Source organism: Scardinius erythrophthalmus (assembly GCF_964197995.2).
Source record: "Scardinius erythrophthalmus genome assembly, chromosome: 4".
NCBI lineage: Eukaryota > Metazoa > Chordata > Actinopteri > Cypriniformes > Leuciscidae > Scardinius > Scardinius erythrophthalmus.
The window spans coordinates 40,666,426-40,738,514 of record NC_138224.1 but is presented as its reverse complement, the minus strand read 5'-3'; the positions used below and the strand labels follow the sequence as shown (position 1 = coordinate 40,738,514).

At 39.8% G+C, this 72,089-nt stretch overlaps 1 pseudogene across 1 annotated transcript; it reads right to left on the bottom strand.

Moving 5' to 3' along the window:
- Positions 1 to 29,294: 29,294 nt before the first annotated feature.
- Positions 29,295 to 55,566, bottom strand: LOC308689309 (NACHT, LRR and PYD domains-containing protein 3-like; annotated as a pseudogene). The gene is made up of 12 exons: positions 55,308 to 55,566; positions 53,409 to 55,218; positions 53,002 to 53,175; positions 52,720 to 52,893; positions 51,893 to 52,066; positions 49,888 to 50,061; positions 36,963 to 37,117; positions 36,289 to 36,488; positions 35,361 to 35,369; positions 34,533 to 34,630; positions 34,197 to 34,354; positions 29,295 to 29,833 (listed from the first exon to the last, which is right to left on the bottom strand). The product of its transcript is annotated as an NACHT, LRR and PYD domains-containing protein 3-like (transcript).
- Positions 55,567 to 72,089: the final 16,523 nt, after the last annotated feature.

The window sequence follows — 72,089 nt, the reverse complement described above, 5'->3', positions numbered from 1 at the left end:
GTGCATTGCTACTCTTTTGGGGGTATCTGAACGGACTGTACATAAAAGACTGGCAGAGTTCAACCTATTAGTTAGATCACTGTATAGTCCACTAACAGACAGTGAACTAGACATATTAGTGTCTTCTATTAAAGCTCCAATCTGTAGGAATTTTGTAATAAATTTTCCAAAAATAACTTGCACAGTGTGATATATTTCCTCCAGTTGTGTACTTACAATATCTCAAAAGTCTCCAAAGATTTTTTATTTCAGAGAAATTCCGATTTTAAATAACTGGCCGTCCCGGAAAAGAAATGTCGCGCCTCAGTGACGCAATGTCCGCTATCCTTTTTTCCGGTGTGGACCATGTGATAGGATATTCCACCACACCGGATTTTTTTTTTTTTTTTTTTACAACAACTTTGAGTTTTTTTTTATCACCATAAACAATAAAGACGTCTGACAAAGAATAAAAAAAAGAATAAAATAAAAAATATGACCCACCACACCGGAATATCGCATGGTCAAATGCGGAAGTGGTGGTTAAAGCGTTATAGCCATAGACTGTATGGTTATAGCTGTTATGGATCACGAACTCTTTCGCGAGTATTAAAGTGCCAACAAAACGAAAGCATCCATATCCGGATACACGCGGAGTCGCGGACTATGTGACAAACGGAGGAATAAAACCCGGATAAATATCGGCAGGCGTTTTCGAGATGGAGAGAGCTGCGCGACAATCTTGGACTTGACAGAGACGATCTGCTCTCGCGAGTGTTTTGTAGACAGGTAAGACATGCAACTGTCAATAATAGCACTTATAAACAAAGTTATATTGCTCTTTGTACTTTGGTAAGGCTTTTTATCACGTGTGGTGACCGAGATTATGGCAGTACAATTAAATACAATCGGATATGATGTTAAAAAAATATATTTAGTCATTACTTGCAAATGTTCGTTCAAATTTACTTTTAGATATTGGTTTGAACACGTTAAACAACACGGCATTAACCATAAAAACGTAAAACTGCACAACATTAACCAAACAAATCATTTGACAAATAGCTGTATGTTGTAACGGGATAATATAGCATAACATTTCACGTTCCTTGCAGTTCATTAATTATGATGACATAAAATAATACGATCAGACATACAGGTAATACAAAAACGAATAAATTACCTCATCCGTGATCATGATTCATTAATTCCATGTGGATATATCGCTAGATTGTGAAAACGCATTAAAAACGACATCTCCCATCGTCACCTCCTTCATAGCGTCATCAAGCTTTGCCTTTGTTATTGTTGGAAACTGCGCCCTCTTGTGGTCAAATACCAAAGTCACATACTGGAGCTTTAAGTCCAGAATGCCAAACTCTGGGTACAGGATGGTGAAGGGAGCTTTGAAAGCTGAAGGGCACAAGGTACGATATGAGCGGGTGAGGGCATCACTTCATCGAGTGGACACACTGGGAGTTTTATCCAGGATGACAGAGCTGGGTAGTGTTGTACGGAGGAGATATTCAGTCCCAGGTCCCAAATTATTGATGCACATTGACACTAATCACAAATTAATAAGGTAAATATTCTGTGTAAGGTTTTATTCATTTTAACTCTATTGTCTTAAGATGGAAACTTTTGTTTAAAGTCCCCCTGTAATCAATCATTTTATCCCTTAAAACTCATTTTTGATCATCAAAATGACATATTTAAACATTTTATTTTTCCTGTGAAAAAAAAAAAAAATCTTAAAGAATTACTTTACTTTTAAAACTTTTTTGCTGATAATTTACTCACCCCGATGTCATCCAAGATGTCCATGTCTTTCTTTCTTCAATTGAAAAGAAATTACGTTTTTTGAGGAAAACATTCCAGGATTTTTCTCAATATAATGGACTTCAATGGCAACCAACGGTTTGAAGGTCTAAATGTCAGTCTCAATCATAGGTCTCAATGCAGCTTCAAAGGCTCGACACGATCCCAGTCGAGAAATAAGGGTCTTATCTAGCGAAAGATCGGTCATTTTCTAAAAAAAAAAAAAAATTATATACTTTTTAACCACAAATGCCCATCTTGTACCATCTCTGAGATGCGCCACGCATTACGTCATCACGTTGGACTGTTCATGCAGTCCATGAACATTGAGTTACTAAAATAAAGTTGTCAAATAATACACAGGTTTTCTCCACATTTTGAACGTTTTTGTTTCAATTTGTTTAATTTCAAGATCTGATGTGACTTATCCATTGTTGTTTTTACAGCTACAAAGCTGGGAGCACTAAATGATATTCAGTTACATTATACACACTTTTAAAATTAAATAAAGCACATAAATAATACCTGATATTATCATTGCCACACTTTGAGATTGTTGTTCCAGCGCGACGTCGCAGTAAAATAGGATCCGTTTCAAATAGAATCGTCGCGTGTCGCGGCTGGTTAAACTTTGATTAACGTGGAAAATTATACTTTTTATCGCGTGTCGCGCCGTCGCGTCGCATGTAGTTAGGACGCGGTCAGAGCGCTTCTGCCTCGATGCCATGTTTGCTCATAGTGTTTGCTACGTTCTGAAACAAAACAACGCAGCACGTGTGTGACGTCGTGTCACATTTGAACGAGCGGAACCGATAAGCGGAATCGTTAAGCAGGCATGTTAACGGTTCCAAGGAATCGATTCACTGGGCACCGGTTCTGAAGAAGAACCGGTTCTCGGTTCCCATCCCTAATTATTCATACTACAAAAATACTGTAAATATGTTCATAATCTGTAACATGCACTAGACTCCCACTGTCTAGTGTAATATTCTCTAATTCAGGTGATATTTATATTTATATTATTCATACTACTCAAATACTGTAAATATGTTCATAATCCAATAATGTATTTATTATTGTATGTATACTGCTGTAAATTGTATGGGCAAGCCAATATGCTGGCTCGTAAGTTTTCTATGTGTTCAGACGATGTGAAAATAACTATTCAGAGCATTCTGTACTTCTTTCTATACAGCCCACCTGTGGTGTAAATATTCTAAAGCAAAGATGAGAAAGTTACAGGTAGCATATAATGATGCTCTTAGAATTTTACTTAAGGTCCCAAGGTGGTCAAGTGCAAGTCAAATGTTTGTGGCTAATAATATACCCATGTTGAATGCTGTCTTAAGGAAGTATATGTACAGTTTCATATGTCGGATGAATGATTCTAAAAATAGTATCATAAGAGACTTAAATAATATTGTGTTGAGTGAAACAAGGTATTTTTCCTGTTTCTGGAAGCATTGGAGAGAAAGCTTGTATGTATTTTAAATTATGTATGTTGTTTTTGTCTATGGATGTTGTAAGTTACTTATATGGACCCATGGGTCTGAAATAAAGAATTAATAATAATAATAATAATATGTAAATTTTTATTCGGACTAAACCCAACTGTGACCCTACTTTTTTTTTTTTTTTTTTTACTATTTATACTATTTTTATTTTTATTCTTTTAAATATATTTTATTCTTAGAATTGTATTACTATGTTTCTTGTTGTATTTGTATTTGTATATGTGCACTGGAAGCTTCAGTACCAAGAAAAATTCGTTGTGGGTGCAAGCACACTTGGCAATAAAGCTCTTTCTGATTCTGATTCTGATTCTACAGTTGTACGGATTATTACAACTATATTTAATCTCTTTCTCATCAAACAACCAGACTAATGAATGGCTCAACACAAACCATACCGGGGGATATAGCATAGACAGAGCTTTCTTCTGCATAAACACACATTTGTGTGCCATGATTGAAATTAGTTTATCGTATTAAATATTAATTTATGTTGCATCTGCTGTCACAACTACCCCTAGCCTACCTATTTTAGACAGAACCGCCTGTGTTTATGTAATTTTTTGTGTTTTTGACAGTTTAAGCCCAAAAAGATAACAGTACTCAAGCGCTGCAAGCTTCTTTTGATTGTAGATTGTACGCGCTCAGAACAGCACACAAATGAAATGTTAATGCAATGTTAGGTTATGCATTTATTTACACAAGCAAATTATGCATTTATTTACACACGCAATTTATAAACTTTCATGACTGCGAATAACTGCAGTGTCACGTGAGCTTAACTCTACCGCTGCGTTAATGTGTGATGTGAATGTACATCTCGTTGTACAGTATGTTGAGACGGAGGCGCCAGAACTGCAACTGTTCACCGGAAAATGTCATCTGAACATCCACTTTTGTTCTGACCAACCAAGGGGAGAAAAGCATTGCAGTAAAGTGTTACAGCATTTACTGACCTCTCATAGCAGCATTAAATTATGTAAATACATCTAAAAGCAACTTCATAATGATGCGGCTTCTATGCCACCGATGCAGCGCAATATGCCTTTGGTTAAAACTGACTTTTGTGTCAAACTAATTTTATTGACTAATTTAATTCTTACATTTATAAAATCGTTTTTAAATCTTTTAGATGGCAATAAATATAAAAATACTTTTCATCTCTGGCTTTATTGTTCAAAGTGTTATTTCATAGTCTACCCTTGAATCAATTCTGCTTTGTGCTTCACTACAATGTAGCTTATGCAATTCTCTCCGTGCTGTCCAGTGCATCACATATAGCTTTAGCACACAGATTTCAAGAGTTGGTTAGCTAAATAAAACAGCGGTGTGCAAAATACGTAGGTTAGGGGTAGTTGTGAGAGCAAATGCCACATAAATGAATATTCAATAAGATATATTAGTATTTCACAGCACGCAAATGTATCTGTACACAGAAGAAAGAAGAAAGCTCTGTTCAGGTACGGTTTGTGTCAAGACATTTATTAGTCTTGCTGTTTGATGAAAAAGAGATTAAATGTAGTTGCAACTTGCAATAAACTGTAATAATCCGTACAACTGTATCAGATGACTATTATTCTTTTCTGTTGCGCGGAGCTGAGTAAGAACTGATGACAGCACAGCTTGATTTTGGTGGACCAATCATCAAAAAGGAGCGTTTTATTCCCGACCATGTAGAGATCTAATATTCAAGCTGTTTATCCATTTTGGTTTATTTTTTTTTCCCTTTTGGCGGATTAGAACAAAGTGTGATAAATAAAAATATGCAAAAAGACACTAGATTTGTTTATGTTCATGAGAAGGGTTGAATATGTGATAAATGAACGGTTTCTTTGTTTTTCCGTTTATAAGACAAAAACGAGAAAACAAATCATTCAAAAGTACATGGACCATGAATGCATATACAACTTAAGTAATTTCAACATAACCATGTGTAGCCCTATGAGAATTTTGGGTATTTCCTAAAATCATTATTTTTATTTTGGTTATTTTCTTTAAAATGTACATTTCATGTTGTTAAAAATGTTTAAATAATGTTTATGTATGTTAAAAAAATAAGTTAGTTAAAATTCACTTACCTAGAAGAAAGATCCAATCAGGGGTCAGGGTGAGAGGTCGCGAGGAAGCAGGAAGAGAACGTTGGGAGAACGACAGGAGAGGAAAAAAAAGAGAGAGACATAAGTGAGAACGGCGCTGTGACTGCCACGTTAACAATTGGTAAAACACCAAGTTTAATGCGTGTGATGGTAAATGAAATGTAATTGTATACTGCAAGTTTACAGTGTAATAGTTAATGGTTTTGAAGGACTCGGTTAGAGTTTTTCGACGTAGGAGAGAGAGTGGACGGCTAGTCAGCACGATTCAGCTATAAAGACTATGCCAGCGAGTAGCCTGCTCGGTTGCCCTTTTGTGCATCGTCTGAAAAAACACTTATCTCCAGAGCCATTCCCTGCTTAGCTGTCGGACGACGTCTTCTACCACCAGCATCGCCAGCACCGCGTTGCCGCGGCGTGGACGACGACAACGACCAGCATTAATACAGCAGTGAGTTTTTGTTTTGTTTGCTGCGTCACGACGCGAAGCGGCCATTGTGTCTAAGGTCTCTCCGCTCACAAGCCACGCTACAGGCCTGCAACGTGTCCTCCTCTGACTTTCTGGGTATTCATTTCCTTTTATTTTATTTAGTGGCCACTTAGTCATTTGCCGGCTTAGCTTTAATTTGGGGAAATTTAGTGTGTTTTTTGGTATAATTGGTCATTTGATTGAACTGTGTTTCATTTGAATTGCACTTTTGATATTTGAACTGTATATACGTAAATACTATATTTTTTTCAGTAAATAGTTTAAACGTATTTCTGTTGAAGATTTTCATTACATTGGGTTTATGATATTAATCATTTTGATACTAAAAGCAAGATAATTTTGAGTTTACAGTAGCCTGGTTTAAAGTGAAAGTGTTTATTAACGGTGCTTAAGATAGCCTAAGTGACATTTCAATTGATGTTTATTGCACTTGTAGTATTGTAATTTAAAAGGTTAATGCTTATTTAACCAAGCACTTGAGATAGCCGCATACTATTAGTGTTTCACTTTCAGTTAGCTATAGAGACTCTTTATTGTCATTTTGCATTAAGTTAAAAGCTACCATTAAGGAAACTGCTAACAACTAAATAATAATTAAGGAAATATAGTAAAGCATTAATTAATGTTAGAGAGAGAGATCTCTCGCTGCATAGGAATTCGGGGAGTGCGCACTCCACACAAATAGCTAGACACGCTAGGGGGCGCTACACATGAATGCACAAATTCATTTATATAACAGGGTTTTATTTTCTCACAAACTATCCTTAACACAATAAAAAATTGAATTAAATGAATTAGCCATTAAATGTCTTACAATAAGCCTATAATGCTATAGTCAGGTCCGAATCTTCAAGATTGGGTAACCCTGTAGGCATTTTTGAGGAAAAGTTGTTATACCACATTTTTAGAAAGTTCAATGTCTCCTGAATAAGGATCCACCGTATAACATTGAAATAAGGGTCCCATTTTCTTGTAATTGTCATTGAAACAATAGGTGCAATATTCACAGCCAAAACACTACAGGTGGATAGGGTAAAAAGTTTAAGTTATAGATATCACCATAAAACCTTTCCAGTTTTTCACTTACATAGAGACAGACATTTTTTGTATTACAAGTTTTCTGAAATGTCATGTTTACATATGCAAATGAGGCATACCAGTATATATATATATATATATATATATAATTCGAGGGGCAGACATACCAGTGCGCGGTTCTCCCTTTCGGGCTAGCCCTGTCTCTTCGCGTCTTCACAAAGGTTGTCGAGGCAGCCCTTGTTCCTCTCGACGACTGGCTGATCCTAGCTCACTCTCGAGACAAGGTTTGCGAACACAGGGACCTAGTGCTGCGGCACCTAGCTTGTCTGGGCCTTCGGGTCAACTGGGAGAAGAGCAAACTCTGCTCCGTGCAGAGGATCTCTTTTCTCGGTATGGAAATCGACTCGGTCGCCATGTGCATGCAGCTTATGAGCGTGCGCGCGCAGTCACTGCTAATTTGCCTTCGTCAGTTCGAGGGCAAGAGTGCGGTTCCACTGAAACTATTTCAGAGGCTCCTGGGGCATATGGCATCCGCAGCCGCAGTAACGTCGCTCGGCTTGCTTCATATGAGACCGCTTCAGCTTTGGCTTCACGATCAAGTCCCGAGGTGGGCATGGCAACACGGCACGCTCCGAGTCCCAGTGACTGCCGTCAGACCTTCACCCCGTGGACGAACCTCAGTTTTCTATGGGCTGGAGTGCCCATAGAATGAGTTTCCTGGCATGTTGTTGTATCAACAGATGCCTCCATAATGGGCTAGGGCGCCATGTGCAATGGACATGCTGCCGCAGGCTCCTGGACAAGACCCCAGCGCCTTTGGCATGTCAATTGCCTCGAGTTGCTGGCTGTACGTCTCACCCTGCACCGCTTCTGTGCGTTGCTCAGGGGTCAGCACGTATTAGTCCGATCAGACAATACCGCCACAGTAGCGTACATCAACCGACAAGGTGGTCTGCGCTCCCGCCGTATGTCGCAACTCGCCTGCCACCTCCTCATATTGAGTCAGAAGCATCTGAGGTCGCTTCGAGCCATTCATATCCCGGGAGACCTGAACCGTGAAGCTGATATGTCTCTGTTTCGGCCTCTCGCTGGAGAATGGGGACTCCATCCCCAGTCGGTTCATCTGATTTGGGATCAGTTCGGGGACGCACAGGTAGATCTGTTTGCCTCCCACGACTCTTGCCACTGCGACCTGTTTTATTCTCTGACCGAGGGCACGCTCGGCACGGATGCACTGGCGCACAGCTGGCCGCGGGGCCTCTGCAAGTATGCGTTTTCCCCCATTGAGCCTTCTTACGTAGACTTTGCGCAAGATCAGGGAGGACGAGGAGCAGGTAATTTTGGTTGCCCCGTATTGGCTCAACCGCACCTGGTTCCAAGAACTAGTACTCTTCGCGACAGCACCTCCCTGGCCAATTCCTCTGAGAAAGAACCTGCTTTCTCAGGGATGGGGCACCCTATGGCACCCTCGTCCCGATCTTTGAAACCTCCATGTGTGGTTCCTGGACGGGACGAGCCAGGTTTGAGTACCCTACCACCAGCGGTGGTGGCTACCATCACTTCCGCTAGACTAGAGCATCGTCCACGAGACATGCCTATGCGTTGAAGTGGAACCTCTTTGTCAACTGGTGTTCTTCTAAACTTAAAGAACCCACGAAAGGCCCGATCAGTGTCGTGCTTTCCTTCTTGCAAGAAGGGTTGGAGCGAAGGTTGTCTCCCTCCACCCTGAAAGTGTATGGTGCCGCCATTGCCACACATCATGATGCAGTTGATGGTAAGTGCATTGGAAAGCACGACCTGATCATCAGTTTCCTGAGAGGAGCGAGGAGACTGAATCCTCCTCGCCCTCCTCTCGTTCCCTCTTGGGACCTCTCTGTGGTTTTAACTGCTCTGCAGAGTGCTCCCTTTGAGCCTTTGCAATCAGTGGAGCTTAAGTTCCTGTCAATGAAGACAGTGCTCCTGGTTGCATTGGCCTCCATCAAGAGGGTAGGGGACCTGCAGGCATTTTCGGGTGACGAAGTGTGCCTGGAATTTGGACCAGCTAACTCTTACGTGATCCTGAGACCCCGGCCTGGATATGTGCCCAAGGTTCCCACCACACCCTTTCGAGACCAGGTGGTGAACCTGCAAGCGCTGCCCTTGGAGGACGCAGACCCAGCCTTGGCACTGCTCTGTCCAGTACGCACCCTCCATACTTACGTAGACAGGATGCATTGTTTCAGGACTTCAGACCAGCTCTTTGTCTGTCATGGTGGGAAGCTGAAGGGAAAGGCTCTCTCCAAGCAAAGGTTGTCTCACTGGATAGTGGATGCCATTGCTTTGGCTTACCAGCAGCAAGGTCGACCATGCCCCCTTGATGTGACGGCCTGCTCCACCCGGAGTGTGGCATCCTCTTGGGCTCTAGCGCATGGCGCCTCGCTAACAGACATATGTAGATCTGCAGGCTGGGCGACACCTAACACGGCCTCTGGGCAACCCCCACGTGTGTAGTCCACTGTAAGCCTCTCTGAGCATGTGTCTTTCCCTCGGCAAGCTACCTTGCCACCCCTGGGTTTGAAATATTCCACCTGCAGGTGGACACCCCAGTGATTCTCAATATGACCCCCCTGGGGTCATGTGTATTCCAAGTTCCCCCCTTCGGGCTGGCCATAATTGCATATTTCCACTGATATATGCTTCCCAGTGTACCTTGGCATAATTCCAGCAGCCATTAAAAACTATCCCTTTCATGTTAATGTTGTTTTTTCATTGTTTACATGTTTAAATATTCTGAGAATGCATAGTTTTAGTTGTAATGTTTAATGTTTAAACTTTTTTTTGGCAGCCATTTTGTTTTTATTGTTTATGCCAAAACAGTGATGTTTACAACTTGTTATACGGCAGAAATGGATTCAGCACCTAAAAATCATATAGAAACAACACTTGAAGTACTTTTCCTCAAAAATGCCTACTGCATCTTATCCAGGGCTATTTATCTATTTTGGGACCTGACTACTATTGTCCTTTCAATATTAAAGTCTTCTCTACTGACTGATGACTGACTCAGTAATAAAGACTGTCTTTGCCGCCATCTAACATTACAGGCGAAATATTTTAACTTCTGCTGCTGCTCACGGTCAGGGACTATTTTTTTTTTTTTTCAGCGGAAGGTAGGCTTTAGGTGATTTTACTTCATGGAAGTTGCACTAATACATTTGTTTTACTTTAATATGTATTGTAACAACTATGGCTCGATGGGTAAAAATGGACTTTTAATTTATATACTAATTAAAAGTGAAAGCACTTTCTAAGTCCCACAGACTTGGCAAGAGGTAACTGAATCCCTTTTACGACCCACTTCCCCCTCTCCACAGTGTGAGCTTCAAAGACATTATTGACATTCCGATCTCAACAGAAAACCCGCTCTGAATCACACACACACACCAAACCACTCTGAAACTCCTAAAACTATAAGTTACACGCACGCATGAATCATTATCAAAATGTTTTAATGTCGTTTTCTTGTCTATGGGATGTGATGGGATAAATTGAGATATTTATGCACCTCTGCAGATGTAATGGACACGTGTGTTGATACATTTGAGATGTATCTGTTTCATTAACTGATATTAATGTCGGGTGTGATATCTAACGGATCGTACTGAGCTTCTTTATACAGAGATAGAAACTATATTCGGCACAAAATGTTTATTCCTAGACATAATGGGGTATTAAAGTTTTAATGCATTTTTCTGTGTACGCTCAGAAGAGGCGTTCCTTCACAAACAATGAAACGCTCCCGCCTCAGAAGCGAAGGATTTCATTGGGTCCCGTCATCAAACGGGGCGTTACCCCGCGCTGCTTCAAAACCACAACACAAGCAGACGCTTCTCTCTCTCTGCTCTCACACGCTCTCACCCTCGTGACTCCGAACTCTGAACTCTGCACTCTCACCCCTCCCTGCTCCACGTGCAGCGGAGCGAGCGAGAGGGGACAGGGCCTTCATCCAAACAAAGCGAATGTAAAAATCCATTCTCGTCTTGTAACCAAGTTTTCTCGCCCTTCCCGCACCGGGAAGAGACTTCCGTACCTCGGTAATGTTACATTCAGTGAGTTTTTAAGAACTTCACGCGAAACGCAAGCCTACAAATCGATGAGACACGGTCCAGCCAAGATACGCACGTGGTCCCGAAGCCCAGATTCACACAGACAAAGGAACAGAATCGCAAGTAACGTATAAAATGATCTCTCTCGAAGCTGCTTTCACAGTTGTCTCTTAAAAGGTTCTGTTTGTGAATTACCATACTTCCTCCCTCACTTTCTTCCTATTTTCATTCTGATCAAGTCATGTTTATGTTTGTTTGTTTAAACGTTCGTGTGTCTTGTGTAATTTTACGTACGTAGATTAGCCTATATTACTTCCTATATGCATATAATCCTTTGTGTGTCATTTTTGATTAAATAAATCTTTTATACTTTGACTGACTCTGTGTTACAATCCCACCAATGTAATTGTCAATGAAATTGCGATAAGATCTGGCTACTAGCTCTTTATTTTAATTCATAAACCCAGCAATTTGCATCCACGGCCAGGAGAGAATTTGTCTGAGGTTTGATAATATAAATATTCCTTCTTAACTGGTATAATCAAAGTATTCGCTGGTCGAATGACTGATGAGAGACCAGTTATAGAACGAAATATTTTTGATAATTAGCAGGTAATGTAATAGCATATGTGAAATTTATGAATTATGACTATGAGTTATGATTTTAATATTTCCCCAAATTTGAATATTGCTCGAGCTAATACTTCATATATGACCCAATTACGATTGTTACCAAAAATTGTTACAGTATATTGTGTGGTTATCGCTTTAGAAAAGCAATAAGGTACTCAAGACTAGTGCTGTCTCGTGAATAAGTCACGTCTGAAGCGGTTGCAAGCACTCCGGTTCGCGTCGTATTCACGATACAGCACACCCTCTCATACCTTATTGCTTACATGTACAACGCTGTCTAGACCGGACGCGAGCGCTGCAACGCGACCCGTGCAAACAGCACATGTATTCCCCATCCTATTTCTGACTTAGTCCCAGCTCTTTGCAACAGTCGCTTCCAGCACTGTGTTGCGTCGCGCCGCTCGCGTCCTGTCTGTGTAGACACAGTGGCATGCTAAACAATTTTACACAAAATATACTTTAAAACAAACACCAGAGACCGCTTAGACAAACGTCTCACGTGCTGAGAACTCTAACCTAACATATGAACACAAAATCATTCATGTTTAAAGTCCCCGTGAACCGGAAGTTGCAAACGACTTTTCTCCAGTGTTATGACGTATTTCCCAGTGAAACGGAATATTGAACAGAGGGCAGGGTTTTACTCTAGCGCTCCTCCTCTCCATCTCTGCTCATAGCAGACTAACGGTTTGAGGGGAGTGGTTACGCGTTGCCCAAACCAATTCCTCAAACCTACGTCATCGGAGAAGGTCCTCCAATGCAGAGGGGAGGGGCATTTTCAGATTTTGATTAAAGATTACCATGGTAAAAAATTTTTTTTTTAAATATTTTCTTGCACGGATTAATTGTTCACCACAAGACTAGTAATATGCGCTAACAAAGTAAATAGGGTCAATTTTGATTTCATGGGGACTTTAAGAATCACTTACCTCTGGCCGATTCATGATCAGAGTCAGAGAGTGGCAATTAACCTCTTGATCCCACCCCACCACGTTCGCGCCGGAAAACTACTGCAGTCCTGTAATTGGCCAAAATGCTCTGTTCGACTTTTCTGAGATCCTCTACTCTTCCCTTTGGATGACCTGTGGCCTACTTTCTGTAAGATCTGAATTTTCTGCGGTTTGAATTTTAGAAAACTGAATTTGAAGTTCTGAATTTCTTCTTCATCTTGAAAACTTGAATCTGTATTTTTTAAAACTGAATATTTGAAGTCTAAGAATTCAGAACAAAAAATTAGCTGTTTGAAAATACATGTCTATAAAATTCAGCCATACAAACATTTCAGTTCGTTAAATTTCAAATGTTCAATATTCGTTTAAGGAAATCAAATTCAGAACTATTTGTAATACCACATAAAATTAATTTTTGTTAGATTACACTTGTAAATAATTAAAATTTACACAATTCAAATTCAAATCACTTGTCATATTATTAGCTCCATAAAATAAAAATAAAAAAGTATCAATTGGCGCTTTTCCACTGCATGGTACGGCACGGCACGTTCAGTACGGCACGCTTTGACACTTTTCCACTGCATGGTAATGTACGGTATGGTACGGCTTGCTTCAGCTCGCTTTAAATGGTACCACCTCTGTTGAGGTTCCAAGCGTACCGTACCGATACTAAAATGTGACGTGAAAACACTGCAGATCACTGATTGGTCAGACAGAATCGTCACTACCAACGTCATTGTATTTGCGACACAAGACACCAAACCCGCTAGATTTAAATAGCCAGTAACAGATAGTGCTGTAGCACCTGTTTTTAAACTACTTGCTTGACTTGCTTGAAGAAAAAAAAAATGGCTGAATCGTGGCCAGTAGACTAAGTGCAGACTTTCCTCTTGTTGGTTGCCGAGGAGCGGATCCAGCGAGAGCTGGATGGGGTGACAGGGACTGAAAAAGTGTTTCAAGAAGTAGCTCAGCTCTTAGCTGCACACGGCTACCACCGGACCTACAAACAGTGTAGGGACAAATTAAAAAAACTTAAAAGCGACTACAGAACCATAAAGGACCACAACGGCCGGAGCGGTGGGACGCCAAATGGACGCCATCTACGTAAGTCAACATGCGAGAAATGGTGCCCTGGACTCGGCCACCTCGTTGTTGGAGAACACGATGGAGGATGGTACATTGTGTTATGTTAACAATATATGAAGTTCTAAAGCTTCACTTTATTAACCATCTACTGTAAAGGTTTATTTTTTTTACATCTATGCCTATTTAATTGTTAAAATTATTTATAGTCAGTAATGTTCTGGAGTTATTGTTGCTAGTTTTATTTGTGTTGCAGTAATTTGTGCATTACAAACTAATTGTACAAACTTTTTATTTCAGATGCATTGTCTACGATTGATTCTTTAGCACTTTCTCCATGCAGTGATGCCTCAAATCCCCAAATAGTGATAGCAGCGTTGCCACCAACACGACCGCCTACAGCAGCAACCTCCAGCACCAGCAGGACACCAGAGCGTGTCCTGATCATTGATCATTTAAGGGATGTTAATGTACAGTTCTTTTATAAGTTAATTGATGATATGTGATTCTGTTAGCTTTATTTTTACTCTCAAATTTTTTTTTTTTTTTTTCATTTTAGTAAAAACCTTTAGAAAAAAAAAAAATCACAATTATAACTTTTCTTCCTTTGTGTCCAGGCAAGAGGAAACGGAGCATGCATCTAGAGTTGGGGTACTCGGACTCGGGCCGTTTCTCAATACCAAGTACGCAAACTTCGGACTTGAGTCCGAACAAACTCCTGAGGACAGGACGACGCAAGTCTGATAATTAAAATATAAAAATATAAAACACAACCCTTACTCTTTTTGTTTTCATTTTAAAAATCTGATACAAAATATAATATTGATCATTAAAACTGACATTTAGCAAAAAGAGACAGGGTTGTGTCATTTTATTTTATTATATATGTACTAGGGGTGGAGCCGAACCCGAATACGGTATTCGGAAAGGCACAAATAACGTGTTTTTTACGAATACTTATTTCGAACAAATACTTTTTAAAATATTTGTATTCGGGAACAAGAAAAACTTTATATCAAAAAGCTGCGTTTCCTCATGAGACCGCAGTGCAGAGTGAGTGAGTGAGTGAGTGATTAAAAGAGGTGACTGACACCTCTCAAACCCGGTAGTTGATGCGCGTGCATGCCCGAGCCACGAAGCGCGTGCCGTTGCGTCCTCTTCATAGTTCATAAGCGCTGAGACATAGCGACTGGCGGTGCTGCTGATGTGGTGGCTGTAAATCCACTTGTTGATAAGAAAGGAGGAAAGAGCCACATGGAAATATTTTGGATTAGGCTAACATCACGTTGTCATAAGGGGCCGTTCACATAGCGCGGTTTTTGCGCGTGCAGATTTCAAATGTAGGCGCGCTCGTTTTTCCAGGCGCGCCTATGGTTGCATAGCAACGACAGACGCAGGTTTAAAAAGCCCTTTTAAAATTAAATATGAATGCAGTTTTGGATCAAATAAAAGTACAGTCAAGTCAAATAAAACAGGTTTTATCTCCTGTATAGTTTGGTAACAAAGATACCATTCATTAACATTACTTAATGCTTTATTAAACATCAACACATTGAGCGAACAATATATTTTTACAACATTAATTAATGTTTGTGAATGTTATTTATTACAAACATTCGATTGGTCATGTTTGTTCACTTCATTCATTGTGCATTAAATAATGTTAACAGAAATAATGTTAACTTTTGATTTTAAAAATGTATTTTTAAATTAACCCAAGGAGAATAATTGCGACAGTATAATTGTTTATTGTTAGGTCACTTTATCTTATGTTATCTAACAAATGGAATCTTATTGTAAAGTGTTTTTAATACTACAGTTTCCATCTTTTGTAATCCAAATTAAGCTTTGGTACCAAAATAGGTACAGAGAACCGTGGATTTTCACTGGTAGCCTATTGGTACCGAATACTGAAATTTTGGTATCGTGACAACACTAGTAGCTCTGTTAGCTCGGTAATTTAGACAATAGGCTGTTGACAGAGTAACGTTAACGTAGGTAATGGCTGTTATGTTTTTTTTCTTTTCAATGACGTTCCTTGTTACATGTTCATTGCTTGATTTATGGAAAAACATCAACCAATATTGCATATCCATAATTATTATAATGGATATAATTAAAGAATACTTACACTATAACGTAAATTAGAAGTGTAACGCAAAAAAAAAAAAGATTTTTACGCCTATTTTGAATTTTACTCGAATACAAATACAAATACTTTTCCCCCCTCAACAAATACAAATACAGATACAAATACCGGCTGCTTTGCACACCCCTAATATGTACATACAGTGGGGAGAACAAGTATTTGATACACTGCCGATTTTGCAGGTTTTCCTATTTACAAAGCATGTAGAGGTCTGTAATTTTTATCATAGGTACACTTCAACTATGAGAGATGGAATCTAAAACAAAAATCCAGAAAATCACATTGTATGATTTTTAAATAATTAATAATTAAAAACCAACTAGTAAGAATTTCGGCTCTCGCAGACCTGTTAGTTTTTCTTTAAGAAGCCCTCCTGTTCTCCACTGCACCTGCACCTGTTTGAACTCGTTACCTGTATAAAAGACACCTGTCCACACACTCAATCAAACAGACTCCAACTTCTCCACAATGGCCAAGACCAGAGAGCTGTGTAAGGACATCAGGGATAAAATTGTAGACCTGCAAAAGGCTGGGATGGGCAACAGGACAATAGGCAAGCAGCTTGGTGAGAAGGCAACAACTGTTGGTGCAATTATTAGAAAATGGAAGAAGTTCAAGATGACGGTCAATTTCCCTCGGTCTGGGGCACCATGCAAGATCTCACCTCGTGGGGCATCAATGATCATGAGGAAGGTGAGGGATCAGCCCAGAACTACACGGCAGGACCTGGTCAATGACTTAAAGAGAGCTGGGACCACAGTCTCAAAGAAAACCATTAGTAACACACTACGCCGTCATAGATTAAAATCCTGCAGCGCACGCAAGGTCCCCCTGCTCAAGCCAGCGCATGTCCAGGCCCGTCTGAAGTTTGCCATTGACCATCTGGATGATCCAGAGGAGGAATGGGAGAAGGTCATGTTGTCTGATGAGACAAAAATTGAGTTTTTTGGTCTAAACTCCACTCGCCTTGTTTGGAGGAAGAAGAAGGATGAGTACAACCCCAAGAACACCATCCCAACCGTGAAGCATGGAGGTGGAAACATCATTCTTTGGGGATGCTTTTCTGCAAAGGAGACAGAATGACTTCACCGTATTGAGGGGAGGATGGATGGGGCCATGTATCGCGAGATCTTGGCCAACAACCTCCTTCCCTCAGTAAGAGCATTGAAGATGGGTCGTGGCTGGGTCTTCTAGCATGACAACAACCCGAAACACACAGCCAGGGCAACTAAGGAGTGGCTCCGTAAGCATCTCAAGGTCCTGGAGTGGCCTAGCCAGCCAAAACGTTTTGCCAGGGAACAAATTATAGATTAATGAGACAAAAAAAAAAAAAACGGCCATTAAATATACACAAGACGATTTATATCTCATGTTAAACCACTAGACTATAGGGACATCCGAGCCAGCGGCAAATGTCAGAAGGACTAGCCGAGGAAAGGCTGTTCTCGGCAGGGTACGAGCGCCGAGTGTCCAGTGATCGCCTGGATCTCACAACTCCGAAAACATCAGATCAAATTTTCAAATAGGCGCTATCTTTATAAATAAACCAAAGATTTGAGCTTTAAACAACTACATTCATGTTATTTATTTATTTTTTTAATAATAAGGATCATAAGACATTGTTTTTATTTAGTATTGCCCTGAAAAAGCTTTTTCACGACAGATGTTTAAGAATAGCCTAGTCCACAAGACAAAATAAAAACACAAAATACAAGACAAATTACATAGGCTTGATTTTTAATATTGTTATTACTTGGATGATCCACAACTTTTTTTTTGCAATGGTTGTTCATGAGTCCCTTGTTTGTCCCGAACAGTTGACCTGCCCAATGGTCTTCAGAAAAATCCTCCAGCTCCTGCACATTCTTTGCTTTTGCAGCATCTTCTGCATATTTGAGTCCTTAGCAGTGACTATGATTCTGACATCCATATTTTCACACTGGTGACAACTGAGGGACTCATACACAACTATTACTAACGCTGCAAACATTCAGTGATGCATCAAGAAGGGAACATTAGTTAAGAGTCAGGGCATGTAAACTTTTGAACGGGATGATTGGTGTAAATTGTTCTATTTTGTTTAAAAATGTATGAATTCATTTAGTACTGCCCTTCAGAGGCTAAAGAAGATATTAAGATGTAAAAGAAAATAAGAAAAATATAAACATCATCTTGCTCAAAAGTTTACCTCTGGCTCTTAATGCATCATGTTGCATTCTTGAGGATTACTTTGCAGATTCTGAAAGATGTACAGTAGGTAAACATATTACTGCTACTATACATTGTAATCCTTTTGTAAAGGTTAAAATATAAATTTAAGAGCTCAGTGTTGAGACCTTTCACCGGAGTTTAATTCTGACCAATCATAATGCAGATATCAGCCATTTTTGTCCGACAAACAGACCAAACCAGTTAGTAGATTAAAGTCAGTGAACTTGAACTTGAAAAATTGTGTACTGACGTCTTTTTGCAGTTCTGATGTTCATTCATGTTTAATTTGTGCTGTAACTAGAAGAGATGATCTGTTCATGTGGTGCTTGACTGTCAGTGCAGACACATTAAAGTACAACAAAACGACATGTATTGTTTTAATTTCATAAAAATTATAAAATTTGAAAGCTGAGACTTTATTTCATACCAAAAATAACCTTTTGGCACATTGTCAGTGTCCTCTTTGCTCCGCAATATATTTTTCACTGTGTGAGAACATGATGTGTGGACTGGAGTGAGAGCGGAATGGCTTGTTGGATGTAGCAACAGTAACTGTGAGGGTGCGAGTCTTTGTGAAAGGTCAATTTCAAATCATTTAACCTGTTAAGCTGCAACCCCACTTTTGAAAAATCCCCAGAAATGACATACCAAAACTGAAACAGATACAGTTCATGAACCCTTTGTACTAAAAGCACAAGTATGATCTCATTTGAAAGCTGACACCTGGCAGTTTATAGTAAATGTAGAATTTATTATTGTCATAATGAAAATTTTTTTTATGAAACATCCTCATGAAAATAAAATTGAAGTTGGCACTGTAGCAATCTAGAAATGCACTACAGCTAAAGCCACGTCTAAACATTTTATGTTTAAAATCTGAAGATAAGTCCAAAACTCTGTATTTAGTTAAATGTTTTTCAAGACCATGTCAAATGACTTTATTTTGATTTGACTCTAAAAAGCAACTGATGTTTATTGTCATCTTCTAAACATCAATTCAGTCTTTTGTCTCTATTGTTTTGTGGTGCAAACGAGCCCTATTCAGTCTCAGTCTCCCCCTGCACACATTCACACCTCTCCAGACTGGTTATGGCTCTAAATATGCATTTCTTTTGTCTGCATTATAGTTACTAACGACTGGCTGTTCACAGGCTATTCATAGGGTTTCAACCCCTAATTTCTTTTATCAAAGTTCACCTCACATTTTAAACTGTATCAAATGCATTTCTTGAATAAAGAAACATTTCAGTAAGCATTCCTATGTAGAAAAAAAATCATAAAAAGTATATCTGCTAGTGGCAGGTGCACCTAGGGCTAGCTAGCATGTTAGCTTAGCACACCATCAATACACGACAATTTATGAGATTAAAACCATGTTTGTGCTCCAAACTTACTTTATAACGCAAGTCGAGTGTTTTAAATAATCTTCTGTGATCTAATTTGGCTTCAGATAAAAAAAATCAGACAGAAAATATACTACTGTATAGTGTTCTGCACAATGCTAAAGTCTATATCGATTAGCATTACATTATAAATATAATCTATTATTATGGAAATACCTGACATGGCTCGAAGAACACAGGTAACTCAAATATAATTGCAATCATGTTTATTGTCTTCAAAACATCTTTATCTGCATGTTACAGCGCGATCTCTTGTTAGCTTTGTGTGTATCAGTGACGTCCTGGAATGTCACATGATCATGGCTCTTCTTCATGTTCTATATATGGACTATTATTGTGCATATAGCGCCCTCAGGCTATTGGTATGAATTGAAAACACAGTATCAGAGTATCCAAGCGCTCATAATGATTACATCGACGCATTTGGGTATAAATTCAATAAATATTATTCCTGTCTATAGAAATCTGATGTAAATCTATGAGAATATATCAATATTTCTCCAAATCTGCACATTTTTGAGCTAAAAGCCCTGAGGGACGTTGTTTTGTTGAGCGCTGTCATGATGACAGCACGGGAGTTTTTTATGAATGAAAGCAGCTGACGCGCATAATTCATATTAAAGGTATCGATTCATTTTTTCATTTCATAACTACTGACACAAATTGAGAAATAACTGTCGCTATAAGTTTCTCAGAATACAATAGTGGTCAAATACTGAAACTTGAGTCTTATATCTTTTTAATGATGTATAGTTTGTCAAGGTATAAAATTAAATCTGATAGTAACTTTGAACTATATAAAAAAAAAACGCTTCAGTGCGCCCGCGCACTGTCAACGGTTAACAGGTTAAATCTTTGTCACCGGGTGACATGGAAGGAACATTGGAAGCGGAACGAGTTCCCCTGGGGGGGAGACTTCCGGTGCGACACCAGGACGGTTCCGGCGGCCTGTCATGGCTGACCGTATTGACGAGCGGCAGCTGCAGCAGCTAATCAAGCGGCCATTGGAGCCTGTGTCTCAAATGGGGGATTTAAAAGCGTCGTTTTGAAGAGGCTTGAGAAGCAGAAGACAGAGCGGTCGTGATCAGCAGAGCGGCCGAGGCCGAGGCCGAAGCAGGGAGGGGCGGAGGAGAGAGAGAGAAGCAGAGCAGTCGCGGTCAAAGTTGGAGTTACGAGAACGAGAGAGGCAAAGCGGTGGGACAGCAGCAGAAGTAAAGACGGCTGATATCGTGAGAGAAACGAGTGGGCTTGGAATTTTGGATCGTTCGTCAAAAACTGATATCCCCCTTTGAAGATCATAACAGTGGATTTGCCGGCCCCGACGAGCTGAAGTGAAGGTACACTTTTCACTGTGAAGTGGTGTGTCATTGCAGTGTCTGACGATTGAAGTGAGCACGTGTGGAGATTGGAAGTGGTTTGATGCATGCACGAGTATGGGAAAATGAAATGCTACCAGCACTCTGAAAGCTTTGTCGGGGATCGTCTAGCCCGGTGGGGCGTCAGGAATTAATTTGAACTGTTGTGGGAAAAGTTCTGTACAGGTGTCCCAGTCAATGCCGCTGTGGTAAAGAAAGAAGTTCAGCGCTGTGTGTCGTTGTGAAGATCTGCATTCTGCCATTCTTCCTGTGGTAAGAAGACGCAGTTATTAACTGCTGGATTCTGTATTCACCATCGTTGTTCTATGAACAGAGAGACCCCGCTATCCGCCGCTGCATTCTGCCATTGTTGTCCTGTGGTAAGAAGACTCAGTTATTAACTGCTGGATTCTGTACTCACCATTGCTGTTCTGTGAACAGAGAGATCCTGTCATCTGCCGTTGTATTCTGCCATTACTGTCCTGTGATAAGAGAAGACTCAGTTATTAACTGCTGGATTCTGTACTCACCGTTGCTGTTCTGTGAACAGAGAGATCCTGTCATCTGCCGCTGTATTCTGCCATTACTGTCCAGTGGTAAGAGAAGACTCAGTTACTAACTGCTGGATTCTGTACTCACCAGTTGCTGTTCTGTGAACGGAGAGGTCCCGTTATCTGTCGTTGCATCCCGACTGCTGCTGCCCTGAGAAAGGAAGGTGACACTCAGTTATCTGGTGCTGCCCTGTGAACAGAGAAAGCCACTGTCTGCCGCTATCTACCTGTAGCTCCTTGTGCTCTGCCCACTATCTACTGTTGTCTGCCCAATCCCTGCTGCCCTGTGAAAGGAAGGTGACACTCAGTATTTGGTGTGTCCTGTGAACAGCGAAAGCCACTGTCTGCCGCTACCTATTTGTAGCTCCTTGTGCTCTGCCCACTATCTACTGTCATCTGCCCAATCCCCGTTGACCTGTGAAAGAAAGGTGACACTCAGTTATCTGATGCTGTCCTGTGAAAAGAGAAAGCCCACCCCCTACTGTTGTCTGCTGCACCTTACCTGACGGTCGTTGCCCTCTACCCAGCGCAAACTGTGTCTGTTGTTCTTCATCGGAAGGTTCTGGCCCTTTGTCCAATTCCCCTCCCCTTTTCCCTTCACTGTGGTCCTATGAGCGGAGATACCTAGCCATCCGCTGTTACTTACCTGAAAGCTCATGCCCTTTGCCCCCCCCCCCCCCCCCCCACACACACACACACACACACACACACACATTGCTGTTCCGTACAAGTAGATGGCCAACTGGCGGCTGGCCTGAGTCTTCCTCCACCAAAGATTCCTTCGACCTGTTTCAACGAGCGGCCCCTACGAGGAGTCCTGTGTCAGTGACATTCTTTTAAAGTTGTTTTTACATTCAATAAAAAGAATTACGTTTTTATATCACGTCGTTGTCTGGCCTCTTGGTGTACTTTGGTGTAGCTAGAAACTAGAAACCTGCCTAGTCAATACTTTATGGAAATAGTTATTTTTGTACTTTTTTTTCTGTGAATTTTTTTTATACTACATACGTTTGCACATCTTTGCTTAGTGTACATTTTTTACTGTAAAATTTGTGTTTATATATATGTCATTTATATTTTCTTTATTTATTTTTTTTGCACTACATACATTTGCACTTTGTTTAAAGTTTGCTCTGCTTACATTTTTCTTCTATAAAATGTACAGGTCAAGGACTGTGCTGGTCAGTGCCAGGACAGGCTCTGCTGCAGAAGGTGAATCCCATGTATTCTCATAGGCCTCTCCATGACTCTCACAACGGTTATGTAGAGCACAGCATTTCAGCACCATAGATTTCACAAGGTCAACCCGCATTGTCATTTCTTTTCATAAGGCAATGCCATCTTCCTTTTAATCTAAGCATTTTCAACCACTACACATGCTCTGGAAATTTTCATGTTGTAGACCTGCTGTTCCGCCGTCAGCCGTCCAGTGTCAATTAATGGTTTTAAGAGCCATTTCTGCAAGGGATAGGCAGAGTCTCCTAGGATGTAGTAGCCAACATTCACCCCACCAATGTTTTTGGTGTTAGCTAGTATGTGGTTTCCACGGCTTGCCAACTCCCACAGTGTGGACAGTCTCAAAACCCGAGCATCATGCAGGCTTTCAGGCAGTCCTGTGAAAACATTCCAGAAAAGTCCCTTTCCATCCACAGCACCTTGAAGGATGATGGAGTGCCAGCCTTTACGGTTGAAATAGTCACAGTGATAGTCTTATGGTGCTATTATGGGTATGTGTGATCCATCAATAACAACAATAAACTGTGGGAGTCCCCACCTGTTCTCAACGTAGGCAGCCATTTCTTTAACTTTGTTGTAAGAGTTCCCAGACTCTTTTGTGTTTTTTAGCAGTATTTTTTTTTGCTGCCATCAGCCTCATTTAAAACACATTTCTCCATCTTGCAGTTAAAAACATCCACATGCCGAGAATCAAGAACACCATCCCCTCGATAGGCTCCATTGTTCCTGTGTTGTGCATTTGAAATGTGACGCGTTTACAATAATGTCATGGCAGTAGAGGCGGTGCAACTATAACGATAAGTGTATAATCCTACCCACTTTGAAGCGGTTCTAACTGCAGTGGAAAAGCAAACCGAGCTAAAGCGAATCGAGCCGTGCCGTACCGAGCCTAACCGTGCCGCGTCGAGCCGAACCGTACCGAGCCGTACCATGCAGTGGACTATTTGATTTAAACCTTTCATAAATGTGGGGAAATGAGACTAGGTAGTGGTGCTCTGGATATCCTTTATACTGTACATATGTAACAAATAGTTTGGATTATTCTATACATGTGTTACAGATCTTGGCTGATCAGGGATTTACCCTTCAAGAAGACTTTGCACTGTTAGGTGCCAGCCTAATTACACCAGCATTCACAAAAGGGAGGAAACAGCTGTCAGGGAGAGAAGTTGAGGAATCCAGAGTGAAATCCAACGTTCGAATACATATTGGTAAGTTTACCAGAAGAAGACATCATGTATGATTCAGTTAAAAGATTATAGTCCACATGAAATCAAAATTGACCATATTTACTTTGTTTGCCTAAATTGATCGTTTTGTGGTGAACTATTCATCCATGCAAGTCAATCCACACAAAAAAATTTTTTTGGCTTCGTAATCTTTAATCAAAATCTGAAAATGCCCCTCCCCTCTGCATTGGAGGACCTTCCCTGATGACGTATGTTTGACGGCTTGGTTTGGGAAACGCTTAACCACTCCCCTCAAACCGTTGGTCTGCTATGAGCGAGAGATGAAGAGGAGGAGCGCTAGAGTAAAACCCTGCCCTCTGTTCAATATTCCTTTTCACTGGGAAATACGTCACAACACTGGAGAAAAGTCGTTTGCAACTTCCTGTTCACGCAGACTTTATTAACTATTATGTATATAAGGAACAACATTTCAGTAAACAGTGCAATATTATATGGCAACCAAAACAAAGTATAACAAAGTATATATTTTGATATTCCATAAATTCATTTCTCTAAGAGATTTTCTTCCCAGCCCTGGTCGTGTTAATTTCACAAACAAGCAGATGGTGTTATCTCTGTGCTTTTGCTTGTAGAGCGTGTGATCGGCGTCTTGAAGAACAGGTATCACATCCTCGACGGCCCACTTCCTGTGGAGTTTGTCAAGTCCCTGAAGGATGAAATTGTAGACAAAGAGGTGGCAACAATAAACAAAATTGTGCATTTCTGTGCTGCTTTACTTAATATGTCATCAAGTGTTGTATTTAACCATGTATTTAACCAAAAAATAAATAGAATGTCATTTTATTATTTAGATTTTATTTTTTAAACTATTGTTTAATATAAAATAAATTACTTTTTTACATTATGAAGTTTATTTTTATAACATATATTAGTATTTAGTGTTTAAATTGTATTGTTTTAATATAATATTCTGTTTTATGTAATTAATAAAAAAATATTATGATTTTATTTATGTATTTAATATTATATTTTATATACATTAATTATTAAAAGAATATATATATATATATATATATATATATATATATATACAGTAAATATTGATTAGATATCTAATCTATACTCTGTTTTTTACTGTCTCTTGACAATATATTGTCTCGATCACACGTTTGTGTGTCCGAGAGGAGTGTGTGTCAGTGCTCAGTCCTGCTGGGGGAGTTAGGCCCACTTTGTAAAGGCTTTTGTCAGGATCGGCGGGCCGGATGTGAAGGGTTATAATTCTACACATATAGATAGGAGGGTGAGTCGACATTAATCAAGATAGGTGTCGTCCGATTCCAAGATTAGTCCGGAGTTGACCTCAGAGGTCGTAGAAAGGCGTTCTCGGGGCTGTTGTCGCATACCACAGTGTTCCCTAACTCCTGTACGAGACCAACGCACACACAAAAGTACTAGGGAATCGCAGCTTCTCCAAGGTTGAAGAGGACCTGAGCTAACTATCATCAGGACAAGCTAAACCAAAACATACTGATAATACATTCCCTCCTCAGGAAGAAGTACAGATACTATTCACTTTAGTTTCTAAGAAATACAAGAGGTACAATTCTGTAAATCTGGTGTAGTCACATATAGTTGGACCCCTGTAACCTTGTCAGCTAGAAACAGATATAAAGACAACATGTTGAGGGTCACATCAAAATGTACCTAAAAGCAGCTGGTTAACACTAACAGCAAACATATGAAGAGTTCAGATGCAAAAGCCTCTAAGTGCCATCAGAAATTTTCTTCTAGAATGATCATTTTTATCAAGCTCGTATATTTAAGTTCAGTAATTTCACTTAAATGACAACAAATAGGTCATTTTCATTGCCATTTAAGTGAAATTACTGAACTTAAATATATGAGCTTGATAAAAATTATCATCCTAGAAGAAAATTTCTGATGGCACTTAGAGGCTTTTGCATCTGAACTCTTCATATGATTAAAAGTATATTTGAATCACTCATTGAATATAGAAATGATTTATGTAGAAATGCTTATCCTTGATTATCAATCACTCATTACATATAGACTGAAGCAGCAGTGGATTCCAATCCACCCCCTTCAGATCGTTTGCATATCTAAAGAGACACTTGGCTTCAAGTACTCCTTTGCCACAGCATGTGTATGAAACATACCCATCACAATTCACCCCAATGTATGACCTCTCTTTAGAAATTCTAAAGCCAGCTATAGCCACTTTTAGGATGATGTGGGTCTTGAAAATGTCCTCGTCCACCATTACACAAGGTGAGATGTCATTAAATAGTGTTTGTGATGGTGTTTCCAGAGATGTGTTTGTTTCCTCTTCCACTTGGGAGCACTGCTCTTCTGTAAAGCATTCTAAGTTGTTGTACTAGGGTTTGGGGGTGAACACATTAGCATTAAAAGTTAAACTTAAAAAGTGCTCCCAATGGGAAGCTCCTTAGTGTTAGAGTGCATTTGCAGTAGCTGATTTTGCTGTGAGGCCAAAGCTTTTGGAATGGGTCTCTGGTTCCTGACATTTCTTTTTTTGGTGTGCTTACTGTAGAATGTCTTTAATCATTGCTGGCTCAATTGTTTTGGTTGAAACACCATTCCAGGCACAGGCGACGCTGGTGCATGCGACTTTGTTGCAACCCAGGTGGACACAGGCTTCCAGCTTAAACAGTACTGCCCCAACATGTGAACAGCTTTCCACAAGTCTGAAAAAAAGAACCATAATCACAGTTTACTGACCAAGTACATTCACACATATTTAGCTTGGTGCTTGATCACACAAATGAGACAGAGCAGAAGAACAGCAGTGTTACAAGGAGTATACGTTTATTTTGTTTCTATAAGTTCGGTCTTACCCTGCCATGCAGTCACAATGGGCTACCAGGATATTTCCATCACTTTTGACAGCAACCCAGGTGTTGTGAGGCTTCTCTGTGACCCTAAAGGATGGCTTGACTTGGGTCTTAAAAATGGTACTGTCATCTAGATCCTTTAGGTTTAAATTGATGGATTGTCTGCACCCATCCATCTGTAAAAAAAATTGTGCGCTTCTAACGATTTGTAGTTTTTCTTTTTTCTTGCCGTGTAAATTCCTATAAATGAAACAACACCATCATTAAAATAATGTATGATCTACTCTTCACAGCACAGACAGGCTGAACATTATTGAACAATATTATCTAAATAATAATGTATTGCATGACATCTCAAGCTTAATTTAGAAAGCAGGACACTAGCAACCTTAAACATACAGTTCAAGTTATGTAAGCTTCCCACAACTCCAATATTTTACAACCTATCATGATCATCGTGTTATTTTAGATAGATAACTGCTGGGCTGTCTTAGTGAATGTCCGTTATCAACTAGCCCAGGCTACCTGCCATCATCATCCATATATTGTTGTTATGGAAATATCATGAATTACGGATGATGCTATTGAAAGCTAAGTCAGGTTATTTGTATGGCTGGACAGAAAAGTGCACTAAGTACTCTAAATATAAAGACATAATATATACATTTAAAGATGTTTACTTTCAAAAACGAAGTAAAGTCATTCACTGGCTTACCTGGTGACTCGATGAGTACGAGTAAATGTCTGGGTAAGACACCTCTGGCCACTGGGTGGGGTTGTTACACCAATTTGACACAGAGAGAAAGAAAGGATGTTTTTAAATTGACCAAATTAAGTTTGTGGATGTATCTTTCACGCTTTATGGCAGGCAGGGTGGACATATAATTATTTGACATAATTTAAAAAAAAAATTGACTTAGTGATTTCTTAAGTTATTCACGCCTGCCGGCTGTGTACGGACGTTATTTTGTGCCGCTATTTTGTATTGAAGTCTATGGGAAGTCTAGTTTATTTTCCCCTAAAAAAGGCGCTGTGACAAAATTGACAGTTAAGTTCCCGGATGTGTCGGTAGAATGTGTAATTAATGACACACAGCTGAACCAAATGAACTAATTAAGACGGTAATCATGGAAACATCTTCCTCTTTACTACAAGTTAAAGTTTCTAGCTTGACGTATTTAACATCCGTTTACTGTAAATATTGTAAAAATATTTGAGGCACACAGTTTAGGAGGCAATCTGTTAGTGTTTTCTTTAAGTGAAACTCTTACTGAAAGTTTTGATATACTTCAAGAGAAATCAAAGAACAAACTGGTGTGATGTCATTTCAGGAAAAAAGAAGCCCAATAATAGAAAATTCTTTGACGAGAGCTTCTTTATAATAGAACATTAAGTTGTAATTTTAATTGAAGGTGGAACTTACACTTTTTTTCCATGCTTAATAAAAGCTACTTTCTTTAAGGAAATCAATTGTATCTTATTTTTATCCATATAAATATACAAAACATGACTTGACTGCAGAGCTGATTTTAGAGAGCTGGTGCAAAAAATCCACATCGCTATGATCAGATGCCTCCACAAATGCTGATGTTCCATTGGGTTTATTTTGTTATTGAAAGGAAATTGTGTAGCACATATTTACATATTAATTTAAATGCCTCTTTGGATATTTGCCAAGTCCGCTGCTGAGGTATTTTGAACTTCTTTTAACCCTTAAGCAAAGAACACAAAATAACTCTGCCTGAGTATATCAGAAACACTTATACAAACTTCAAGGTTTGCTTTGTTTCCGCAAGTCTTTCCACAGTGATGGCACATGAAAGTCTTCTTACATGATTTATTGATTTATATGAGTTATTACATGAATCCTAAAATGATTAATGTCTGTAAAACTCATTCCACACAAAAGACATATAAAACCGTTCTCTCATACATGAATACTCCTGTGGTACCCTAGGGTTTCTTTATATCTTAAACTATTTCCACACTGACCACATTATACAGCTTCTCTCCAGTGTGAATGTTCATGTGTCTGTTAAGGTTTCCTTTTTGGTTGAAACTCTTTCCACATTGTTTGCAGGTGAAAGGCTTCTCTCCAGTGTGAATTCTTATGTGGTCCTCAAAGTGTCCTATTTGATTGAAACTCCTTCCACACTGAGGGCAAGTGTAGGGTTTCTCTCCAGAGTGACTTCTCAAGTGGTCTTTAAATTGTCCTTTCTGAATGAAACTCTTTCCACACTGAGGGCAAGTGTAGGGCTTCTCTCCAGAGTGACTTCTCAAGTGGTCTTTAAATTGTCCTTTCTGAATGAAACTCTTTCCACACTGTTGGCAGGTGTAAGGTTTCACTCCAGTGTGAATTTTCATGTGCCTGTTAAGGCTTCCTTTTAGAGTGAAACTTATTCAACACTGTTGGCAGATGAACAGCTCGGTCCAGTGTGAATTCTCATGTGGGCAATTCGTGACTCACAAACACACACTGATCTTACTGTCTATATGAGGATTCATTACATACATTTATTCTGACATGTTATTTCACTGACAGAAGTTCAGCTTTAGTATGAATGTAATGAAGAGAAAATAAGATACTTTACAACACCTCACTGTTAATGATTTATCATGCAGCTCAAAGCATTATGGGTAGAATCTCTACAGTTCTACATTCTGATTCATCAACAGTTTCACTGATGATCCAGTATAAACTCTAAACCCAGGGTAGAGCGGCTGAGTGAATGTGGTCTGGACTGTGTGGATGAGGCTCATTGTGTCAGAGACGCTGTAGAAGGCCAGAGTTCCTGCATTGTGATCTACATACACTCCTATTCTCCTGCTGATGGGCTTTACAGGGAGTTCAGTCTTTAACTTGTTGTGTCTGAATGAGTAACTGGAGGGAAAGCAGAACAAACTCCAGGACTGGTCATTATATCCAAACCGACACTCATTACTCTGCCCCTTCCTGCTGATGCTCTTATATGACACTGATATATACACCGCACCACTCCACTCAATCTCCCAGTAACAGCGTCCACACACACTCTCTCAACAAAACACCTGAGGATGCACATCAAATCTGTCTGCATGATCAGGATACGGCTGGGCTGTGTCAGTGTTAGTAATCACTCTGTTCTCCTCAGACAGACGGAGGTCTTCATTCACTGTGTTCAGATCCAGAGTGAACTGATGGGAATCTGATGGAGAGAAAACACATCAGGGGTTTATTATAGAAACTTTCTATCATAAGTGTTAAACTCAGATCTGACCAGTTGATTTTTCACAAATTCATATTACAGAAGCAAATCTTAACTTGATTTTGGATTCTTATCCATCTTACAAAATCTCCTCATCTGTAGTGAGGAAATCTTGAGTTCGGTACTCAACTCTCAGGTCTGTTGCCAAGCAACCGATAATAACACACTTAAGAAATGTCAATAGCTGTGTCCGAAACTGCTCCCTATCCACTATATAGTACACTATATCGGGTGTCGGCCATTTTGTAATGGCGTCCGAATTCTGAGTGAACGACATCATCCCCTACATTCGTTCACTACTTTAACCCACAATCCTCTCTGAATTCGAGTGTACATCTGATGAGCGATCCCAAGATCCAACGCGATAAGGCGATAGAGCGCAAAGGAAAAATAAATATGGCGGACAGCAACACCAGAGGTGGCAACTTTTACAAATGTTAATGTTAATGTAAATGTTAGTGTAACTTTTTATTAATTTAAAAAACCTTTGTAAAGATATTTTGAAGCGAAATGATACAGGTTTATTTGTTGGTACTGTAATTATTTTTTAGACATTTTTAGTGCGGGAACTCTTAAATTTGCAGTTGTTCACAACATATGATAAATTGATCGATTGTTTTCATATCTGTTAGTGAACTGTACGTACAGTATTCACCTGCGTCTTACAAAATGATGTACTGACGAATTTTGCTTTAGGGACAGATGAGGACGTAAGACTTTTAATCATAAAAAGAACAGCCAATGGCCATCTTTTTTCTGGGTGGAGAAACGCTGCTCAGCATGGATGGGAGTGAGTTTCAGAATCAAACAGTTTAATTATAATAATACGGTTTAATTGATGTGTATTTATTAATGTGTAAATCATTGCGTTATATGTTCTACATAGCAGTACTGAAGGAGATAGGCCTGCTGGGTGTGGTATCCCCTGCCAGAGTGGCCAAAAAGTAAAAAAAAAAAAACACACAAAAAAACAAGGTAAGATAATATTTATTTACAGATTTGCTTGCAACTTTACTCCTTTTGCAGAATCTGAAAAATATGTTTGTTTGTTTTTATAATTCATGAATTGTAAATTTGTAAATGTGAACAGAGATTCTAAGGGGAAAATGTTTTATCACTGGATTTGATCCAAAGCAGAAACCATTTTTTACAGATCTCAAGCTAGAGACCAAATATAACTTTTACAGACATTTCACAGCAATTCATTTCTGTATATATGTAGCCGGTCAATTTAGGCATTTGAGTTTTTTTATTTAATTAGATTTTTTTATGTGTAATAAGAAATGTGTATATACTGTTAACTTCAGCAAAACTTGTTTTCAATGTACTGTTCTCAATGGTTCCGATCGAGAGTTCCTATCAATTGTTGTATGTGGGGCTTTAATTAGTGGGACACCTAAGGAAACTATATCGCTTCTCCTTTAAGTGTTCGCGCTCAGACGCATGGTGTATGCAGACGGGAAGCGGAGGTAGTTTTTCTCTCTTCTATTTGTCTTGTATTGACTGATTTTCGGTAATGAAATCACTTTATTTATGATGTCAAAACACTGTTAAGAGGTTATGTCATAATGTGTATCAGTGTGATTCGATTATTTTCTTTGTAAGTTGCTCTTTTAACCGTGTTAAAGTTAGAGCCTCATTTTCACGTGCGTCTTTCAATGCAGGAATGAGAGAGTAGGCCTCCTCGAATGTCCCTAATTGTGCCTCACTACACTGTTTAAGGTATGTTTTTCCAATTTGTGATCTTTCATTTGACTGTTTACTATGTAAAGTGTGAGTTAAACTTGATAGTTGTGTAACGTTACCTTCAGTATATACTAAGGCTAATTTCATACTAAAATGCCTTGTGTATATCTTCAAGCAATGAGACTGTTTGTGTAAAAAAGGAACTTTATTATACACACAGTAGTTCAACAATCAGTTTAAAGAACACTTATATGTGCATTTAAGTGAATTTAACGTGTGTATGTTAACTTTTTCTGTTATTTAATTTCCATTTATTTTCCCTGTGAGTGCTGTCCTGTTATGTGGGGTAATTCAGCACCCTTGTTTACATGTTAAATGCTATATAATGCCTTTGTGAAGTGTTCGCGCTCAGACGCATGGTGTATGCAGACGGGAAGCGGAGGAATGAGAGAGTAGGCCTCCTCGAATATCCCTAATTGTGCCTCACTACTCTGTTTAAGGTGAATAAATATCCCAGAGTATCATCACTTCAATCGTTGTGTGGTTTCCATGGTGTCCTGTGGTTACCACTTGAAGTCTGCTACATAAAACTGGTGCCGTGACCCGGATCCACTTGGTCAGCTGCAGCCGATCGCCGGGGTCTAGCAGTGTGCTGTGACGTGTTCTGCGTGGCCAGAGGATCTACACAGCAGATATTCAAGTGAAGTTATTCGGACATTTGCACACACACACACACACGCGTTTACCTGTCCACCGTGAAGTTCCACTTAATCCCAGACTGTGCCGTACACTTTACACGCAAGCGTACATCGGACATTTGCACATACGGGACGTTGAACATTCATATTTACGTTCCTTTGAAGACTGTGAGTTCTTCTTAAGTCCTATATTTTCATTGAGTGTTTTGCATATCTGTAACCACTGCATATTTACCTAATTCACAAATTTGTGTTAATTCATTTGGGTTTCAATTTTGTCTTACCATTCAAAATGGCCGGAAGAGGTCGAGACACTTCTGATTTATTCACTCCATTAGCTGGGAGGGGTAGAGGTCTGCATAGTGTAGGAGAGAATACAGGGGCCATACCAAAACTGTTATTTCCAAGTACCTTGTCAGAGCCAAAAGTAAATCCCCATCCAGAGTTAGCACAGCCAACGTGTTCCACTCCATCTGACCCCAGCCCCAACGTCACACAGCAGCTACGAGAGTTAATAGGAGAGCTGGGTAGTCAGATTGGTGAGTCCATAATCAGCCATTTGCTAGCCAGTCAGAGTGTAGCCAACCAGTTACCTACAAGTCCACCAGAGCTAACCAAGAATGTGCTCCAACCTGAATCCCCCAAAGTCAACTTTATAGTGAGGTCTGACATCAAAGAGCCACCCATGTTCAAGGGAGACCAGAGTGACAAGTACACAGTACAAGAGTGGATAGATGTTATGGAACTGTACTTGCAGAAAAGCAGTTGCCCCGAAGCAGAGAAAGCCGATACCGTCATGAGTCACCTCCTAGGAAGGGCTAAAAATATAATCAAAGTGGGACTAAAAAGCACAGCTTCTTCCAGTCCAGCTAGTGTTGAGAAAATTTATGACATGTTGAGACACTACTTTAGCGATCACCCAGTGTCACTGTTGCCATTGGCAGATTTCTACGCAACACAGCCTAAAGCTAAGGAAAGCCCCGTCGATTATTGGGTGAGATTGAACTCCGCAGCTGAACGAGCCAATGGTCACTTAGAACGCAGTGGGAGTAACATGGAGAACATGAGTGTGGAAGTAGCCATGATGTTCATACGAAACTGCCCTGACCCAGAACTGTCCAGTGTGTTTAAATGTAAGCCTATGAGCAAATGGTCAGTCGAAGAGATACAGGAGGCTATTGATGAACATCAGAGGGAAAGTCGGCTTTGCAGAGCACCCAGTACAGTTATACCTCGCACCCTTCAAGTATCGACAGCTACAGCAATCTCTAATGTTGAAGTCGTGGAAAGTGAAATAACTGCTATCAATGCCGCAGCATGCACTCCAAGTAGCCATCCTAAGACAGGTGATGCAGTCAATCCTGATGCATTAGAACGTGTCCTCAGCATGTTAGAGAGAGTGCTTGAACGGACTAGTCAGCCGGCTTATGGTCCTTCAAGGCCCGTCCAAACACATGGACCTCGCTTTCTGTCTTGCCGCATTTGTGGGGACACAGCACACTCCACTCGCTCACACTGCATGCGAGAGAGACGGTGTCTTGTCTGCATGAGGGTTGGACACCAGCGTAAAGACTGTCCTAGTGTTACAGAACCAGCCTCCCAGCCGAACATGGTGCCTCACACTCAGGAAAACTATCCTGCTCACATTGGGGAGGGGACTATGTGAGCGGGAAAAGTGAAACCCTCAACAGCAAAGATGACCTTCGGGTGTATGAAGAAAGCTGCAAAGCAATTCCTGATAAAAGTGTTCTATATCAAAATGTAATGAAGTTGGAAAGAGCTGACAGCCTGTTTTACACTGATGTTGTCGTTTCAGGGGCCCAAGTTACATTACGTGCACTGCTCGATAGTGGGTCCATGGCCTGCACTATGAATGTGGAGGCTGAACGCAAGTTGAAGAGTGCAGGAGTTGCGCTCACCCCCAGTGAAATGCGCCCCGATATCGTCCTTGTTGGTTGCGGTGGTGTTAGCATTCAACCAGAGAGTATTTACCAGCTTGAAATGGAAGTGTATGGACATGAGGTTAGTGTTCCCACTCTTGTCGTACCTGGTCAGCGAGACGAAATGATCTTGGGCACTAATGTTATCAAGTACATCATCAGCCAGATGAAGAGTACACATGGGTACTGGCGTGTCCTAAATCGACCTGAAAGTTCAGGAAATGAAGATATTATGCAGTTTCTGGACATGTTGTCTGGCCTCCACCGGTGGAAAGGCACTGAAATGCCCAACAAGATAGGAACGGCCAAACTCACCCAGGCCGTAGTGCTGTGTCCTCAGCAAGAACACCTCGTCTGGGGACGCCTACCTGCTTCCACACCTGTTTCCGAGGGAAGTGCTGTCCTTGTGGAACCTGCAAAGTCTCAGTCACATAAGGACATTGTCATTGGGCGGGTGGTAGCCTCCATGAGTGGTGACAGATGGGTGCCAGTCAAGGTGCTAAATGCTACAGAAAAGCCCATAACATTGCGGAGGAACACCAAGTTGGCTGATGTATACCCTTGTGTAGCTTTGGAGGACCTGGATATCAGTCCTCAGCATCCAGCCAGTAATGAGCTGAAAGTCATGAACCAAACTGCAGGTGTTTCAGTCTCTGACAGTAGATCCGCTGATTCAAGTTTCTGCGTTAGACTGAGCAAACTCGGTCTAAGCGACCTTGATGTTGAATCTTGTGAGGTGTCATCGCATTGGAAGGAACGACTTGTGCAGCTAGTATGTAAATATGAGGACGTGTTCTCAAAGAGTAAATTAGACTGCGGCAAAGCGAAGGATTTCTCTCACCGAATACATCTTGCAGATAGTCGCCCCTTTAGACTGCCTTACCGACGTGTGCCACCCGCCCATTACCACAAGCTCAGACATGTTCTTTCAGAAATGGAGGAGCTTGAGATAATTCGTAAATCCTCAAGTGAGTGGGCCTCTCCGCTGGTGCTCTTCTGGAAGAAAAGCGGAGATTTACGCATCTGTGTCGACTATCGATGGCTGAATGCCCGCACTACTAAAGACGCCCATCCTTTGCCACACCAGGCAGATTGTCTAGCTGCGCTTGGCGGCAATGCCATATTCAGCGCTATGGATCTTACCTCAGGATTCTACAATATAGAGATGGCAGAGGAAGATAAAACATTCACTGCGTTCACAACACCAATGGGACTCTATGAGTTCAACCGACTCCCTCAAGGTTTGTGCAACAGTCCTGCAAGTTTTATGCGTCTAATGATGGGCATATTCGGGGACCAGAACTTTCTTACCATTCTCTGTTACCTAGACGACCTTCTAGTATTTGCACCAAATGAGAGTATGATGATGGAAAGGCTCGAACTGGTGTTCAGCCGCCTGAGAACCCATGGTCTGAAACTTGCCCCGAAAAAGTGCCACCTGCTACGTCGGAGTGTACGGTTCCTAGGTCATGTGATTGATGAGAGAGGGGTAACGGCCGACCCCGACAAGGTTCAAGCCATTACAGCGATAACCGAAACAGACCTTATGATGGAAGATGGGGTTACGCCGTCTCAAAAAAAGATAAAATCGTTCCTGGGCATGGTTATGTTTTATCAGCGATTCATACAGAACTGCTCTAGCATAGCTAAACCCTTGTTCGCACTGACCGCTGCAGCGAGGGGACAAAAGAATAGTGGAACAAAGCCATCTGCCTTCAGGAGGCTGAACCCAAGCGATTGGAAGAGGGAACAGCGTGACTCCTTCAGTCATCTAAAGTCAGCCCTTTTGGAGTCAGTAGTGCTTGCACACCCAGATTTCAACCGCCCTTTCATCCTGTCAACAGACGCCTCTCTGGATGGATTGGGCGCTGTACTTTCTCAAGTCTCGGAAGGCGAAACTAGAGCACGTCCTGTCGCTTTCGCTAGTAAGGCTCTCTCACGTGCACAAAGCAATTACCCTGCCCACCGCTTGGAGTTCCTGGCTTTAAAGTGGTCTGTCTGTGACAAATTCAGCCACTGGCTGAAAGGCCATTCCTTCACCGTCTGGACGGATAATAATCCGCTAACCTACATCCTGACGAAGCCTAAGCTCGATGCGTGTGAGCAGAGGTGGGTCGCCAAGTTGGCACCATATGACTTTAGTATCCAGTACATCCCCGGGAGCAAGAACGTGGTGGCAGATGCCATGAGTCGACAACCTTTTGTCCAAGGACGTGCAAGTCGGAGGTTGGTAACAGAACCTTACACGAGACTGCTGGAGGAGGCCAATCACTTCAAAGAGGACGTAGTACAGCACGCTTTCAGAATCAGTGCTAAGTGTCAAAGTGTTGAACCCCCTGTCTCTGACCAAGAGGCAAATGGTTTCTCGTTCTCCTCAGATGAAGTGTCGGCCGTACTGATCAACCAGGTAGAGTGGAGTGCAGGGCCAAAGGGAGAAGTGCATTATTGGCTGACTCAGGATGTGCACAATTTGGTTCCAGCTGGTCAAAGTGCGCTGCCGGTATTTACACTGAAAGAGCTTCAGGATAAACAGTCAGAAGATCCTGTTTTGGCACGAGTTCTTTCTTATGTCTCCCGTGGCAGGAGGCCATCAAGACGTGAGAGGACAAAAGATTCGCTGAAGATCCTGAAGACTCTTAAACAGTGGGAGAGATTGAAAATGTTGGATGGGGTTTTGTATCGTGTGTGCAAAGATCAGCTAACAGGAAAGAAACGTTGGCAGTATGTCGTCCCAGCTTCACTCACCCAACAAGTCCTGCGGGGAGTACATGACGATGCTGGTCATCAGGGCCAGGCCAGAACACTTCACTTGACCAGGGAAAGATTCTTTTGGGTAGACATGGAGCGAGATGTCAGAGAGCATGTCAGATGCTGTAAGCGCTGCGTGGTGAGCAAGACACCTGAGCCAGAAGCAAGAGCCCCACTCGAGAGTGTTAAGACAACCAGACCTCTAGAGCTGGTGTGTATAGACTTTTGGTCTGCAGAAGATCGCAGAGGTGGAAGTGTTGATGTGTTGGTGATTACAGACCATTTCACCAAAATGGCACACGCCTTTGCATGCAAAAACCAAACAGCCAGGCAAGTAGCTCGCCAACTGTGGGACAGATATTTCTGCATCTATGGATTCCCAGAGAGGATCCATTCAGATCAGGGTGCGAACTTCGAGAGTGAACTGATCCAGGAGTTGATGCAGATTGCAGGTGTCAAGAGGTCGAGAACGACGGCTTATCATCCTATGGGGAATGGTCACACTGAGCGGTTTAATCGCACACTAGGCAGTATGATACGAGCCTTACCCCCAAGAGTTAAGCAAAAGTGGCCTCAGATGTTACAAACGCTGACATTCACCTATAATTGCACCGCTCATGAATCAACGGGTTACGCACCATTCTATCTGATGTATGGAAGGATCCCTCGTCTGCCAATAGATGTTATGTTCCGTAGTGTTGGAAGAGATGACAACATCACAGACTATGGCAGCTATGTTGCAAAAATGAGAGATGATCTCAAGGAGGCTCTTAACCTTGCACAGGCTAATGCTAGTGCAAGTCAGCAACGACAGACCGAATACTACAATAAGAGAGTAAAGGGATGCGACATTGAGGAAGGAGACAGAGTACTGTTAGCCAACAAGGGTGAAAGAGGACGGAGAAAACTGTCTGATAAGTGGGAATCAGTGCCCTATGTGTTGGTTTCTAAAGACCCCAGATGCCACACTTATCGTGTTAAGAATATCAGTACGGGTCAAGAGAAGGTAGTACACCGTAACCTTATGTTGCAAGCCAACTTTCTGCCTCTTGAGGAAGGAGAAATTGAAGATGAGTCTCTCCACTATGACTCACTAACCAGCCAGGAGCAGTCAGGTGAAGCTTTGACACAGAATTCTGCACTGGGGAGCGACCTTCCTGAAACAGGGCGTACTGCTGAGTGGGTGGCTTCCTTACCTGACACAGATAATTCGGTGGAAGGGCGATTAGATGCAGGAGAACAGGAGAGTGTAATGGATCCTGGAAAGCCTGAGAGTAAACCAGACGATTCTGACCCAGGGTCTGAAGAACCCGGGCTCAGTCGGGGGCCAGTTCTCCTCTGGTGTTTATGAACTAAAGACCGGATTTAACTGTAAGATTAAAAGTATTATATAAATGCCTGGCTGAAGAGATGCGTCTTTAATCTAGTTTTAAACTGGGAGAGCGAGTCTGAGCAACGAACAGTATCCGGAAGACTATTCCAGAGTTTTGGAGCTAAATGTGAAAATTCTCTCCCTCCTTTGGTGGATCTGGATATCCTAGGTATGACCAAAAGCCTCGAATTTAGTGATCTTAAAGAGCGCGATGGATTATAGGGCGATAGAAGATCGGTTAAATAGACTGGAGCTAAGCCGTTTAGGGCTTTATAAGTCAGTAGCAATACCTTGTAATTAATACGTGACTTTATAGGTAACCAATGTAGTGATGATAAAATCGGTGTTATATGATCATATTTTCTTGATCTAGTTAGAACTCTAGTGGCGGCATTTTGAACTAACTGTAGCTTGTTTATTGAGGATGCAGGACAACCAGCTAATAAAGCATTACAGTAATCTAGTCTCGAGGTCATGAATGCATGAACTAACTTTTCTGCATCAGAAACAGATAGCATATTACGTAGCTTAGCAATGTTTCTAAGGTGGAAAAAGGCCGTTTTTGTAACATATGAAATATGATTTTCAAAAGACAGGTTGCAGTCTAGTATAACACCCAGGTCTTTTACTGTAGAGGATGAAGTAACAGGACATCCTACTATGTTAAAGTTGTATTGTGAGAGGTTTTGTGGGTGTTTTTTTGAACCGATAAGTATTACCTCTGTCTTGTCTGGATTCAATAAAAGGAAATTGCGCGTCATCCAATCTTTTATATCTTTAACACACTCTGTCAATTTGGATAATTTAGCGTTTTCATCCGGCCGTGATGAAATATATATTTGAGTGTCATCAGCATAACAATGGAAACTAATTCCATGTTTCCTTATAATATTTCCAAGTGGCAGCATATATATTGAGAATAATAGAGGGCCTAAGACAGATCCCTACGGCACTCCATAGTTTACTGGAGTTATGATCGATTTTTCTCCATTTAAATAAACAAAATGGTAGCGGTCAGATAAATACGATCTAAACCAGCTTAATGCTTGTCCTTGAACACCAGTATAATTTTGTAGTCGATCTAAGAGTATTGTATGATCTATAGTATCGAACGCAGTACTAAGATCAAGTAAAACTAGTATTGAAATACAGCCTTGGTCAGAAGCTAAAAGTAAATCATTTGTAATTTTAACGAGCGCAGTTTCAGTGCTATGATGCGGCCTGAACCCAGACTGAAACTTTTCATAGATGTAATTTTCTTGCAAGAAAGAGCTCAGTTGAGAGGACACAACTTTTTCTAGTATTTTAGACATAAATGTAGATTTGAAATGGGTCTATAATTTGCTAGATTATGTGGATCTAATTGTGTTTTTTTTAATGAGAGGTTTTATAACTGCCAGTTTAAATGTTCTTGGAACATAACCTAATGATAAAGATGAGTTAATAATATTGAGGAGAGGCTCTTCCACTACAGGTAACACTTCTTTCAATAGTTTAGTTGGTATAGGATCTAATAAACATGTTGTTGTTTTAGATGAAATGATAAGTTTATTTAACTCTTTTTGTTCTATAGTTGTAAAGCACTGTATTTGTTCTTGCGGGGTGATAATTGAGGCCGAATTATAAGGCGCGATTGAGGATTGAACGTTTACAATTGTGGTTCTGATGTTTTCTATTTTCTCAGTGAAGAACTTCATGAAATCATTACTACTAAACTGTAACGGAATATTTTGTTCAGGAGACATATGTTTATTTGTTAGTCTAGCCACGGTGTTAAATAAGAACCTAGGATTGTTTTGGTTGTTTTCTATTAGATTGCGGAGATGCTCAACCCTGGCCTCTTTTAGGGCCTTTTTATAACGTGACATACTGTCTTTCCATGCGATTCTAAAGACCTCTAAGTTATTTTTTTTCCATTTACGCTCTAAATTACGGGTTTCTCTCTTTAGAACATGCGTAGTATTGTTGTACCATGGTGCTTTACTTTTCTCTCTGACCTTTTTTAGTCTAATGGGTGCAACAATATCCAATGTACCAGAGAGAATGGTGCTCATAGTGCTAGTTAATTCCTCAAGTTCATCTGTTTGTTTGGGTTCACTGAGCAGCTGAGACAAATCAGATAAGCTATTTGAAAAATGATCTATGGTGGATGGAAGGATTGTTCTGCCTAATCGATAACGCGGCGCAGCATGATATATTACAGGGGTACGTAATATGCAAGTTACCATGTAATGGTCAGTGACATCTTCACTTTGTGGAATGATATCTATATCGGTTGGATCGGTTCCATGTGATATAATTAAATCGAGTGTATGATTAAAACGATGAGTTGTTCCGGTAACGTTTTGCTTAATCCCAAAGGAATTTAATAAATCTGTAAACACAGCCCCTAGCACATCATTTGAATTATCTACGTGGATATTAAAGTCTACAACAATTAATGCTTTATCGAAATTAACTAATAGGTCTGAGAGAAAATCTGCAAACTCTTTTAGGAAATCAGCGTAAGACCCAGGCGGTCTATATACGGTAGCCAAGGCTAGAGATAATAGGGATGTTTTTCTAACATCTAAGAGCGTAACATTTAGTACAAGTACTTCAAATATACTTATAGCCCGTTTTCTGAGTAACATTGAGAATATCTCTATAGATTGTTGCAACACCGCCGCCACGACCAATCAGACGGGGTTCGTGCTTATAGGAGAATCCTGATGGAGTAGACTCATTTAGACCGAAATAATCATTTGGTTTAAGCCAGGTTTCAGTAAGGCAAAGTACATCGAAGCTATTATCTGTGACTATTTCATTTACAATAACTGCCTTAGGTGTGAGTGATCTAATGTTTAGAAGACCTAGCTTTAGAAATTGTTTTTGATTACTAATAGCAACATTTTCTGTTTTAATAACAATTAGATTTTTTCTAGATCCTGCAGTAGATTTATTATTTGATCTCACTAAACGAGGAATAGACACAGATTTTATGCAATGTTCAACACTATTTATATCAGTTAAATTGGTGCAGCAGAGACTATGATTTGGACTTTTGGTTACTAGTCAAAAGGTATTTAACGTTTTGGAGATGTTATCTGACAGAAGATCCGATCCGAATCAGCTTGGGTGTAAGCCATCAGCACGGTAAAGCCTAGGACGCTCCCAAAACAGATTCCAATTATTTACAAAGAGCAGTTTCTGCTCAGTGCACCATGACATTAACCATTCATTTAGCGCGAATAATCTACTAAACTTTTCATGACCTAGTCGGTACGTGGGAAGCGGTCCTGACACAATGATCGTTATATCAGGCGATGTGCTGCGTACCGTATCGATCAGATTCCTGAAGTCTTTTTTCAGAACTTCCGTCTGGCGCAGCCTGATGTCGTTCACCCCTGCGTGCAGGACAACAGTTCCGACGCGCTCGTTCAGAATCTCGGGAACGCGAGCGGCGATTTCAGAGACACGAGCACCAGGAAAGCAGTGACTATGCACCTTACTTTTATTTAACGTAGGGTGTACGTGTCGAACGATGGAATCGCCGATGATCACAGCATCGCGTTCTGTTTCGCGAAGAGGGGAGAAGCGGTTTTGTGTGGATATCTCGAAAACCGGGAGGGTCGGAGAGAGTTTTCTTGGTCTAGACCTGACTCGCGTCTTCCGCTGCGGAAATATCCTGGCTTCGTGGTGGCATGTTGGAGCCGGAGTGAACGAGACCATGGCTGATCGCGACCTCGACCTCGACGCTCGGGATCGATGTTGAGAAACGCACGGAGTAGACGAGGTCGGAGTCAGCGGGTTAGTAACGTTAATCTCTGATTTGTGTGCATCGGCGCGTGATGTTTCAAGAGCCAAACGCCGGTCTATCAGCTCGGCTTGTCTCACTAAAAGGTCGTGGATCTGTTTCTCAACAGCTTCCAGCTCAGACTGCACAGCGTGCAGCTCAAATGTGTCCTCACCTGCACCAAAAGGTAGGCTACTTACATCTGATATATTTGCCATTTTAACAGATGGACAGTACGTTAAGTTAGCAACGACGCTACCAGTGATGCTATCAATATTAATACTAATTTATGGCTTAAGTCTTGGAAATAATCCGTCTTTTTAGTGGTACGGGTGTAGAGTAGACGCACGATAGGCGAAAAAAAGATGTTTGTTTGTAAATGAATGCGGAGAAGACGCGTTCAGCCTTGATCCACGGACGTAACCTATAACGTAACCTATAACCTATAACGTAACCAAGGTGGCAATTGAAGATGCACAGAAGGAGAGGGAGGTCACGAACGAGTACTACTTGCTCTCCAAGGATCATCCCACGAAGGTTCCTGTCTGCAAGGCAACTTTCTGTGCAGCGCTGGGTGAGTTTATTTGTTTTATTTCATGACACTAGTTCACTGCCTTAACCCTCTGGGGTCTAAGGTGTTTTTGGGGTCCTTGAGATGTTCTGACATGCCCTGACATTTTTGCTTTTTTCAGTTGCTTATAAACATGTTAATAGAAAAAAAAAATTACACACTATTTAGCACAAACAGGGCTACCATGAAATGTGAGCAACAAGAATGTACATATCTGCATTTTTGAGAGAATAATGTTTATGCATGGTTATTGAAAAAACTAAAAACTAAAGTTTCTGAAATAAGGCCATAAAACACATTCTAAATATGTGCCAATAAGACTTTTGTCTAAAAGATGTCATCGCCTAGTGTTTTTTCTTCAAAATAAAGTAAAAATCACCCTGCCTTATCATTCACATAACACAATACATTGATTTGAATTTTGCAAAGCACTTTCTGTTTGGAAAGGCCATATGCGGAGTGGGCGTCAACGGTCATGTATATGTAGTGGTTCACACCCGAGGAGACAATGGGGCCGCATACTTAATTAGCCATTCATTCAGGTGAGTCACTGAGCCACAAGAATGCAAGAGCAACAGTTGGAAGCATCTCAATTCTTTTTTATTTTTCCACATAGTGTGCTTGCAATTTGGCCTATAATATCCAAGGAAAACATGTCTAGTAATTGTGCAGTTAATTCTCATTCTGTATTTTCAGTTTTGGAATATTTATCCTCTCCCCAAATTTGTCAATAATAAAACACAATAAAAGTTATTTAAAGAAAAGGCTTATATTTACCTTTTAATAGTTTGTTTACATCTACCTTGTAAATATATTTTTTTATTAAAAAGGTTACAATTACAACAACAATTCAAGTGTAATCTTTCTTTGTAAAAACTAAAGTATACATTTTATCATACATATTTCAAAGTTAAGGATTTGATTGATTATTTGATAACTTTATTTTTGACAAAACATATTATATTTAACATAAGCAAAAATTGGCAAACAAAAGCTTATTTGAGGTGGCAGATATTTTACAGTAAAAATGTATAATCTATCCAAAACTAATCAACAAAATGTTGTCTTTCATATGTCTGTAACATAGGTCTTTCATTTTTATTATAAGAAATATAAATGTTAATTTGCAGTTTAATACGTTGCTTATACAAATACATTTTATTTCAACATATTTTAGTCGATATTTACTGAGTGTAGCAATACAGTTTGCTAAAACCGAAACATTCATACACAAACAGAAACGCCTGACTGTAACGTTGTTTTCATGAAATATTAGGGCATATAAATGTTAATTTTCAGTTTAAAACGTTGCTTATACAAATAGCCTACATTTTTATTTCAACAGTCGATATTTCAGTCGATTTTTACTCAACTCAGTATAGCAATACAGTTTGCTAAAACATCATCATTCATTCACACAGAGACGCAATTTAAATTTAAACTGTCTTTTTGCGAGCTGTGATAAACAGCGCGCATCTCTGCGGCTGCCGTTCATTCATTCACAGAAACGCGATTAACTTGAGAAGGAAAAAAAACTTACTACATATTCGGATCCTCTCTCCTGCAATACCCGCACTCTGAGATAGATTTTCCATTATTAATATTTCTCACAACGCTGCCAGATGGTGTAAACACGTAGGCTACAATGATCTGAATAAACTTTTTTCTCGAGCTGAGATGGGGGCGTTCACAGGTTTGCTTGGTTTGCCTCAGTAGTTTGCGTTTGAATAGCACGCGCTCTCCGTGGGCGGAGTCACATTACCTTTGAATTAGCTCTAATGAGCTCGACTGGGATCGCTCTCTTTTAATACAGATTTCACAAGATGAGAATATTTGTTTTTTATATAAATTACCTCATTTAAAAGCATAGAATTCAAGCTTCATGTCTGTGTATCTGTATGTCTGTTTGACTGAGTATTCGCTGAGTTACTGTTCATTTTCGGACGCGTTTCAGAATGGACTACACTGACAGACAGAGGGCAGAACTCGCATCATGTTTATTTTTCTTTATTTGGCAAAAAGCACAACACTTTGTTTTTATTTTGAGTATACACAAAAATAATACACATTTAACAGAATCGATTGATGTATGAAACTTGTTTTGTAAAATCAAAGTCAAAAGAGTATTTTGGGTCTCAATTCAACTCATAAGGAAAAAAGCGAGCAGATCACGCCGGCGTGATCTCCGACCTCTGAGGGTTAATAGTCAGTGATGGGCAAGCTACTTGATATGTGTAGTGAGCTAAGCTGCCAGCTACTCTACAATAAATGCAGCTTCACTACACAGAAGCTACCACCCATAAAAGTGTAGCAAGCTAAGTTACAAACTGTCAAAAGTAGCTTGATAGGCTACATCATAGCTGTCAACCCTCCCGTTTTTTTCCGGGTTTCTCACGTATTTCAATTTTTTTCCCGCTGTCTTCCCGTTTTAATATTTTCCCGTAAAATATCCCGTATTTTAATAATCTAATAACATTAGCTCTACCATCGGACCTGTCAGTATCTAGCTACTGTTGTCCTGTTGCTACCCCCTTGCCCTTGCAGCAAATCTAGATGTTTCCAAAGCGATGCTTGCTTGAAGGCAACCTTAGAGTGAGATTATTTAAGATGACGGCGTGGTTTTGCGAGAGCAGTGGTGCTACGAGTAGAGAAAGAATTCCCCATTTGTATATTCACCCCAAGTTGGCCTACCATAACTTCCCAACTCTGCACTGTAGCCCATAAGCTGCATGACAGGCTATTTCTATTTTTCTTTAAAATCACCAAATGCATTTGTTCAACTTTATGAAGAAGAATTACACTAGGCTACTTTTTGGCACACATTTTGTTTGCGCAGGAGAGAGAATGACAGCGCACAGGGGCATCGATTACAGAACTTTAGCCTTGTTAGGGCTGTATGAAGTTGACCAAATTAATATAGGCTGTTGTTAGGCGTAAATAAATACTTTGTTGGATACATTATTGGCTGACCAATGCACGAGCTTGCAAATGCAAAACGGACTAATACTGCAGCCCTTCCAACGTTGGGGGACGAATGTCGACATTTTCCCGTATTTTGGGTGAGAAATCCGGGAAATCTCCCTTATTTTCAATGCTCAATGTTGACAGCTATGCACTGTTAATAGTTTTGTTCCTAAATAAATAAATAGATAGATAGATAGATGAATAAATAGATAGATAAATACACAAATAGATAAATAAATAGCATGCTAAAAGTGAGATATTATGTAAAAAGTTATTCAAGTTGTTGGTTTGTAGGCCAACCCATTTCAGGCTGAAATGGATTTGTGGTTGACTGCCACTGTATATTCTGATGAGCCACTAGCCTATGCTATCTCAGTTTCCCCTTAACAAAGAAATAAAATGTTATTTTAACTTTTGTCGTTGCAGGTATTGGCAAAGATAGAGTAGCTCGAGTGGCAAGATTTTATGCAGAGAATGCTGAAGCCAGACCAGAACGTAGGGGTGGTGCTCGCAAAGTTACAGAAAATGAAGAAAAGAAGAAACTTGTGATGGATCACATTCAAACATTCACTTGTAGGGCAAGCCACTATGGCAGAAGAGGAGCACCTGGGCAGAAATACCTTCCCAGTGACCTCAGCGTAAAAAAAATGCACGATTTGTTCAAGCAGCAAAATGATGACGCTGTTAGCTACTCTCTCTATTACAGTGTTTTCCGATACAGTTTCAACCTTGCATTTGGACATCCAGCCACCGACGCGTGTTCTACATATGCAAAGTTTAATCTCACAGTAAAGAACCCCAGCTTGCCCGAAGAGGAGAAGCGTACAGCATCTTTCATTTTGCATCGCAGACGAGCAAGGGTGTTTTATGATTTGCTTGGGCAAAGTGACAATGCAGCATTGACAGTCTGCTTCGACATGATGCAGAATCTGGTACTCCCAAGAACCCCCATTGGTCAGGCGTACTACTCCCGCCAGCTCTACATGTACATCTTTGGTGTTGTTGTCCATGCTGGGAAAGGCAGAAAGCAAAGCAAGGATGACATCCATCTTTACACATGGATGGAACACGAGAACAGAAAAGACAGTAATTTGACTGCTTCTGCTCTGAACCACTGTTTTCGGCAGCCACTGAATGTTGCACTTTGCAATGTTCAGAAGTTGAGATTATTCAGTGATTCCTGTTTTGGTCAAAACAAAAATGTGAATGTTCTGTCAATGCTGTTTGCTTTAACAAAGCAGAATATTCCGAATATGATCACTGAATATGTGTTTCTCATCAGAGGACACAGTTTCCTTCCTGTCGACCGCGTTTTCGGGAGGATTGAGCAGCAGATTCAAAAGCACAATACCATCCTCATGCCAGAGGAGTACTATGACATTTTGAGGAACCATGGACATGTCCATGTCTCCGGCCAGGACTGGCAAGCTTATGATTTCAAGAAGGTTTTTGTAAAGCCACAGAAGTCATTCAAGCTCAGTGATGCTAGAATGCTGGAATTGAGGAATGACAAACTTGGATTCAAGACTGTGTACAACAGTGACTTCTGCTATCACTCGGTTTTGAAGCGAGGACAGAACTGGCCAATCTTTAAGCCGAGTCAGCTCCCAAATGTAAGCACAGTGAAGGATGCAAAAAGAAAGGATGTGCTTAACTTGCTTGCTGAAATTGGTGCCAGTGACACTGTGCGTGCCTTCTATGATGGAGCACTCATTGTAAATGATGCCGACCGCGACAGCCATGAAGAATAATTCTGCCGATTGTGCCTTTTGAGTTGACTGTTTCAGTGCATAACAAGTGTGTGTGTACACGTGTGTATGTGAGAAAGACCTGAGCAAACAGGAGGAGGAGTTAAGTGAGTGGGGAGTCTGTGTGTGGTTGGGTGTGTCTAGATAATGGCACTTCACAATGGCACTGAATTGTAGTTGTCCATAATGAATAGATAAATAGATAGATAGATAGATAGATAGATAGATAGATAGATAAATAAATAAATAAATAAATAAATAAATAAATAACATGCACTACAACATGATTAATGTATTTCATATATCTGTGTTCCACTATAAGAAATTTGTTCAAGTTGGCATTATGTAAATCGACTGTCATGGTTGCTTATAGCCTAGTTATGTTGCACAATCTCACACAGATGTATCGTTTATAAAAGTTATATTTTGCACAGAAATATTGTTATGTTTTTTAATGACACAGAAATATTGTTTTTATGAACATGTTTTTATGAAGTATTGTGATGGATGTATTTTTTTAGAAATCTGTTGTCCAAGTTTGGGATTTGTATGTACAGATAACTTACTATTTAATACTATTTAACTTAATATTTGTACAGTTTCGTACATTGTTTTGAAAATTGAATGAATGTAGTGTACAGAATAACAAGATGAATGCAACAGAAACAAAATTTTGCTCTAATGTTACGTACGAGTTCAGGATGAACTTGAAATGTTGCTATTAACAGCATTAATATCAGACTGAAATGAATGCAATCTGAAAAAGGCAGCGAGATGAATGTACTTTTAAAAATTGGTTGAATGGTTTAATATAAGTGATGTTGTTCAAGTTTGGGGTTTGTCATATGTATAGACAACCTTTCCTTGTTATTTATTGTTATTTCTTTGCTCAATTTCATACAGAAAGTGAGTTTTTGTTGATGAAATGGATTTGTAGCATTTTGGGGAAAAACGTGTTATGGATATATTGCATTTTGGAGAAAAAATGTCTTTGTTTAATAAATGTTTAAAATCAAAATATGGATTTGATTTTTTTATGTTATTACAAACTCATAATGATATATTACAATTTGAAACAGAAAATAACAGTTTTCATACAAACAGTCTTTTGGGAAAGAAAATGCCTTTTTTCTCAATTTAACAATTTTGGAATTATATCGTTTTGGAACCAAACTCTTCATATATATAATTAATTTGCTACATAATTTAATAGCGCATCACCGCATAACCAATGCGCAGTAAGGATAACAAAAAATTATATAGAAGCTTACTCCTTCTCATTGAAAATTGTCTAAAAAATTTAGATTGATTACAATGAATTATAGGCCTATAATTAAAATTATTAATAGTCTAAAGGCTAATATTTCCGAACACTGCAATAATTAGTCAAAACAGCTTTATTTCAAAAACAGTTTGTACATGGACATTGTTTAACAAATTAATAAAAGTGGCACGGTAGCTACATTGCAGGTGAAGACGTAGGTAATATATGGTTTATCCATTTTGCAACACGAACTGGAGTTAAGCAACCGTAATTTGTAGCTAGTTTGATAGCTACAGAAATGAAGATCTCCCTCTTTTCATTTTGTTTTCTTGCTTGAAATGGTTAAACTTCTGTTTTTGCGCAGGCACAGTGAGGGAAAAAGCACTGAATTTAGGGCAATCGGTTCATAGCTCTGCTTCAACTGCGATATAGTCACGAGGAGCGACCAAAATTTATGACGTGCCAGAAATTCATCCGACCATCCGATTGCCTGTCGGGAGAGGTTAATCGCCTCTCGTTTCCTCCTGTACACTGACAGCACTAACACTTACACTGCACGACAAATGACGCACAACAAAGCAGAAAATCGTCCCAACACGAAAAAAAGAGTCACATGAGTCAGAATTCAGTTCAAAATCGGATGAAAATTGCACAGTGTATTCCCGCCTTAATATAGTCCCCATTTCAGATATACTACATGCGTTGCGAAACTTTTTCACAGATGAAGTCAGAGAGCAGCACTGACAACAAGTTGTGTGCAAGTTGTGTATGTGTCGGTACTGTATGTGTGTGCGTTTGTATGGGAGTACGGGAGAAAGCGAATAAAATTGCATTTTGTAGGAAAATCATGGAAATGTTTTTTGATTTATATTATATTGTTTGTTATATATATGTTTGTGGTCAGTGTCTTTGTTGGTTTTGGTTCTTTTATTGTTGTTGTCTGTCAGGACCTTTGAAATAACTGAAATCATTTTGCGAAGTGATATGGAACTGTAATGCAGTCAAGAACTGCCTGAAACTACTTTAGGTGAGCGTTTACTGGAAAATAACCAATCAAAATGCAGCATTCAACAGCCCCGATGTACAACTAGAGCTGAACCTCTGTAAATTCTCAATAAGAACTGTTGTAAATGTATGAAATAAATAAAGTGTAACTGGTTTTTAATAAGTAAAGATCGCAATGCTGTTTTTAGAGTTGCTTAATCAAAACTCTTCCTGCTCTACATACTTGAGTTTATCCAGTCTGTAGTTTGGATGGTTGAGTTTATCAGAGAGCAGCTTGACTCCTGAATCTCCTGGGTGATTGTAGCTCAGATCCAGCTCTCTCAGGTGAGAGGGGTTTGAACTCAGAGCTGAAGAAACATAACCACAGCCTTTCTTGGTCACCATACAGCCAGATAATCTACAAAGATATACAACAACAGTCCACATGACATTAGTTTGACATTACTATCACCAGTGCAGTTTGTATTTCCAGCTGTTATTTTCTGTAGATTCAGTCACAAAAGTGTCTGTGGAAATGTACAAGAGTAAATGTACTTGTTTACTTTTTTAAAAGTAGTTAAGTCATCAGATACTTGTTTGTATAATAGTAATTGTTATTTGAACATTTATACCAATTTCAGCCTTTCATTCGGTATTATTTATTTTTAACAGTTTAAAAAACTATAAAAATAACCAGCAGTAATTTCAAGTGATTACTCTACTGATTTACATTTAAACTGGAAACATTAACAGAGTCATACAAATTAGAGTGAATGTGTGGATATTTTAAAATATATTATTGTTTGCAAGTAGTTTAAATGCATTACTTTACTTAACTCTAGTTGCTACGGCCACTGCCCTGCAGAGTTTATTTCCAGCCTAATTAAACATCTGATCCATCTAATCAAAGTTGTCACAATTACTAGAAACTTCTACTCAGGTGTTTTGGAGTGGGTTGTATCTAAAATCTTCAGGGACAGTGGCCCTCTAGGAGCTGATTTACTATGAACTGAGCCACTCTAAAACACAGGATCATGAGTTGCTTAGGTGTAAATGAATACAGTGCCACGCTTCACTCTGAAACACAGAGCATGTAAAAATTTATATGATTACATCACAGCCTTCACAATTTGATAATCATACTTAGCCATATCCCGTTCTCTCAACCATGCATTGTTAGAATTCATAAAAAAATGTGCCTGGCCAACTGACAAGTAAAACCATTTAATTTAAATCGCCATTTGGTGTATGGTGTTAATTTTGGACCCTGGCTGAGATGCTAAGGGTGTCCTGCACACAGCCACTAGATGGTAATGCTAGCTTAAAAACAATTTTACTATCTATTCAGTAATTGTTTAAAGCCATTTCGCAATTTCAATCTTCATATATTCATTCCTGCCGTTGGTTTGTGTTCATGTCCAAGACCTTTCTCAAGTATTGTGTCGGAGGCCCCGTTTACACGTACATGGTTATTTTGAAAAACTGAGACATTTCCCTTCGTTTGTGCCCTTCGTTTACACGCAAACGGAGAATTCACGTCTGAAAATGATTCTTTCTAAAAACTCCAGCCAGAGTGGAGATTTTGGAAAACTTTGTTTGCACGTTTGCATGTAAACTGAGAAAAACTGAGTTTTAGGGAGCCGGCGTCACAGTATGTGACAGTATGTAAACTAACACTTTTCTGAAAACTGAATGTTGATGTTACATTTTTGAAAACGGAGAGGGGTGTAATGTCAGTTTATGAAAATAGCCGGCCACGTGTAAATGTAGCCTTATCCAGGTGTGATTGTCCAAACCTCTCTCTGTAGCTTGTATCCTTGCGGTATTTGCTTGCTGTATTTTTGTTTGGTTCTGTCATATGTAAAAGTTTAGTTTTTTAGGTACTTAACTACAGTGTTTGCCCTGCCTTGTACTTATCTGATGTTTTAGTGGTTTTGTTCTTGTCTTATTTCTCCTGTGTTGTGTGTCTGTGTGTGCTCGAGTCCTGCCCTGTCCTGCCCAGCCTGAGACGGCACTGACTGCTGGTTACTGGGCTGCTCAATCCTGTGCCCGAGTCTCCTGTCTAGACCTCTGTCGTAGACAGTCTCTGAACTGTGCAACTGTTACACATTGTTACACCCTATTGTTAATAAATCACCATTCACCGCTCATCTCTGCGCTGGGGTCCTGTTATTTTCAGTGGTCCTTGACACTTATTGGTTAAGTCTGCACCTGATTATAGCATAGTTAATTATTTTAAAACCATTTACCTCAGTATCTCCAGCTGACAGTTTGGACTCTTCAGTCCATCAGAAATAAGCTTCACTCCAGAATCCTGCAGGTCATTGTTACTCAGGTCCAGATCTCTCAGGACACAGTTTAAGGATTGTAGAGCTGAAGATAAACTCTCACAACACTGAGCAGTGAGATTACATGTGGGAAATCTGAAGATGAAAAACACCATGTAATTGAATATAGAATCTTAACAGTGTGATTTCTTTTTAAATAATTAAAGGTACAATATGTAGTTTTTTTTTACTTTAAAAATAGCAAAAATCACTATATCTATGTTATATATTTTTTTTAGTTGTGTACTTACATTATCCCGACTGTTTCCAACAACTTTCAAACCAGGAAAAATTTGTAATTTAATTCGAAGACACGGCACGTTTCTTTATTTCCGTTTTGTCGCCGTCAATGGAAACTGCGCTGCGTTACCTCACAAGTTTAATTTGTCTAATAAATTGACCTGTGAGTAGTAATTCTGCACTTGCGTGTAGTTCGGTAGAATGAAATGTCCATTTTCCTTTTATATCCGTGAGACTCGCGTCGCGTGTGGAGCTGATAGCTGTCTCTTAGCAATCCCGACCTGCTTCATATCACAGTCATGATAAAAACATTGATGTATTTACTCATCCATAAATATTATTAGATCGGTCGGCTTGACGTTGACGACAAGATCCATAATTCTTAGCAAATGTTGCGTCGTCAAACTACGCCTTTGTTATTGTAAGAGGTTAGCGACCCCTAGCGGCGAAAAAAATTACATATTGTACGTTTAACTTGTTGCAAAAAAATTAAGTATTTGAACTCAAACCTCAGTATCTCCAGCTGACAGTTTGGACTCTTTAGTCCATCAGAAAGAAGCTTCACTCCAGAATCCTGCAGGTCATTGTTACTCAGGTCCAGCTCTCTCAGGACAGAGTTTGAGGACTGAAAAACCGAAGACAAATTCTCACAACAGTGAGCAGTGAGACTACAAGTGGAAAATCTGAAGAAGAAAAACACAATGTATTTGCATACAGAATAAATCTTAGCAGTGTGATTTTTTTTTTTTATAAATAACTTATTGCAAAAAGTAAAGTAGTTGAAATCAAACCTCAATATCTCCAGCTGACAGTTTGAACTCTTTAGTCCATCAGAAAGAAGCTTCACTCCAGAATCCTGCAGGTCATTGTTACTCAGATCCAGCTCTCTCAGGGCAGAGTTTGAGGATTGAAAGACTGAAGACAAATTCTCACAACACTGAGCAGTGAGATTACAGCACTGTAGCCTGTGTAGAGAACAAAACACACAGCAACAGTAATGCTTATTATGTAGCATTTATAATCTGGAGCTTGAAAAAAACATTTCACTGTAGTGATTGTAGTGATTTATATAAATCACACTCATTACATTTATTAACTTTTCTAAAAAAGTCTAGGCCAACAAGTAACCCATGTAAAATTAAGACCCAATTACAAAAGACTAACAGTGTATATAAATAAATGCAAAGGATACTCTTACAGTGCTCTTCTGGTGTTTTTTACCACTGGTAGAAATCTCACCAGTGCTTCATTAGATCTTCTGTATTTCTGCAGTTCAAATGCCGCTTGAGCCTCTTCTGACATGAGGAGCACAAACACCAGACCAGACCACTGACCAGAGGAGAGATTCTGTGCTGAAAGATTTCCTGAGCTAAGAATCTTCTGGATTTCCTCTACAAAGTTATCTTTCAGTTCACTCAGACAGTAGAAGAGATTGATGGTCCTCTCTACTGATTCCTCCTTCTCTATTGTCTTTTTGATATAGTCAACAGTGTCTTTAACATTTTCTGTTTTGAGTTCCAGTCTTGGCAGTAGTTCCTTTAGGTCACTCTGATTGGACTCCATTGAGAGACCCAGGAGGAACCTGAGGAAAAGGTCCAGGTGTCCATTCTCACATTGTAAAGCCTTGTTGACTGCAGTCTTATGAAGTTGAAACTGAGGCTTTTTGGACAGTTTCCATGTCAGTTTTTCTTTCCATGTTAGTTTTCCTTTCCAGGATTGAAGAAATAGGTCCGCTTTCTCATCTTTGCCCATCAAAAACACGTAGAGAGCAGCAAGGAATTCCTGGACGCTGAGATGTACAAAGCTGAAAAGACTTCTTGCTGAAACAGCCTTTTCCTCCTGAAAGATCTGGGTGCATAACCCAGAGAACACAGACACTTCACTGACATCTAGTCCACATTCCTCAATATCTTCTTTGTAGAAAATCAGATTTCCTTTTTCCAGCTGTTGAAAGGCCAGTTTCCCAAGCTTCAGAATAATCTGATCAAAAGACCTTGCACTGGCTTTAGGTTCAGTACTGTATTTTGTTTTCATTTGTTGCTGCTGAGTAAGAAAGAAGTTTATGTACATTCCTGTAAGAGTTGTCAGAGTTTTGTCATTGCTCTCTCGAGACAGTAGAGGCTGAAGAACAGTGAGAGAGATCCAGCAGAAGACAGGGATATGGCACATGATATAGAGACTCCTGGATTTCTTGATGTAACTGATGAGATTTCTAGCAACCTCAGGTCTGCTGTTTTTGTTGAAGTATTGCTCTTTCTGCTTATCATTAAATCCTCGCACCTCTGTCACTTGATCAATGTATTCATGAGGTATCAGACTGGCTGCTGCTGGCCTGGATGTGATCCAGATGAGAACAGAGGGAAGCAGATGTCTCTTGATCAGGCTTGTAACTATCTTGCTCACTGTTGTTATTTTGTGAACATCTGTAATTCTGTCACCCTCTTTAAATATCAAAGGGAAGCGACATTCATCCAGCCCATCAAAGATGAACAAAACTTTACCATCAGCTTGAGGAAGAGGAGGCAGTTCTTCAGTGCCATTAAAGACGTATTTGTGAAGCAGTCCCATGAGACTGCAATTGTTTGTGATTAAATTTAGCTCACGGAACGGCAGAGGTAAAATGAAGACTATATCCTGATTTTCTTTTCCTTCAGCCCAGTCAAGGATAAATTTATTGACGGAGACTGTTTTTCCCACTCCTGCGATCCCCATCGTCAGCACCTTCTTGTTTTGTTGACCTTCATGGACTTTGAAAATGTTATTGCAGTGGATTGGTGTTTTTATGGCATCAAATTGTTTGAGGTTCAATTCGAACCGTCTTACCTCGTGTTCATTCACTCTTCCCCCAGTCTCATTCTCCACCATATATAAATCAGTGTAGACATCCTCCAGGTTTTTCTGATGACCCGTCTGTGAATTACCAACCAATATCCGCTTGTACTCCTGTTTAAATTTGTCCTTCAGTCTGAGGCTAATCTCATGAAGAGCAGCTTTACTGTGTTTTGCAGCTGAGCCTTTAAGAAAGAGAAAGGTCAGCAAAAATCAAAGGATCAAATTGTAAGTCAAACCATCACAGTCACTGTAAATTAAATGTTACCTTGCTTGTGTTTGTTCTCCAGCTGTTTAGCCAGTTCATTCTGGTTCATCTTCCTCAGGATCTCCACCGTGATCTTAACAGCTTTTTCTGGTCCAAATCGTGCTACCATCTTATCCACTGTGTCTAATATATCTGCATTCTCCATTTCAGACTTTGATATACATTCATGATCATTTTCTAAGCACCACCGAAACTCCTTCAGATCAGCTGTCACCAGATTCTCCAGCGAGTTCTTGAGAAGCTCTTTAACAGACGCCATTGTCCTTCACAGCTTCACAGCTAATGGACAAGAAAAAAAAAAGATCTTTAGTTGTTTCACTCTTAACATGTGGACCTAAGCGCTTGAAGCTGTGATCAGGTCAGGACTCTTATGGGCACCTCATCCAAACTCATCTGTTAAACAGTCACTGATCCCTCAGTGACTCACACAAGAGTCACATACAGGGCTTAATCTGTGCTGGAACATGTCAGAACCAGGTTTTGACTGTGTTACGGAACCTATTCATGCTGATCTGGTACCTCACATGGTATAAAAATGAAAACGATAACATAAAATAAAAAATATATCCAATTTACATAAAAAATTTCAAGCAAATTTCACATTCTTTATTAGTTTAGATTTTTTCTTAATAAATGGAAGTCAGGAAGGAAAAGTTCTGGGTAACTGTTACATACGCATACGCAGACTAAAATAAAATAAGCCAAAAAATCTGAAGTAGAGGATCACACTGGAAAAATGCTTTTCTTAGTACCTCGCCAGTCGGATTTGGAGGGAGAGGAGAGTGCTTGCAGTGGAGAAGAGTTTGGGATGTCTAGCAACAGGTCAGAAATTCCGATGCATAACTGTTTGGACAGAAGCTCAATTCAGTGCTAGACAGACCTACTACCCCTGGCTTTGGAAAAATCAAGTTTGGGCTGCACAACATGTAAAACAGTTGGGTCTTTGGGGCCAGAAAAGATGGGGATGAAACTAGCAAAGGAATGGCTCACATGTACAATAACCTCATCTGCTTCGTGTATTAAAAAACAGCAACGATCACTCAGAAAAAAAGTTTTTGAACATGTCCTGACCAAGTCTCATTTAGCAGCAGCAGACAGTCTTGATAAGGCAAAAGGAGACACGTTCCCTTTCGAGGGAACTCGCATTGCGTCGAGAATCGACACAATGGGGAACGCCTTTAGCGTGACGCGTCTGAAGCCTGTATGGAACCAGTCCAATCTCGATTGGTGTTACGTCATTACGTCACTTGTGACGTCGCATGTGACGGTGATGCGAAAGCTATAAAAGAATGCCGGATCACAACAGCGTCAGCTTTCTGGTCTTCAGCAAGCATTCTGTGTGAACTGTACTTCTTATTTGGTGTTGTTTGTCTCACGTTGCACTCAATCACTATTATTATGGCGAGCACAAGACAAGGAGATAAGCAATTCAGGCAGTGTGCATCCCCTTGCCAGCGCTATTTGAGCGAGGGTGACACGCTTCTGTCGAGGCAGCGCGGCGCCTGCATTCATGGGGATCGCAAATGGAGCTTGCAGATGATGTTGAGATGGCCTCTGCCCTTTCTCAGCATTCAGCAATCTGCTCCATTGGTCCCGCGCACGGGTCGGAAGCCCGCTCTGCGGCTTCTTCAGCCCGTGACGAGGACACGATGCTCGAACTATCTGGCTCCAAGGAGGTAGATATTTTGAGCATCGAGGCAGGAGAATGGGAGGACTCGCCACCCCATTCTCCTGCTGGGGGTTGTGACCAGGGCAGTGGCCAAATTAAAAATCGATTGGCCAGAAGAAAAGCAGCAAGCGAAGAGAAAAAGCAAACTGGATGAGCGCTTCCTGCAAGCCCGGTCACAGCCTTCGTGCCAGAGCCTCCCATTCTTTTCCGATCTCCATACTGAGGTGTTGAGATCGTGGAATAAGCCCTTCTCGTCCCGTCTATCTAGCCCCAATATTCATGTATATTCCTCTATCCTGGGCTCAAAAGAGAAGGACTATGGGAGGATGCCGCGGGTTGAAGAGACATTAGCATCTTATCTCTCGCTCTTGCATCGCTGCATCGTACAGCCTTGGTACGGAAACAAAGCATAGCATAATAGGTATGGTTCAAAATGCTAACCATACCTATAATCGTGAGTCAGATCTGGTCCAAGGACTGGTTTGTCATGATAGATCTAAAAGACGCATACTTCCACATATCCTTCCCCAGCACAGGAAGTTTCTGAGGTTCGCTTTTGGGGGAAAAACGTATCAATACAGAATTCTTCTATTCAGCCTAGCACTGTCACCTCGCACCTTCACGAAATGCATGGATGCCGCTCTAGCTCTGTCTTGAGCGTAATGGTTTCGAGTTCACTCGGGCCGTACGCTCTTCTGTCCATGTGTGTTGTATTTTGGGTAGAACGCGGTTTGTGTTTACATCGGCTGCGTGCTTGCATGTCGTGTTTTGCAAGCCTTTACCAGCCTTTATTAATTATTATTGCAGAGATGGAGTTTGGGCCTGGGTCCGTGGGACTGTTTCTGGGGATTCACATTTTATTTTACTTACCTTTTGTCTTCTGCATTCTCCTTACCATTGTCTCCTGTTCTTCCCTTAGACCAAGTCCCACAGACCAAGCCCCCTAACCCCATCTCTTAAAAATGTATAAAGGCTGGTTTAAAGTACTTCTTCCTGGCTCTATGTATTAATGCTCATGGGTAGCCTAAATGGGTTCCATTCAGACCTTAACATGAAATATTTTACTGTTATATGTCAACAAGATTCAACAAGACATTTTCACCTGGCTATACCCAATGTTTAGATCTGTTGTGGTATTTATGCAAATTAGCACATACGTAATTAGATTATGCACTGTTTGTCCACTTTAACAAACAATTAAAAAAAAATTGTTATACATTTTTTGTTTGTCTTGATTAAGTAATCAACTCAGTAATTTTCATGGTGATATCTAAAGGTTAAAATTTTTACCCTATTCACGTAAGAAAAATAATGAATAGGCTATATTTGGGTCTTTTTCTAAACTTTCTCCTAATGGGATTCTTCTGCACTTTTTTTTCCTTACTCAGGACATATTGAGGATACATTATCAGGTCAGGTCCGGTCCGGTCATGTCTAGTCAGGTCAGGTCATTTTTCCCCTCGGGTAGGTTTTGTTTGTATTTTGTTTTATTTTTATTATTAATAAAGCCCATTATCGTTTTCTGCACTTGAGTCCTCGCCTCCTTCACTCAACCCTGACAGAATAGTTGTGATATATGACAAGCACTGAGCGCGTCTGTCTCTGGCTCAGAAAAGATTTGTACTACAAAACAGGCTCATTGCAGCCACTAAAATAGTGAATAAGATTATTCATTTTTTGTCAATTTTGTTTGTTCTTTTTGCATCCAGTTTGTAAAGTGACAAAATGAAGCAAAGCACAACTAGTCCACAACTAGTTTCTCCATTTATGAACTTGATGTTATCAGAGGCAAAATGCAAACACAATTGCATTATTATTATTTACTTTTGAACAAAGTCATAATATATTTGCACTTTCATTTTCTCTATTTGACCGTTTTAAATGCTGTTATTTGATATTTTGTTTTTAAAATTTAATGTTAATAAAATACATTTTAACAGTTAAACTTAAAGCCTAGTTTATTATCATTTTGTTAGGGTGATCGGGGACAGGTGGGGCGCAGAACCCCTTCCACCCTACCTCCAAAGTGGGGAATGGCAGAAAAAGTTTGAGAAACATTGCTATAGATAGACATGTGACCTGCCAGAACTGACGCTACACTTGATATGTCACGTAACGTTACATTTACCTCAGGAAAGCCATTTAATGACCAGCATGTAGTTTAGCTAGAAAAATTTACTCTCGAGAGGGGTATCTAATTAAATATGTTCACTATATTAGATATTTATTATATTTTTACTCATGTAATTAAAAAAAATTATAACATTATTATTATAAAAAAAAATTAATTTCAGTTGTTAATTTTAACTTTTAATAATAACACCAGTTGGCAGGCTCCCTGTATGTTTACAGCATTAGTTAAGAGATTTTTACCCTTGAGAAAAATGAGCATGTAGCAACTGTACCTGATATGTATCCTAATTGTGGAAGAAATTTGATCTTTAAGATGTGTGAGATCACATTCTGAGAGTTAAGACTATAAAAGAGGAAGGATACCTTCCCCTCACTGTCACACTCTGCAGCCACTCTGTGTGACTGTATGACTGCTGAACTTTTCTTGCAAGAAAATCCATAGTACATTCAGATTATATATTATCTCCTCACTAAAGCACATATAATTCATACACACACAAAAATAACATCTCAAAAATACACATACACAATAAAACAAATACATTCGATTAAGACATACTATATAAAAACAATCTCTTCACTCTTATACTAAAACCAACACTATCTGTTAAAACCTTAAAGACCAATGGCAATTTATTCCACTCTTGTGCACCTCTACTGTATACAGTAGTAAACATTTAAAGTGGATCAAAAACGTTCATCAAAGTTGTCCTAAGACAAGAACGGGTTTTGTTGTAATTCATGTATATAAACGACCTTTGACCATACAAACACTAACACCTAGATAAAGAACCATAATACTCATCTAAAAGAATGTACATGTCTTACATTAACCCGAGAAAAATATGAGTTTAAATAGTGTCTATTATCCAACAATGAAACAATGTCAAACAATGAAATCCTAAACTAATTATTTTAGAATTTAGAACTTTGCCATCCACATACTGGATAAATCGATCATCCATGAACTACATGCATAATCAAGATGGCTTTGTACTAGGCCTGCAGCAAGTACCTTTAAACTTCCTTTATCTAAAAAAGTAGCATATCTAGATATAAATCTAGTTATAACATTAACTTTTACAGGCCACACTTACACCACTTAAATTATTATCTAGAACACAACCAAGACAATTGACCAATGTTCTATTTACAAGTACACAACTTCAACTTTGACTCCCAAATCATCTACCTTTCGTACCTAATGTTTGTTAATGTGGCAAAGCGGGACATTAAAATAAAAGTATAAAACCCGGAAGGGGACCAAAGATCCTGTAATCAATGCTTGACTACGCTACCTGGAATACACAAGGAAAATATAGTTAAAATGTTCGTTGCCAAATGGAGGGGTGAGCAAGGAGATGTGGACTAAAATACACAAAAACAAGTCACTTTATTAAAAAAAAAAAGAAAAAAAGAAAAAAGAATGAAAACATACAATCAATACCTAATGCCACAGAGTCTCACTAAACAATACCAAATAACATTCACTAAACACACAAAAAGGAAGATGGCCAGTAGCGACACTTTGTATTTTCACCCCACATTCAATATCCGACACACACATGCAAAGTGACAAAGTATTAAACACGCTACGTGCAAATACACAGATCAAATTATAACCACAGCCAACCCCTCGAGTTTAACGATCCAACGAAACAAAATAAAGAAAATACACAAACAACTACTGACAAACAAATGTACGTACAAAAGAAGGTTCTACACTTATAATAAACAAAAGTACACATTCATAAACCAAAATAAATAAATTTACTCAGGAACAGAATTAACTCAATTTAGAGAAAACTCAAAACAATAAAAATAAAATGGCAAATTATGCCAACAAAAGCAATTCAGTTGAGACCTAGGCAAAGCAGCAGTGCAGTCACATCAGTAGGTTTGAATCCCGCCCTCAAATAAATTACAGGAACCCTTGGACACACCTGCTGAACATAAACAAAATTACTTAAACAGAATTAAAAACAAACTAAACTAAATTAAAACCATACATACCACAGGAGGTTCACAGCACTGTACAACACATCGTCACTCGCCGAGCATGCGAGCATGTCAGTCTCTCGTTAACAAAGATCACTTAAAATACGGAAACCTACCTGGCAGCTATTGCAAGAGCCAGTGCACACCAGAGAGAAAACCAGAGGATGCATCAAACTGTCCTGCCGGCCACAAATATACCAATGTTAACATCTCAATCAAGTTCAAAGTTTGAGATTCAAATCCAATGCTACTACACCTGTGAAGTTTACAATGGGCAGGACCCATAGTGACGCATGCCCGGCCAACAAACCACACATTTTTATACTCCCCAAACTGGGCACTGATAGGCTCACAGAGTTGGCATGACACCAACCAATAACAGCAAGTCTTAAACATCACCCTGCTACATTCGGCCCTGATAGGCTCACAGGGTTAGCATGACACCAACCAATAACAGCAAGGGTTATGCATCACCCTGCTACATTAACATGACACTTTTGACATGATGCATGACACTGTTATAACAATCCCCAACTACACTGGGTAAGAGATGTTATAAATCTGAATTTTGGGAGGACTCAACAACTAACTATAAACATAAATTAAACAGTTTGAACCCAAAACATTTAAGCATAGTGAATTATTTATATACCATAGGAAGGCATAGTACAAAAGCAACCCAGCAACTGGTATAAAAAAAAAAAAACAAGTATATACCAAACCTTTGAATCAAATATTAATGAAAGGATGGTTCAGATGACGAGTTATATTGAGATTATGATGAATCTAAGAAACTTAGTTTGAGGTAGTCCGTCTTTGAAAGAAAGTTTATCTGGTAATCGAGTAGTGTAGTGAGGTAAAATGACAGCAATCAATACTGAAATTACACACTACAGATAACAGAAGAGGATCTTACTTTGATTGAGCTGCAAAATAATGTTTCTCAGTCAGGACTTCTTGAATTGAGGAGCTGGAGCAGGAAAGCCATGCTTCCCTCTGTCCAAACAAATCTGTCTTCCTCTAATACTTACCTGGCTATCTTCTTCTTCTTCTGGCTTTTTATGGCGGTTGGCAAACAAAAAATAGGTGCATTCCTGCTACCTACTGGGCTGGAGTGTGGACCATTGATGGAATGGGAAGAACTAAATAAATAAATTATATTACTTATTAGATAAGATAATACTTTATTGTCTGTTACACAAGGGTTACAGAAAATTTTCTTTGACAAGGCTTCAGTCACAAAGAAACATTCACACAGACATATAAAATTCACACAGACATATAAAAATAACTGACTGTGGTTTTCATTTTGTGCTGTTCAGTATGGCTATTGCAGAGGGGATGAAGGATTTCTTGTAGATGTTTTTGCAGGCCAGTGGTACCTTAAAACGCCTGCCTGATGGTAGTAGCTGGAAGGAGTGATGGAGGGGGTGCGAGAGGTCCTCTGTGATCAGGTTGGCTTTCCTGATCACTGAGCGGCTGTACAGCTCAGATAGGGAGGGATGGGCAAGCCAGTTATTCTGGCAGCGTGATTCACTATACATGAGTCTTGTTTTGTGTTTGATGGTGAGTTGGTTGTACGAGGAAGAGATATTGAAAGTATAACTGATTCAATGAGGGAGTGGTATACCAAAGTAAACATCCTTGCTGATCTGAAAAGTTTTCTGAGCAGGTGGAGACATTGTTGTGCTTTTTTGTATGTTGTATCTGTGTGTTGTGAGAAGTGTCTATTTCTGTGCCCAGGTACCTGAATACCTGCACTTGTTCCACTGGCTGACCTTGGATGCTAAGTGGCTGGTACAGAGATGATGCCTTGTCTCTGCCCCCAAAGCATAGCTTCTTCATTTTTGTAATGTTGAGCTCCAAAGAGAGCTCAACAAAAGTTTGGGACAGATTATTTACTACCTGCTGATAGCGAGTGAGGGCATCATTGTTAGACATGTGTGCAACCAAAGAAATGTCATCAGCATTTTTAAAAAGTGCCATACCTTCACTGTTACACAAGATGTTGTTGGTGTACACAGAGAAGAGGATTGAGGATAAAACACAGCCTGGGCGGAGTCCAGTATTTAAAATAAGCTTGGTTGATTTAACCTCATTAAAAGACACCTGTTGTGGTCTGTCCAGCAGAAAACTTTTAGTCCACAGGGTCAGTGTTGGGTGAACCTGAAGATCAGAGAGGTGATGTAAATGCTCACGGTGTTAAAAGCTTAGGAAAAGTCCATGAATAAAATCCAGGTGTGTGGATGGGCTGAGTCCAGGTTTTTTGTGACAGTGTTTAAAAGTGTGAGGCTTGCATCCTCCACACCACGCCCTGCCCTGTAGGCAAACTGGAATGGGTCCAGCTTGTCTGACACCATGCCTGATAGGAGGTTACAGACCACCCTCTCCACAGCACAGATGTTAGTGCCACTGGTCTGTAGTCTTTTAGATCCTTAGCAGGTGCCTTTTTGGAGATGGTCCTCACTGCAGAACACGAAATCCTCCTCCCACCTTACATATACCTAAACCTACCCATCTCCACCCCCTGCTCCCTAAACCCACCCCTAAACCTACCCATCTCCACCCCCTGATCCCTAAACCCACCCCTAAACCTACCAATCTCCACCCCTTAGATCTGGATCCAACTCCACCCCCTGGATCTTGTGTACTGCAGTGAGGTGCTACTGCCTTTTTGGGGATTGTAATGATGGTGGATTCCCTCCACTGGTCAGGGACACAGCCAGAATCCAGAAGATGTTGGAACAGCCTGGTGCGAACGCCACTTAGCTGAGTGGAGCATTCTTTCAGCACCCTGCCTCAAAGCCTGTCAGGGCCAGAGGCCTTGTGTGGGTTGACTCTCGTCGATAAAGAGGGGTTGGAGGTTGGAGCTGGGGGTTGGGTGGGCCCAGGTGGGTGTTGTACTGCCCCCATTGAAACAGGTGAAGAAGACGTTCAATTTCTCCGCAAGAGTTGGGTCTGGGCAGGCAACCCCTGCAGGCTTGAGTGTTTTACCCATCATGATGTTTAAGCCATGCCATGCTTCCCTCGCATTCCCAGAAGTTAACTTCTGCTCCACCTTGTTCTTATAATCAATCTTAGCCAGCTTGGCCTTCCTCCTAAACTCCTTCTCCAGTTCCCTCACCCTGAGTTTATCTCCTTCCAGAAAGGCCTTCTTCTTCTGGACCAGGCAAATTTTCATGTCCTTGTTAACCCATTTTTTTATTATTTGGGAAGATGCTTATTTGTTTGATGGGCGTTACAGTATCCTCACAGAATAAAATGTAGGAGGTAAGTAAATCTGTTAGAAAGTTAAAATATTTACCAATTTTAACTTTAAAATGTAGTACATTGCTGCTGAAGTACATGGCTGCTGAAGCTCGACCGATTTCAGGATCTTTGGATCCATCCATGAATATAGTGAGCACTGTGTTGTAATTCTGCTCAGTATACTGTTTAACCATTAGATCTTTTACTATTATCCTATTTTTATCATTAATCATTTCATGCAAATTAAAATCTACTAATGGAAAAGGAAATAGCCACAGTGAAATGGGTGACACTACTACTGTAGGGCTCATTTCTACATTTGTTATTCCACATGATTGTGCTGCTGCTTCTGCCATCCATCCAAAACTTCTTAACTTGGCTGATTCATATTCATACCTGGCTTTAACACATGTCTCAGAACCAAGATATTAGAAGTATAAATATGATATACACACCTACTGAGATAAGCCAAGGCAGGTTGGACTCTGTCACTGCTGTCTAATTGTGATGCTGATCTGCACATAAATTAATTCAATCTGAAAAAGATTGGACTATCTAAAATTCAGATTTAAAGGGGAAATGAAGCAGTCAATCAAGTTTAGATGATTTACAAGATGGATTTCCACTATAATCAACAATTATATAAGAAACATGACAAATGTAAACATATAAAAGAAAAAAGAAAAAAAGTTATATCTTTCGCGGCCAGGGCGCCACCATTGTGCAGTATTCTAACATGTGACGTCACAGGGTTGGTTGGCTTTAAAGGCTCTGGGCAGTGAAAGACAGAGATAGAGAAAGATAGAGATAGTGAACGACAGAGATAGTGAAAGAGGCAGTGAAAGATAGAGAAAGACAGAGGTAACGTTAAGTTAGTGGAAGAGACAGTGAAAGACAGGTAACTCATTGGCGCACACGTCAGAGGCGCCCGCGCCATTGGATGTGCAGTTGCCGCAGCACAGCCAATGAGTGAGCCAGACACTCACTGTGCTAGCTGTGCAGCTGCAAAATGCGTTTTACATTATAGGCTTCAGTAAATCGAGGAAAAGGAGTTTCCCGGCACAGCATGGTAAATGTGCGCGCCATGGTGATGCAGGATTGACCACGCAATACATGTTTAAGATCAGCCTCTTGACAGCAGATGGACTCTGACACAGTGGGCATCGCAGTACAACAGCCACACTGACACTAGGTAGCGTTGCCAACCCGCTCTTCGCCCCAAACCACCACCGGCTGTTCGACATAACGACGTACCACTGCTCGGTTCCCACGCCGTATCGGCTCAAATGCATATGCAATGGGACACACAGGCTCAACAGGTCTTTCAACTTCGTCTTCCTCCATTTCAAATCAAGTGCGTATTCAGTCCGGTCCAGGAACGCTTCACTCTCTTCACTCACCAACGGAACCAACCAACCCCGATACGTAGGCTGTGACGTCACTCCAAAATGGCGACTCGCTAGCTAGATAGCTTGCTAGAAATTACGAAAATAATTTTGTCATATCTGTGGTTTTAACAACTTTTTAAAATTAAATTTTAGGCAAGGTGATTTTTCTAATATATGTAGATAATACCAGTGCGAAAACATGGACGTTTCATTTCACCCTTTAAAGACTACCAAAACACCACGCTATGAATGAAATTTAGGATGGGTCTGCATGATTAAGTGGAATGACAACAAATCTAACCTCCAAAGGCAACCGGACGCACTTTTGCATATTGGTATCTAATGTTAAGCACATCAGATTTGGTGACAGATCTGACACAAAACAATTTCCCAAATCTGTGGACTCAATGGGATAATCAAATAACTTTGCAATGTGTCTATCTTCTTTGCAGACAATATATTCCTCACCTTCAAAAACAATTATATTCTGAACCAATAGTATCTTATTGTTCATCTTTATACATCTGTCCCTCTCTGATGTTTTGATGACAAACTCATCTATTGACAGTTCCTTAAATTGGAAGACCGCTCCAGTGAATCCTTGTGGAACAGGTCCATCTGAGTGCATCATTTTCATTTTTTTGTGAGCTTTCCGGGTTTTCTCATCTTTTAAACTTGTTGAATCAAGTTCTGAAATTCTGCCTATAACTTAATGCAGTGGTGAGCTAGGTTTTCTAACCATTCCTTTATTTTTTTAAGTAGTTTTCAAAAGGAAACCCTGATATTAAATCTAAGTGGCCATGCACCTTCACATCATCACTGAGATGAGTCAGACCATGTATATTGTACACTAAAAAACAATGACCATAGAGTTACCCAAAATGCTTAACAAATGATCTAAGTAGTGTGTTTGCAAAGTCATTTAACAGCAAACAATATTTTGGACCAAGATATATATGTTCACAGACAACAACATAACATTTTGGTAAACCTCAGTAGTCAGTACATCCCTCAAAACTACTGGACCAGTGTAAAGTAATAACTGCCTAAGTTCTGTTGCTTTCCATCGTAACCTCTCATCAAGTGCCCTTGGTCTTCTAGCAGATTCAGAGGGTATGTAACTTTTGAGAGCAAGCAGTTTGCCAGAAATGATAGACACTTGCCTGGATGAAATACGGTAACTCAACTTGCCGCGAGTTCCCATCCACAAATCAAGCAGACGACGAACCACGCCTAAGCACACTAAATGCATATCGTCATGTGGAAATCCACTAACCATGGGAACAGATGTTTCACAAAATGGGGAATGTTGTACATGGTGGTCTTCATCCTCTGCATTTGAAAAAGAAACATCGGTTCTTACTCTAGAATTAAGTTCTGGGAATGTCATGCGATTATTAATGTAAATGCCAGACTGTACACATTTATCACAGCCACTGTATCCATTGTGTGACTTAATACCCTTAATAAAGGCCCTCGCAGGAGCATAACAGATTTCTGAGCACACAGTCAAGAAGAAGGTCTTTCCATTAACAACAAAACCAGTGCTCAAGGATTTCAACTCACAGACCAGATCCTTCAGATATTCTGACAATGACTGAGGCTTCGAGTTCCCACAGTAAAGAGCAATCAGCACAGGTTTCCTACTGTAAGCCTGGAGCATTCCTAAAATTGGCCAGAACTGTACACCTGAACTTTTAAAAATGGAAGAACATCCATGTTTAATTAGGGCCCAAGCCCTGAAAGGGCGAAGGCCCTATTGTTTCCGTAAGGATTATTTTTTTTTATTTTTTTTTTTTTTCATTATTTTTTTTTTTGCCTTTTTGCCACTTTTGGGGCCCTTAACATGCTCAAAAACTCTTGAAATTTTGCACACACGTCAGAACCTGCGGCCATCAGGGCCGGGCTGAAGCTGGTACTGGGGCGTGGCAGGGGGGCTCGACAGCGCCCCCTGGAATGGGGTCCGAAAACTTGGTCCATAAATCAAACACGCTTGCATGTAATAATATGAAACTCAGTACACATATAGATCTCATCGGGCCGAACAACTTTCGTGCTCTAAGTTTTACAAAAGCCCAACAGGAAGTCGGTTATTATACGTTGTTTGGAAAACGCATACAATGGAATGTGAAATACTCCTCCTAGGGATTTCATCCGATCGCCACCAAACTCGGTGAGAATAAAGTCAAGACATTGAGGATGAATTCTTGCGAACGGATTTTTGATATCTCGAACGGTTTGGCCGTGGCGAGGAAACGAATTTATGGCGAATAATGGGACACAGGAAGTGTGTTATAACTTCTGCATACATTAACTGATCTTGATGAAACTTCAGCAGTGTGTTCGTTGTAAGAGGCCGATCACATGGATGTGACTATTGTGAGTCAAAGTTATAGCGCCACCAACTGGCAGCAGGAAGTGTGTCACTTTCAAAATGCTTTGAAGTCACCCTCTTAATTTTACCCGATTTGCTTCAAACTTTATGTGTATAATGTAAACACAGGGCAGATGTAGACCTGTGAAAGGATTATTGATATCTTAGATACTGTTGCCGTGGCAACGCATCAAGTTTTAATATTCTTTTCGGATGCGTTTGAGACTCTTAACATGCTTGAAATTGGATGAAACTCGACAGACACATAACACGTATTAGCCAGTAGACATGTGAAAAGTTTCAGAAACGGGCGTGGCAGGGGGGCTCAACAGCGCCCTCTTGAACAGGGTCTGAAAACTTGGTCCATATATCAAACACGCTTGCATGAAGTAATATGAAACTCGGTACACATATAGATTTCGTCGGGCCGAACAACTTTCCTTCTGACAAGTTTCACGCCAGCCCAACAGGAAGTCAGCTATTATGGGTTGTTTGGAAAACGCTTGCTGTGGAATGTGATGTACTCCTCCTAGAGAATTCATTCAATCACCTCCAAACTCAGTCAGCATGAAGTAAAGACATTGAGGATGCTAAATTGCGGACGGATTTTTGATATCTTGAACGGTTTGGCCGTGGTGAGGAAACGAATTTATGGCGAGAAAAGAGAGACACGAAGTGTTATAACTTCTGCATACATCAACTGATCTTGATGAAACTTCAGCAGTGTGTTCGTGGTAAGAGGCCGATCAGATGGATGTGACTATTGTGAGTCAAAGTTATAGCGCCACCAACTGGCAGCAGGAAGTGTGTCACTTTCAACATGCTTTTGACAAAAGTGGGGGGGTTAGTTTTAAATACAGTAAAAAAAAAAAAATTTTATATTGTTCTCATCAAGCCGGACAACTTTCTAATTTACATTCATTAGCTCAGAGCAAAAGGAAGTCAGATATTTTGGTCTGAATGTGGATTTTTTTGCAAAATCAGCCTATGAATTTTTAGCCACTCCTCTTAAACTATTTATTTTATTCCCACCAAACTTTTTCAACATGATGAAAATACATTAAATATGCTAAATTGTGAATGGATAATAAATATCTTAAACGGTTTTGCTATGGCGAGGGATTAAAGTAATGTCCAAAAAGGAAACACTAAAAATCTTCTAAAAATGTAATTATATACCATTTATTTCTATATAAAAGTATACAAATATCGAACTAAACCCATTTTATTCTGTTTTTGCAATTCAAGAAGAATGAAAAAGTTAAAACAGGCTATTTAGTGCTATTTGGTTCAACAAAAAAGCAAACATAGGGCTATACTGCCCTCTTGTGTCCAAAAGGACATCAAAATAGTATATAAAACTTTTTACCAGGTAGGCCAATATTGTATTTAAATATACATTTATTAGGTATGTGTCTGAGGATATTTTCCCACCGGTTAATCGACGTGTGACACGAGTGGGTGCTTTTAAATCGCTAATATAATAGTGAAAGAAAAATAATGATAATGTTGCACACACAAATCACACACATGTGGGAAAGAATAAACAACACTAAACCGCCATTAGGTGTCGCCAGGCATCCATCTTAATAAGCGAGTCATTGATTCATTCGTTCAAACGATTCGTTCGAATGAGTCGATCATGATTAAGACAGATGTTTATGGATTGATCATTCAATCTTTGAGTCAACCGATTCGTTAAAAATGCTGAATCGTTCAGTTATGAGAAAACACGTGATAAGTGATGGTTCTGCCGTGATCTTTGTTTAACTATTTTCGCTGCTGAAACAGAACAAAAACAGTCAACATTGCATCTAAAATGTAAGTGACTTAATTGTAACTGTTTATTTGTATGAAATCTAGGGGTGGGAGAAAAAAATTATTCTTAGATGCATCGCGATGCGGACGTGGACGATTCTGAATCGATTCACAAATGTCAAAAAATCGATTCTCTAAAAAAATATTTTTCTAATAACGTAATATTGACGGAAGGCAAAAGGCGGAACTCTAAGCGGACGTGCGTGCAGTCTGTGGCGCGCACATAACAGAGAAGTTTCTTCTGCTCACCAAGGCTGCATATATTTGATTAAAAATACAAACAAAAACAGTAATATTGTAAAATATTATTCCAATTTAAAACAGCTGCTTTCTATTTTAATACATTTTAAACTGTTATTTATTCCTGTGATCAAAGCTGAGTTTTCAGCATCATTACTCCAGTCGTCACTGTCACATGATCCTTCAGAAATTATTCTAATATGATGATTGATACTCAAGAAACATTCATTATTATTTTAAATGTCGAAAACAGTTGTGTACAGTCTTTGATGAATAGAAAGTTCAAAAGAACAGCATTTATCTGAAATCTAAAGCTTTTGTAACGTTAAACACTACCGCTCAAAAGTTTTGGGTTAGTAATAATTAAAATTTTATTTTTGGGGTAAATAAATAAAATAAATCAGTACTTTTATTTATGAAGGATGAGTTAAATTGATCAACAGTTACAGTAAAGACATTTATAATGTTAAAAATATATATATTTGAAATATATGCTGTTCTTTTGAACTAACATTCATCAAAGCATTTTGAAAAAAAAATCTGTACACAACTGTTTTCAACATTGAAAATAATAATGAATATTTATTGAGCATCAATCATCATATTAGTATGATTTCTGAAGGATCATGTGACACTGAAGACTGGAGTAATGATGCTGAAAACTCAACTTTGATCACAGAAATGAATTACTATGTAAAATATTTAAAAATTGAAAACAGCTGTTTTAAATTGGAATAATATTTCACAATATTACTGTTTTTGTTTGTATTTTTAATCAATAAATGCAGCCTTGGTGAGCAGAAGAGACTTCTCCTAAAAACATTAAAAATCTTACTGACCCCAAACTTTTGAACAATATATGTATGTATAACATATATATGTATGTGTGTGTATGTATGTATATATATATATATATATAATATATATATATATATATATATATATATATATATATATATATATATATATATATAAATATAGCTGCGAGCAGCGATGGAGGGCCCAAGCCGGCGGTACCGCCACCCCGGTGCCTTTAGGTAACTAAAGGCACCGGGGTTGCGGTGCCACCGGCTTGGGCCCGTAATCGCTGCTCGCAGCTATATTTGTAATTTGAAGCTGTGATGATTCCGGACAAATGATGTAAGCTTCTGAAATATGTGGCTGAACATTTTCTGTATACCATAGTAATGGAATGATCCACTCGCCAAAGTTGGCAAAATTGGCAAAGATGGGTGATGGACTTTGAGTATAGGCAAAAGGGCAGACAAAGCAATCAAAGAAATGCCAAAATGTGTTGCCCAGTCTATCAAACATCCTGCTAAATCTTTAGTAATATCAACATGGCTATCCTCGTCACTTGCTGATTCACTTTCCCCATCACTTTCTGATCCACAGATTGGTGGCAAAACAAAGCTTTAAGTAACTACTTCATGTTCAACACTATGCTCTTTATTAGTACAATCCATACTGTCCTCGTCATTCAAAGATTTAATAAGCTGGGTGACTCTTTTGACAGCCCTTTTCCTTAAATTGCTGTGAGTGATTACACTTTTCTCTCTCCATGACACAGCAATTACACCTACAATTACATGAAGTACAGTCAATAACCAGGTGCGCTGAAAAAAAAAAAAGAACAAACATTTTACATTGATACTTTTTTATTTTGTACCACAGCATGAAATGTATCAGCAGCTTACCTTAATGGTGTGACAGTGAACTTTAAACTGTAGGCTATTTTATTCCCACCAGCAGTTTTCTGTAGCAAATCATATTGACACATGTTATTAAGGTGAAAAACATCCTGACTCAAAACAGTAAATTACAAAAAAAAACATAATGAAGGCCAACTAATTTAATAATTACTAGGGTATAATAAAAATGTGGAATACATAGAGGAATAGCCTAATACCTGA